The following is a 72,089-nucleotide window of genomic DNA, read 5'->3' as shown; positions in this document are numbered from 1 at the left end:
TACTGTATCTGAAGCTACTGTCCCTTACCCTGTGGCTAGTCATGCTATTTATGCACTCCCGTCATCGCCTCACAAAGATCTTAGATAAACAAGAATCTATGTGAGTGCTTCCAGTGAAAAATCATTGAGAACTTGTGCACCATGGACTAAGTTTGGAAGAAATTTCATGATCTCATAAGTTGCATCAAAATGAGCTCCAGACTAATAGAAATTGCTCTTTTGTTCTGACACTTACAAACTGTCTCATACACACACACACACACACACACACACACACACACACACACACACACACACACACACACACACACACAATTGATGACACCAATAGTAACATTTTTCACACCCCCACCCCTTACCTACATAAAGACCACCTGTTCACCATTGGCATTATGTCTTCTAAAACCCCTGCAGGTAGGATAATTGAAAGGTCAATGAATGTCTTTCAATTCTTCTTTTTTGGTAAAGATAGTAAAGAGAGAGGTCATCCACATGGGGGTAGGATTGGGGGTGGGGGTGTTGGGTGCTTGCTTGCTCAATATCCACCCATTGAAGAGACCATCATGCCCCTCATGGGTAGAAAAGCTATGGCTCCCCAAATGAACTCTGTAGCAGGTGTGATATACAACTTACCAGGTACGTTCATTAACAATGACACTGCATCGCCAAAAATGTGTCTTGCCTACAGTTTACGTGCAACTATTTACTTTTTGTCTTTGCAGGATCTTGGCGTAGGCAATTCCCAAATGAGAAGGAATTGGAGAGGGAGGAATGGGAGGAGACAATTGAGGGAGACAAGGAGAGAGGAATAAACGGTGATGTCAAGAATGAACACAGTCCATCACTGTGCCTAACAACCCACAGCACCATCTCAGAGACTGACACCACGAGGGTTGAACAGACACAGTTAGAGGGATACATGTCACAGGTGGATACACTGGGCACCAGCAGGTGGTGGGCTGGAATCTGGTGGAGGAGTGTGCCAGAGGAGCGTCTGTGCATATGTGTGGCCTCAGGGACTCAGATAAGGAATGCAATTGGGAAACTTCCATGACAAGGAAGATGCAGAAACATGGTGGATGGTTTATGAGGTCCCATTGCACCTGAACAAATGCAGGAGAAGCCAGAAAGCATGGAGGTCCACTTCGAGATCTTGCAGGAGGTTGTGTGGGGCCAGGAGACCATGACTTCCACCTGAAGTATTGGCAACTATTTCATCACACAGTGTGTTCTGCTTCAGTTAATGGCTGCTCTGAAGATACAGATGGAGGCCACATGGTCTAGCCATCTCCATACAGTCTCACCCTGATCCAGCCTGAGGTCTGCTCACTACCACACAGGAGCATCCTGGAGCTCTGAAGGAACAGTGGCAGCCACAAAGGAGCAGCCTGATGTCTTCTTGGAGCAGCAAAGTGCCACTTATGAGCAGATAGCTGCTTTCAATGGACAGAGGGTAGCTACCCATGAGCAGCTTGTGGTTCTCCAGGGGGAAGTGGATGCTATATGTGGGCAGCTGTCAATGATCCACATTGCTTTCCCCCATGAGCAGAGAGGTGGCATGTACTCTCCCTCTCCCAGTCACTCAGCAGATTGTGCAGACAGCTGATCCAACATAGAAGAGTGAAGACCAGGCACCTCTGAATTTGGAAGTTGAAACAATGGTAGACAAGTCTGATTGCCAGCAGATCACTGTTCCATTGTCTAGCCAACCCTCTGGCAGGTTGCTTAGTGTGCTGTTTCAAGCCATTGCTGATGCATGAAGGCACTCAATACTCATGAAGGCACCAAGTCACCTCCCACCTCAGACTCTCAGGCAGCACACTTGCCTGTGCCCCAGAGATAGCCCATCCCAGATTGTTCCCTCAATTGGCCTTGATGAACAGTCTAGAGATTGTTCATCCTTCTCAAAAACTTCTCGTGGGTCATCAAAGATAGCTGTATACTTGCAAAAGGAAAGAGAGAAGCCTTCTGTCTACACAGGGGAAACTGCAATGCAATGTTAGGATTTCAAAACCCATGTAAAAGATAGTGAAATATGAAGGCACCAGGGTATGAATGATTCTGAACATAAGAGCACCTTTGAAATCCACCCTCAATTATGGAACATCCTTCATTTGCAGAGATAATTGATTCTGGTGTGGCAACTGCTGGCATTGTTGCAGTCACTGTCATATCTCAGCTAGAATGATTGCTAAAGGAGTGCTGCCAGTGATGTCACCACTGAGATGCCTATGGAATGAGCATGTCAGCAACTAAAACTAAAACTGAAAATTTGTGCAACTAAGTATGAGGCAATGTAGGTTAATTTCTCTTAAAAAACTGATGCTCCGACTGCTAAAAGCAACGGTACAGACTTATTTGCGTAAAGAGCTGGATTGACAATCTGAATCACTATGAGGGCCTCTCCTGTGAGGGATATTTTAGTTTTGTTATGTATCCATGTGTGTGAACATATTGTGATCCTGTTGGACAGGAGAGTCATGTGGTGTGCTTGCTTTGTAACACAGAAGGAACACTCAGTCTATAGAAAAGAAAAAGAAGAAATGGGCTGGAAAGAGAATCCTTCAGAGCTTGTTTTTATGCACAAATTACATGTAACCTTTCTGTGAATTTTGGAAGGTGTTTGAGCAGCCTACTGTGGGTGGGTCTCTCAATGTCTACAGGGTGTCCTTTTAAATAGACAATAATGAAATAAAGTAGCACTTTGTACCATCTGTACAAAGTACAGAGTGTTCGACAAAGGTTACAGGTTGCACTCAAACACTTCAATTTATGCTGACGGGGGGGCGGGGTGGAGGGGGGTGGTGGGAGATGTATGGGGTATTACTTGTGATACCATTAGCTGCACAATTGATGCTGGAAATGCACCAGCTGTTCACAGAATTGTCTGGGCCAGTTTCCTGATTGGCATGATTTCACCCGGAAATGACCAGTACCACAACCTACTCCAGGTAAAATCACTTTTACATGTAATTTGTGCATAAAAACAAGCTCTGAAGGATTCTCTTCCCAGGCCTTTTCTTCTTTTTCTTTTCTATAGACTGAGTGTTCCTTCTGTGTTACAAAGCAAGCACACCACATGACTCTCCTGTCCAACAGGATCACAATATGTCCACACACGTGGATACATAACAAAAATAAAATATCCCTCACAAGAGAGGCCCTCAAAGTGGTTCAGCCTGTCAATCCAGCTCTTTACACAAATAAGTCTCTACCATAGCTTTTAGCAGTCTGAGCATCATTCTCTAAGGGAAGTTAATTTACATTGTCCAATACTTAATTGCACAATAACTCAGGGATGAAATATAAGAACATAAGAAACAGGAGCAGGAGGAGGCCATCTGGCCCATTGAGCCTGCTCCGCCATTCAGTAAGATCATGGCTGATCTGGCTGTGGACTCAGATCCACCCACCTGTCTTTTCCCCATAACCCTTAATTCCCCTATTATGCAAAAATCTATCTAAGTGTGTCTTAAATATATTTAATGAGGTAGCCTCTACTGCTTCCCTGGGCAGAGAATTCCACAGATTCACTACTCACTGGGAAAAACTGTTTCTCTTCATCTCTATCCTAAATCTATTCCCCCGAATCTTGAGGCTATGTCCCCTGGTTCTAGTCTCACCTACCAATGGAAACAACTTTCCTGCCTCTATTTTATCTATCCCTTTCATAATTTTGTATGTTTCTATTAGATCCCCTCTCATTCTTCTGAATTCCAGCGAATGTAGTCCCAGGCGACTCAATCTCTCCTCATAGGATAACCCCCTCATCTCCGGAATCAACCTGGTGAACCTCCTCTGCCCCGCCTCCAAACCCAGTATATCCTTCCTCAAGTAAGGAGACCAGAACTGCACGCAGTACTCCAGGTGTGGCCTCATGAGTACTCTGAACAGTTCCAGCATAACCTCCCTGCTCTTAAATTCGATCCCTCAAGCAATGAAGGCCAACATTCTATTTGCCTTCTTGATAACCTGTTGCACCTGCAAACCAACCTTTTGCAATTCATGCACAAGCACTCCCAAGTCCCTCTGCACAGCAGCATGCTGCAATCTTTCACCATTTAGACAATAGTGTCTGAACTTGCCATTTGTGTTTTTTGTTTATTCTATCCTATAGCTAGTGGGTCAGTGATCAGCAGTGGAGGGAGAAACAGAATTAACATCAACAGAATTAACTAACATCTCCCCCATTTTATCATGTATTGTTGGGAAGCAGTATCCATATCTAGATTTATTATGAGCAAGTGGCAGGAACTTGTTTTAAAGTTTAAAACTTGTTTAAAACATTGTTTTAAAGCACAAAACTTAAAAACTGCCTTTTTTTTGTGGAAGGCTGATCAAAAATACTGAAATGTGCCGAGTACAAATAAAAATTCAATGCAACCATGTTAAGCAGTGTACTATAATAAGCATGAATATCAATAAAACATTTTTAATACATGTAGTGTCTTTAATATCAAAAAACATTCTATGACACTTCTGGGTGTTAGTAACCAAATTTAAAACCAAGGCACACAGCGTAATTGACCAAAAACTTTGCTGAAGTGTTGGTTTTCAGATGCATCTTAAAAGGAAGGGAAGAGAGGGAAAACTTTAGAAAGGCTATTTTAGAGATTAAAGGCTTGAAAACTGAATGCACAGCTGTCCAAGTTAGAGTAATTAAATTCAGGAATGATCAAGAACCCAGTTTGGCAGAACACAGATATCTTAGAGGGTGCTAATGCAGGAGAAGATTACAGAGGAGTGAGTCCATGGAAGGATTTGGAAACAGGAAAAAGAATTTTAAAACTTGAGACATCACTCAACTATGTCCCTATGTAGCTCAATATAACAAAGGTAATAAATGAATAGGACGTGACATTTTTAGGATGAAGGCAGCAGTTACTTAGATGATCTGAAGTTTACAGAGGAGAACATGTGGTAAATTGGATTGGGGTGCATCAAAATCGTAAGACAAAAAGTAACAAAGACAAGGCTGAGGGAGAATACAAAGGTGGAAATAAACAGATTTAGTGGTAACATCGAAATGCAGTTCATGCAAAGCTCAAGATTAAATTTAATACCAGTTATGAACAGCTTGGTTCAGTCAAGACTGCTGCCAGAGAGCAGGATGGTAACAGTAGCTATGGAATGGTGCTTGTGGTGGGAACTGAAATCAATGGCTACCTAATATTTAGTAAGTGGAAATTTCTGTTTATCCAATTCTGTATGTCAGATAAACAAGCAAACAATTTAGAAAGAAATGAGCAGTCAAAAGAGATGAAAATGAGGTAGAGCTGTGTGTCCTCAATGTACATGTGGATACTGCTGCTGAGCTTTTGGGTCATGTTGTTGAGACGCAGCATGTAGATGGGAAATTGATGAGTGCCAAGGATAGATCCTTGTGGACACTCTGAAGTAATGGCGCAGACAAGAGAAACAAAGCCATTGCAAGTAATTTCTCAGAGGAATTCTCAAAGTTCCCAAACAAACTTTGAACTCAAAATTTGAAAGCAAAGGTAAGTTCATCAATTTTAATTTTCTCAAATTAATTCCCCTTTATATAAGCACTTTATTCATGATATAATCACTGCACATAAGTAGGTGAACTATTACATGTACATTCTAAAATTGTTTTTCTGTTTATTGAAACCTTTTTGAAGAACCAAACAAAAACGAGGTACTTACATTTCCATTCAAAACTACTGCTTACTTCTTCCAGTGAATGATTGAATGTTTCAGTGGACTTGTTGGGGATATTCAACAGTCCTTGACTGATGACAGCTTGCAAATCAGCTTTTAAAGTGCTAACCATTCTGTGATTATTCAAAACTGTGTGCATACTCTAGAATAGATAAAAAGATAATTAATTATTTTTAAATCTGACATCTTTTATACATAATGCTCCTTTTGTCAATGGTACCACTTATTTTGAAGGGTTAATTCAGGATAACTAAAGATCTTTACAAGATCTGCAAAGACTCCATGAATGAATATTCCTTCATGATCCTGTGCAAACTCAGTTGGGATCATGGTGAAACTGTTAGACATACTCATTATCTCACGAGAGGACTGGGATTTCGCTTTCCCTGTCTGGGCTGACACTACTTTGTCTATACCCATAGCATGTTAATATTGACACTGTCATTGCCTAGCTAATGAGTAGATTTCCCTGTTCTCTGCCATATTACCATCACAGTATTCCATACAGGCACAACTTGAAATAACAGTGGAATATAAAGCGATGGTAAGTACCCAAATGGAGGGAGATAATGTAGTGACTGTCACCTTTGCTGCAGTAAGACCAGACATCAGAGGCAACCTTGCTGCAGCACTACTGGAATTTCTTTCCAATGATGGAATTAGTGTCTTCCCTTATGTTAGTGGGAATCCTGCTTGAAGAATATCATGCTTGCCTAGTGCATCCAAGCCTCAGGAAATTAGACCTCTCTTGAACCAGGCAAGGACTGTGGGAGAAAGTATGCACTCACAAATGATGTATTCAGAGAATGTAGCTGTACCTGAACAACAGGCTGTATACAACGTCTTTGTCCAGGTGCATCACCACAGGCCCAATTTCTTGAGTGGTTAGCACCAATTTAAAGCCTGCTAGCACTGATTAAAGCCAGCTCACGTTCTTAATGGGGATATGGCTGCTGTTGGAAGACATTCCAGAGATTGTGGTAGCTTGATGCAAGCTAAATTTGAACACAAATGAAAGGAGGGCATCCAGACTTTTTGACACATCACTGGAGATCTTGGTAGAAGAGGTGGAGAACAGGAGAGAGGTCCTTTACATGTTGAGGCCAGGAAGCTCTTGTGGTATAAGATAAAACGACAGTGAGAGGAGATACTGAGAACCTGCATGTTTTTGCTACATGCAGCTTTCTCTTAAGGGAGAAGGAGAATCCACTCTCCCAGATTAGGGACTGTGTTTGATCTCCCAAATGAGGCAGTGTGCTGCAAATTCTGATATTTTGCAGATGATTTTTCATTTTGTAAAAATTCACTGCTTAGAAACTGAAACACATTACGTCTTTACAGTCAAAGGCAACATAGATCTGCCTCTGCTTTGTGGCTGCAGCACGTAGTAAACCTCCATCATCATCTTCTTAGTAAAGTGGATCTTCCAAGGTGCTGTTCCTCACTGACGTGCACATAAGAGAAGTGCTGAATAAATCCACATGCTGGATAGACAGTCTCCTGCTCAGGCCAACCTCATCTTCCTCCTCTCTCTTCTGCTAGGTTGCCTTGGTATGTACACCTTTTATTCTTCTTATCATGATGCATTCATTGTGGAACGGGCAGCATTTCCGGGAGCAATAGTGTTCTGTTAATACTTGAAGTCTGTGCATACTTAATTCCTCATGCATATCCTGCTAATTTGGACCACGTTGCCAAGAATTCTGGAAAAATACTAACCAATAACTAACTGCAACCAGCACTCCATCAATCAGTCATCAACAGACTTGCAAGTAATTGATGAGCACTTTATATTGCATAGAATGTGGGTCTTGCCTTCTGCTAAATGCTGAATTCTCTATGAGAATTAAACACAAGTCACCAGCTGCACTGGCATTCAATCAGCCTCTACACCAATTGATATCTCAGTCTCCCTATCCTGGATATTTCCAGTCTGGAGGAGGGTGACCAAACTTTCCACTAGGAAAGATGGTCAAAACTACACAGTGTGGTGCTATGCATTGTGCAGCAAATTGACAGAATATAATCACCCATAGCTCCCAAACAATGTGCATCCATTATCCAACCAACATTTTTGCCCCATTTGTTCCCTTAACACTTTTCCAAGTCTCCTTATGCATTTTCCAAGAGCTGGCAGGGAACTTCGCAAACATTTTGCCACACAGCAGCAAATACGTAAGAACAATCTAAATACACAAATAATATCAACTAGATTTTGTAATATAGGCTGGAAAGAGGAAGGATTTGCATCCAAAATTTTATGTTATCTTTTCCCTTTCAGATGCTGGGAGATGCACTCATCTGTCATTTCCCGTTCTCTAATAATTTTATTTTGTAGTAGAAGTGGATGCAAGGAACAGGTTTCATTCTTTCTGTTATCCTGAGGACATTCCTCAGCTCTTTGCCATTTTGTGATTGCCCAACTATGACCAAATTTCACCACACGGGGAATCAATGATCCCAACCTAACACAGTAGTCTATACCTCAAAATAAAAGTTCAGTGTATTCCAACAAAAACAGGTGGGGAAGCAATCTATATTGGATTACCTCATATCACAATTGTACAGCTAATATTGTTGAAAGTAAATTATTGTTTCCCCCTTTGCTCAGAGTTATTGCATGATATGTTAAAATTGAAAGGGGAAAGGAAATATAAATGAACAGGAAAATAAGTATATTTAGATAACTCAATGAAATGAAATTGATTTGATAACATATGCACTTCTTAAAATTGTGGGTATTTTATATTATCGTCTCTCCACTGACAAATATATTGAAGTATTCCCTGTATTATGTGCATGTTACCTTTGCGAGATTGCAAATACAAGTTCTTCTTCGTAGTCTGTTGACAAACATATTTGCTGCTGAGAAATTTAGAAGTCATGTTAGATAAATGGACATAAAATTTTAAAAACACTTTATTTGTAAAAGGAAAAGTGGTAGAAAAAATGAAATGCTATTATTAAGATTCAAATTAATGTTCAGAATAGCACCATGTCTCATTAAGTGCCAGGATATGCAATTCTTCTCACAATGGCTTCCTCAATTCAGAGGAGTTCCTTATGGAGGCCAATAATTTGCATCTCTCAATAAAAGCTTCCAACAGTTTGTAAGGTTTTCTGATTAGTTCTTGGAGGTGGTCAAAAATAGATAAATGGTCTCCAGCAACAACTCATTTTATCAAGTTAGTAGTTGAGCCAAAAAGATCAGGAAGATCCCATGTCTAGTCCTTGGTATGTGCTAAGCTAATGGTATTAGCCAGGAAGGCAGTTGGAGTGCTGCAATTAACTGCTGTAACATCCTTGGACTGACAAATGAAAAATCAGCTCCTGTTCCTGGCTACAACTCAAATCTGAACATTGACCAGTGGAAGAAGGAGAGCATAATGACAAAAACTACATGCACTTATATAATGATTTTAATGGGGAAATTGGTAAGTTAATTGGCTACTGTAAATTTTCTATTGTATAGGTAGCTGAAGGGAGAATCAGGGAGGGGGTGTAGGTGTTAATAGACATTTGTGAGAGAATGGATTGAAAGGAGCGAAGTGGGGGAATGGGATTGTTCTGAGAACCAAAAGCATAGACCTGATGGGCCAGACATCCTCATCTATATGATAACTTTTTTACATGGATCAGTGAGAAATATAAATAGTGATAAATATTGGATCATATCTTGACAGAGAGAAACAGAGACTTGGAGGGGTAAAGGTAGAGAGAGAAGTCAAGAGCTGATGGGTGTAGGCGGGAGTTCCAGAGGTAACTTTCAGCTGCACTACTAATGTTGCGGGAAGGTGGGGGAGATCCACAAAAGACTAGAGTCATATAATTGAAGGGTATGTAAGAGAATGTATATCTGGAGAAGGTTGCAGAGAATGAACTTTAAGGTGAGGACAATGACTTAAGTTTAAATATTTTGAAGGACTGGGAACCAATATAGTTAACTGACAAAGGGAAAAATATATAAACGTAACATTGGAGAAAAGGATCAGAATGACTTTACTTCAGGATAGATGGGGATGGGAGTTGAAGATGATGACGTGTGGATTTCAAAGGGAAGATAAGGTACGAGATAGGGTACAGCATTCAGGTTCATGAGAGCTGGTTATCTGAGGAGCAAAGTATTCATTTAAATTTTGAAAAACAGTGTCTGAAGAATGAAAGCAATTAGATAGTTGAGGTACAGTGGGGGGAGGGGGCATGGTGGTAGAAGAGCAATAGGTAAGTAGATAGGAGTTCAGTAAAGAGACAACCAGGAGGCAAGTGTTATAGTGTCATAGAGCACTACAGCACAGAACCAGGCCCTTTGGCCCATCTAGTCCATGCCAGCCTGGTTTTCTGCCCAGTCCCATCTACCTGCACCCGGACCATAGCCCTCCATACCTCTCTCATCCATGTACCTATCCAAACTTCTCCTAAGTGTTACAGTTGAACCTGCATCCACCACTTCTGCTGGCAACTCATTCCACAGTCACACCACCCTCTGAGTGAAGTAGTTCCCCCTCAGATTCCCCTTAAATATTTCACCTTTCACCCTAAACCTATGACCTCTCATTCTAGTCTCACCCAACCTGAGAGGAAAAGCCTGCATGCATTCACCCTATCTATACTCCCCATAATTTTGTATACTTCTATAAGATCTCCCGTCATTCTCCTGCACTCCAGCAAATAAAGTCCTAACCTATTCAACCTATCCCTGTAACTCAGGTCCTCAGGTCCTGGCAACGTCCACATAAATTTTCTCTGAATTCTTTCAAGCTTATTGATATCTTTCCTGTAGGTAGGTGGCCAGAATTGCACACAATACTCTAAATTCGGCCTCACCAACCAGCTGGTCCAGATCACTTTACAAGCTTTGGTAGCCTTCCTCGCTGTCAACTATGCCCCCAATCTTGGTGTCATCCATAAATTTGCTAATCCAGTTTACCATATTATCATCTACATCATTAATATAGATGATAAACAACAATGGACCCAGCACCGATCCCTGCGGCACACCACTAGTCACAGGCCTCCAATCAGAGAAAGGACCATTTACTACCACTATCTGGCTTCTCCCACTAAGCCAGCATTGAATCCAATTGACTACTTCATCCTGAATGCCAAATGACTTAACCTTCTGGAGCAGCCTCCCATGTAGGATTTGGTCAAAGGCCTTGCTAAAGTCCATGTAGACAACATCCACCACCTTCCCTTCATCAACATTCCTGGTAACCTCCTTGAAAAACTCTATTAGATTGGTTAGACATGACCTGCCACACACAAAGCCATGTTGACTACCCCTAATCAGGCCCTGTCTATCCAAATACTTAAATATCCTGTCCCTCAGAATACCTCCTAATAATTTACCCACAACTGACATCAGGCTCACTGGCCTGTAATTTCCCAGCTTATTCTTAGAGCCTTTCTTAAACAATGGAACAATGTCAGCTATCATCTAGTCCTCTGGCACCTTACCCGTGGCTAAGGACATTTTAAATATCTCTTCCAGGGCCCCTGCAATTTCTGCACTAGTCTCCCACAAGGTCCGAGGGGACACGTCGTCAGGCCCTGGCGCTTTATCTACCCTAATTCACCTCAAAACAGCAAGCACCTCCTCTTCGGTAATCTGGATAAGACCCATAACCTCACTACTCTTTTTCCTCAGTTCTATAAGCTCTTGTGTCTGTCTCCTGAGTAAACACAGATGTAAAAAATCCATATAAAATCTCCCCCATCTCTTTCGCTTCCATGCATAGGTGACCACGCTGATCTTCAAGAGGACCAATTTTGGCCCTTGCTATCCTTTTGCTCTTAATATAGCTATAGAAACCCTTTGGATACTCTTTCACTGTGTTACAAATTCAAGCCTTGCCTTAGCTATTTTGTTAGGTATATTTGCTTAAGTTATTTTTATATGTGGTCAGAATGTCTTACAGTTAGGTATATTCCCATCCTGTAATGTGTGCCTGCAAGGCCATAAAATTGTCAGCAAAATATCAATAATTCCTTGAAAATGTTAATGCAGATCATATAATCAGATTCTTAATCATATGGAATTATTCCCCAAAGTCTACCTCTGAATTGCAAATATCCTTGTAGATCCATATCTTTCATTTCTTTGTGTACCAAAAGAATCCTTATTTAGTCTCTTTAAATCATAACCCCTAAGAGTTTGCAGTACAATATTAAATAATAATTATTGCAGGACTGATGCAGGTAATAGCCATGTGTCCTGGTTAGCAACAATGATGACCACTTAACAATTCAAATGCTCAGATAATATTATCAATTGTTTATGCTTTTTAATAAGATCTTAATTTGATAAAATGGTAGGACTTGGACTTACTTTATTTCCCAATCCATGAGCCCAGCAATGCTCATTCTTCTTCTTGCCTGACATATTGTGTGACATTTTTCCCTTCTTTTTGACCTCAATTTTACAATGTTGCATCTCTTCCTGCAATTTGCATTTCTTCTGTTTTTTTCTCACATATTAGTGCTCTAATTTTCAGTTATATCTTAATTGAAATTCATGAACCTTTAGATAGAACTTACTTTCTTTTGGCTTTATCTATGGCTACTATTCTGGTTAGCTCAAGACGAGCTCCTTTTGATTTAGATTTGTTGAGAATTAAAATTGCTTGACTACCAAAGAAATCCAGGAGAAACTAGCACAGGCTGGAGGTCAAGATGGTGAATGTGGGTCAAAGGAGGTTGAAGACAGAGTTGGTTAAATAGGGGCCTTTGAGTGTCCTTGAACTCCAGAATAGTTGGAGAGAATGAGGCATGGTAAAACAAAATAAAAAAGGAAAATGCTGGAAATTCAGTGATTCAGTGAAAACAATGGTATAGAAAGCAAAGGCAGGAGAGGTGTGATGACAATCAGGTGACTGGGGAGAACGAATTGAGAGAGAGAAAATAAATGGACTCTGCTATGATTATATCCACTGAATAAAAAGTCTGCAGGTAGGGGAATAAACCCATAAAATAATAAAACTTAATTAATTCCAAAAAGATACCTCTGATTTTAAGTGATTGTAGCAATAATGGCATGCCCTCCAGTATATCAACCAACCAACTCTTAAACTGTTTGGCAAAGGATCTGGCATTCTGAAGATGTTGCACAGAAAAGTCACCAAGAAAATCGCAAAGAAGAATTTCTTCTATCATCTGCTGACACAGTAAATAATGATTAAACTTGGCTTTTCATCGTATCAGTAAACAACAATAAATATAACTTCGAGACTATTTCACATGAAGTATTTATTAACAATTTACTTTCATTAAGAGGTAAAATATTAAAATATTGCATTAAATATATACATTATCACTGGGTTTTACTTTGAGGATTTGCACTAAAAATTAACTGGCCAGATTTGGTCAAATAAAATAAATGTACTATTCTTGGTCAAGAGGACCAGAAATATAAGGCTGGATGCTGATACTCTAACATTCACCAATATAATGAAAACCTAGGATATTGCTACAGTATATACCTCACAAATTTCCAATTGAAAGTTGCAATTATTGGAGGTACTGGGGAAAGAAACAGAAAAGTTGCTGTTACGTTTACAAATCTTCCTACGTGTTTCTCGTCTGAAAGAGCAAGACAGAAACCTGACAGCAGATCTCCCAGAATCTGTGGAGTAGGAAGCACTGCATGCAAAAATATATAAAAACAGAAAGCATGATTATAAGTACATGTAAGTATACAAGCAGAGAGTTGTGGATGCAGTTCAGTGCATCACGGAAACCAGCCTCCACTCCATGGACTCTGTCTACACATCTCACTGCCTTGGAAAAGCAGCCACATAATCAAAAGCCCCACCCATCCAGGACACTCTCTCTTCTCCCCCTTCCCATCAGGTAGAAGATAGCAAAGCCTGAGAGCGGGTACCACCAGGGTCAAGGACAGCTTCTATCCCACTGTTATAATTCTATTCAATGGACCTCTTGTACAATAAGAGGGACTCTTGAGCTCACAAGCTACATTGTCATGGCCTTGCACCTTATTGTCTGCCCGCACTCCTTTTTCTCTGTAACTGTAACACTATATTCTGAATTCTGTTATTGCTTTTCCCTTGTACTACCTCGATGTACTGATGTGATGGAATGATCTGAATGGATGGCATGCAAGACAAATTTTTTCACTGTACCTCAGTACATTTGACAATAATAATAAACCAATTATCACCTACAAGAACAAGGGCATATCTTGTTATTGTTATTCTACTGCTTTCAGAAGACTCCAGAAATGAAATATAGTTGTTCTTAAATTTCAATGAATATAAAAAATGTTCTTTACATGGGCAAAGGGAGTTCTCCCAGAAGATAGAAATTTAGTGACAACTCATTTTAACGTTCTGGGAGAATTCTTTTTGCCAACATAAAGTTGTCAAGTTAACACTTTTTACTTGTCAACAAAATTTACAAAGGTTTGCATAACAAGTATACCAAGAGAATACATTTAATGTGCGCCTGCAGGCATCGTCCAATGTTATCTTTCTACAAGGGGCAATTTTTAATTACCTTGTACAACTGTGTATCATAAGAGCAGAAAAGTTGGCAGACATCTGGGAAAGATATATTGATGATATCAAATGTAAATGACTCCCAGAACAATGAAAGGATGCTTCTGACCTACAATAACATATAATTACGTTCATTGTTAGGATAGTCCTCCATTTTGAAAAATATTTTCGTTCAGACAAACGGATGATTTCTGCAAATTCCTTGAACCATCTGCCAGTAAAACTATAAAAAAGACTTTTCTGAAATATGCTAAAATATGTCATGCATCCAAATAGTTAGACATATCATACCTCAAATAAAATCCAGATTTTGTTTTAACTATAGTTTGCACTCTATTATATCATAAGGCTTAAATATGATTTTCAATCAATAACAATTCATAGTCATATGCACTTGCACATGCAAACTAACATCTGAGTTCTTTAGCATAAAAGGGAAAGGAAATCCTGGAACTGAATCAGGGGAAAGAGCAGAATATTGCTGGCATTAAAGTGAGCTGAAGACAAGAGGTTGGTCTAAGGATAGTTTATTCTGGATTGACTTAATTTCCAGAACATAAGATTGTGAAATAATGCAGCATTGATTAAAGGAGCTCTGAGGACCATGTTTCAGTTTATCTGTTCTCATGTGCTGGTCTCCACGAATGATGCATTAATTGTGGACTTAATTGCTCTGTGGGCCTTCTCCTTGAACTGCTGTAGTTAGTGTACGATTTGGGAGAGAACTTGAAAACTATGAGCTCAGAACCCAATGCAGGAACTGTAGGCTTTTCCACAGATGGGACAGGCAAGTGGAGAGTTTGTGAAGCAGTATGCTCCTTTTGCAGGACTCCCAATGCATGAACTTAAGGTTTATCAATGCCCTTACAAATGATCCTTCTCCACTTCCAGGAGCCAGTGAGGATGTTGCATTTCTTTAAGGAGACTCTCAATACATCCTTAAATTTTTTTCTCTGTTTGCTTGGTAATTGCTTCAGTGACCAGAACTTGGAAAACAGTGCCTGCTTTGTGTGTCTGGTGTTATACATGCAAATGATGTGGCCTGCCTAATACAGTTGACAGAGTTTAACCAGGTTCTCAGTGGTGGGGATGTTGGACTGGAAGAGGACACTGACATTGGTTTGCTTATCCTTCCAGTAAATTTGAAGGATTATAATCATGTAATTGACAGTAACATTAGCTTTGGCTGGAACTTGCACCTGAGTTCTGGGAGAAAAAAAAAACTGAAAATCTGAACTGTACTCTGAGCTATAACCCTTTTAGATTGCTTTAGAGAATTGGACTCAATTTCTCTCTCTGTTAATTAAAATAATAATTTAATATAGTAATACTAGATTGAGTTAATTTGCAAAAATTACATACCTTCTCAAGTTGATTGCTTCTAATATGTTGCAGGATTTCCTGACAGTGATTATAATATGAATCTGCAACTACAGTAAACTGAGAAAACAGCAGAAAAAAGTGAGATCAAAGCACTTTATATGGCATAGATATCATGAAAGTTATTTGATTGGCGTAAAAGAAAGAGATACTTATACTTTCCACCTGGGTAGGATATTTCTCTTCCAGCTCTTGCTCCCAGGAAGTAAACCGAACTAATTCATAGGAAAACCCACCAAGACTTTCGGTCTTTATTGTGAATAATAAGAAATACATTACAAATATCCAATGGTTAAAACATGCTGATGAATATTGCTGACCATCAGTTAAAGCTTTGGAACAATGTTGCTTTAATTTCCTAACTACATAGAAATGCAAAAACGAAACCCACAATAACTCTGTTATTACAACTGGTGAACAAACAGCCGACAAAGTTAAAAGTAGTAAAATAGAATAGCATCACTCTCACACAACAGATGATCTGGTGATAAATAATTTTGTTTTTGAAATCCCCAGATTATGAATGGCCAACTGATGAACACACCCTACATACAAATGAACTCCTGTATTATGATTAAAATCTGAAGTCTGACGTACATATGTACGTTTGTTCCAATGTGTGGCAGAACTAGTTTCCTCTCTCTTTCCACTTCAAGTAATCATTCTTTCTTATCAGTCTTATGTGCATTTGATACCATTCATTAAAACACTGTAGAGGTATAGTTGCCATATTGAGTGATTTTTGTGTACTTTCTGACTTATGGACAAAATCAACTTATGAACAAAATCAACTTATGAAAGTCTATGAAAAACAGAACCTGTTTGTTACCTGGGGACAGCCTGTAGTAGATTTATGGAAGCAATAACTTTCAATGATAAATAGGTTCTTCTTTTACAACAGAAGTACAATTGTTTAAGAGTGGGAGTTGTGAATAAACTAAATAGATAGTGAAACAGGCATTCTATTTGGTGCTGTGGATAGGTCTTGCAGGCATTGCACAGACATAGATTGTGGATTTTATTAACAGTCACACATTGTATTATGATGTACTCTTAGGTGATTCTGTGAAATGCTGATGCTTGAACTTAGCAACCATTCATTATCTAAAGGTATATCCCAATTCGCGGATGCATGAGACCTCAAGTTATTCCTCTGGACATCAAGATGCAACTTTTTCAATTCCAGTTGAAGTTGCTCACTTGTTTATGCTTCATCACATGCTCCCTTCTGTTTCCGTTATGATACATTGACCCTTCCTCACATAGATGAAATGGTCCAATCTGCTCCTATGTTCAGAATCAGAATCAGAATCAGGTTTATTATCACTGTCTTATATGATGTGAAATTAGTTATTTTGTGGCGGCAGTACAGTGCAAAGACTGTGCAAAGACAGGGTAGTGTTCATGGGTTCATGGACTATTCAGAAATCTGATGGCGGAGGGGAAGAAGCTGTTTCTGAATCATTGAGTGTGGGTCTTCAGGCTCCTGTACCTCCTCCTTGATGGTAGTAACAAGAAGAGGTCATGTCCCAGATGGTGAGGGTCCTTAGTGATGTGTGGGAGGGTTGTGTCCATGATGGAGCTGGCTGAGTCTACAACCCTCTGCAGTCTTTTGCAATTCTGTGTATTGGACCCTCCATACCAGCTGTGATGCAACCAGTCAGAATGCTTTCCACCATATATCTATAAAAATTTGCAAGAGTCTTTGGTGACTTTTTTTTATTTTACAGCATGGTAACAGGCCCTTCTGGCCCAACGAGTCCGCGCCGCCCATTTTAAACCCAAATTAACCTACCCCTATGTCTTTGCAATGTGGGAGGAAACCGGAGCACCCGGAGGAAACCCACGAAGACACGGGAGAACGTACAAACTCCTTACAGACAGCGATGGGAATCGAACCCCGATCGCATGCTAAATCTCCTGAAACTCCTAACCAAGTTGAGCCACTGGTGTGCCTTCTTCATGATTGCATCGAAGTGTTGGGCACAGGACAGATCCTCTGAGATGTTGACACTCAGGAACCTAAAGCTGCTCACCCTTTCCATTGCTGACCCCCTCAGTGAGGACTGGTGTGTGTTCTCCCGACTTCTCCTTCCTGAAGTCCACAATCAATTCCTTGGTTTTGCTGACATTGAGTGCAAGGTTGTTGTTGTGACACCATTCAACTAGCTGATCTATCTCACTCCTGTACACCTTCTCATCACCATCTGAGATTTTATCAACAACAGTGGTGTCATCTGCAAATTTATGGGTGGCATTTGAGCTGTGCTTAACCATAGAACCATAGAACCATAGAACAATACAGCACAATACAGGCCCTTCTGCCCACCATGTTGTGCCGCCCTTCAAACCACACCCAAGACTACCTAACCCCTTCCTCCCACATATCCTTCTATCTTAAGTTCCTCCATATGCTTATCTAACAATCTCTTGAACTTGTCCAATGTATCAGCCTCCACCACCACCCCAGGCAGCGCATTCCATGCGCCAACCACTCTCTGCGTGAAAAACTTCCCTCTGACGTCTCCTGTGAACTTCCCACCCATTACCTTAAAGCCATGTTCTCTTGTTTTGAGCATTGGTGCCCTGGGAAAGAGGCACTGGCTGTCTACTCTATCTATTCCTCTTAATATTTTGTACACCTCTATCATGTCTCCCCTCATCCTCCTTCTCTCCAAAGAGTAAAGCCCTAGCTCCTTTAGTCTCTCCTCATAATCCATACTCTCTAATCCAGGCAGCATCCTGGTAAATCTCCTCTGCACCCTCTCCAACGTCTCCACATCCTTCCTATAATGAGGCGACCAGAACTGGACACAGAGTTTTGTAAAGCTGCATCATCACTTTGCGGCTCTTAAACTCGATCCCCCGACTTATGAAAGCTAACATCCCATAAGCTTTCTTAACTACCCTATCTACCTGTGAGGTGACTTTCAGTGATCCGTGGATATGAACCCCCAGATCCCTCTGCTCCTCTACACTGCCCAGAATCCTGCCATTTACCTTGTACTCCGCCTTGGAGTTTGTCCTTCCAAAGTGTACTACCTCACACTTCTCAGGATTGAACTTCATCTGCCACTTGTCAGCCCTGCTCTGCATCCTATCAGTATCCCTCTGTAAGCTTCGACAGCCCTCCACATTATCCACAACACCACCAATCTTTGTGTCATCTGCAAACTTGCTAACCCACCCTTCCACCCCCTCATCTAAGTCGTTAATAAATATCACAAAAAGTAGAGGTCCCAGAACCGATCCCTGTGGGACACCACTAGTCACAGCCCTCCAATCCAAATGCATTCCCTCCACAACTCTGCTTTCTACAGGCAAGCCAATTCTGAATCCACATGGCCAAGCCTCCCTGGATCCCTTGGCCTCTGACCTTCTGAAGAAGCCTACCATGTAGAACCTTGTCAAACACCTTACTAAAATCCATGTAGACCACATCCACTGCACTACCCTCATCAATCTTCCTGGTCACCTCCTCAAAGAACCTTACCAGGCTTGTGAGGCAAGATCTTCCCTTCACAAAGCCATGCTGATTGTCCCTGGACTAGAGGTCCCAGAACCAGGTCCCAGCCAGGAGGTACAGAAGCCTGAAGTCCCACACCACCAGGTTCAGGAACGGCTACTTCCCTTCAACCATTCGGTTCTTGAGCCAACCGGCACAACCCTAGTTTAGCAACACTATGACCACTCTGATCACTTTGCATTAAAATGGACTTTGTTTTTTTTTGTTCTAATTCTGTTTTCGTGTAAAGATTGTATTATAATTTATGTTTAATTTAGGTTTTTCTTGTGAATGCTGCTTATATGATGCTGTGCGCCTGTGATGCTGCTGCAAGTAAGTTTTTCATTGCACCTGCACACACATGGACTTGTGCATTTGACAATAAACTGGACTTTGACTTTGGTAAGTTCATATTTACTCCTTCTCCTCATATTCCACTCAACCTCATTCCACCATAAGCTGCAGATGATGTGAACATGCACCTAATGTTTTCGCCCCATGCTATCACAACCCCTCCACTATGTCCTTCTCCTTTCAGAACACCAAAAATCACAATCTCACCAGGCAGTGGTTGAAGAGCAACAGAAGGAAGACGAAAAAACAGATCAGTCAATTTGACATGGAGCTGGCAGTTCAGACACAGACACTTCATGGACTATGGATGTTTGTTTTCATGTGGAATCTAGCATTCATTGAGGTATGGGGCATGAAGCCAAAACAAGGGTAAATGGTAAACCTGGTATCAGTTTTCCAGAAGGCAAGTTTGTCCCACACATTCATGAGTGTAGAGAGAGTAGGGCAGTGGGCTAAGCACGCATCCATGAGGTCGTCTGTGTTGATTGTTAGTGAGGAGGAGATGTTATTACCGATCCACACTGACTGTGGTCTCCCGGTGAGGAAGTCAAGGATCCAATTGCAGACGGAGGTACAGAGAGTTAGAAGCTGGGTGATTAATACTGAGGGGATGATAGTGTTGAATGCTGAACTGTACTCAATAAACAGCCACCTGACATTTGTCTAGGTGCTCCAAAGCACAATGGAAAGCCAGCGAGATTGCATCCACTGTTGACCTGTTGTGGCAGTAGGCAAACTGCAGTGGGTCCAGGTCCTTGCTCAGGCAGGAGTTAATTCTAGCCATAACCAACTTCTCGAAGCACTTCATTACAGTAGATGTGAGTGCTACCGGGCGAAAGTTGTTGAGGCAGCTCAGTCTGCTTTTTTTGAGCACTGGTATTATTGCTGCCCTTTTGAAGCAGGTGGGAACCTCATACTGCAGCAGTGAGTGGTTGAAGATACAGACACAAGAGAGACTGCAGATGCTGGAAATCTGGAGCAACACACAAAAAGTACTGGAGGAACTCAGCAGGTCAGGCAGCACCTATGGAGGGAAATGAACATTTCGGGCTAAGACCCTTCATGGAAAGAAAGAGGGTAGAAGCCAGAAGTTGAAGTTGGGCAGTTGAAGATGTCCTTGAAATGTTATACATTTCTATTTTGTCTCCTCACTGAAAGTTGAGCTAAATCTTTCAGGGCTCAATTTAATAGCAACTATGATATCTGAGAGGCAACATTTTGACTTCTCTAAAATTGCTACATGATTTAACGATCAAATCTGCACACAGATCAAATACAAGTGTATAAGATACATATTTGTATACTAAGGCATTTGTACTGGAACCTTGTGAGACTATAACTAGAAATATGAATACTTCAAAAATAATTTTATTTACAAACCTTTCTGCATTTATTATTGACAGTGAAGAAACTTTCTCTTTTCAAATTGGAAAAGTCTATGCTAGAATTTGGGAAACAAAAAGGAAACATATTATCATTTTAAAGAAAGGCTTGCAGTATTATAGCACCTTTCACAGTCACAGGAGTACAAAATGCTCCACAGCCAATGAAGAATTTTTGTGCAGACAAACATGACACTAATTTTGCATCTAATATACTTAAATATCATATGTCCAAATAATAAAATTCCTCGTTTTAAAATTTAACATCAAATTGCTTGTATAATTTCCAGATATTGTTACTGTATTCTTAAATCTGTTAGATAATGGGTAATTCATGATATGTCATCAATCGCTGTAAAATATCATTTTTCGTTGAACATGCCTTAGAATTTGTTGGACAAATGTGCAAAGTCGATTTACGGTGCAAACATCCTAGAAAATGATGGCATTATCAGTTTCATCTCTTACTTGTGCCATTCTATAACTTGTCCAAGATAACATTTATGTTGTTGTGCCATTTTCCTCACCAAAATAGTTTAACAGCTAATTATAATAGCTTCCTTACCCCATTAAACTCAATTCTGAAATTGAGTTTGATAAACTAACACTTGGCAATTGGACAATGATGCTGTTGGGGCTGAGCATGTCTGATATATCAGAATAAATCATTTGCTTGGCAAGTGTACAGATTTTTTAACAAGCTGCAATTATTCTGGTCATAAACCTGTTTCAGTGATGATATTAAGTGTAATTGCCGCCTGCAAATATGATTGATTTATAATTCATAATGTGTAATTTCAAACTAAAGATTAATTGACTATCACCAGTTTAAAGAATAATATTAACTTTGAAAGAATATATGATAATGTAATTGTGATAGTGCTTGTAATATTTTCAGCAAAATAAAAATACTTAGGATATGGTTCTAATATAAGCATGTGCAAATTATTGATTCAAACTAAATAACAATTTGTCAACATGCAAAATTATTTATTTAGAATGATTTCATTACATTTGCAGTTGTCTTATGTTATTTGTCATGGATTAAATTGTTGACAGTTGCATAAGACTTTTTTTCTAATTAGATTCTAATGACATCTACTGCACCAGCTGAATTATCAAATACATCTTGAAGTCAAAGTGTGCACACGTGAATCACGTGGAACCAGAATGCATATAATACATAATCTGTTTGTCTGTTACTGTTTATATCAGCATGAAGTTTTAATTAAGTAGGTGGAAGCTTCGGTTAATAATAAGATGCTGACTCTCTCCTCACTAAAATAGGTGCAATCTCTAATATTGAATTGTGTGTGCTGTAGAACATTGGTTTCCATCCTCAGCCAGATAAAGGTCATTGGTCATGTGCTTTTGAATAACTGCTTTGCTCTCTACAGCACACTCTAATTAATTTTCAAGTAATTTACAGCAAAAATTCACCATTGGGGGATGGAAATACAGAATAACCTACAAATCAAATATCTTCTTTATTCTTAAATTCATCTAAGAACACATCTCAAGTTATTCTTTTCATAAATGAAATTTATTTACCTTTCAAATTGTTTATTGGTCATCAGGGAGAAGTACTGACCATATAGAGGAGAATGTGGTCTCACCCGTATTCCCTCATAGTGATATCTACAAAAACATGATTACTTTTCGTGTAAAACCAGCAGCAAATACAAGTTTAAATGCAACAATATACTAGCTTGATTTTGTAAATTTATTTCTGCATTCCTGATCAAATGTCTCTAATATGTATCTGTGTTTTCTTGATAGTTCTAAACAAAATTAGTTAGGGTAACAACACAAAATCAATTTAAGAAAACAATCAAATGAAGTTAAAGAAATCCATAATAATACAAGTTCACAATATCAATTTTGGCCTTGATAATAAAGCAACTGTAGTAAAGGTTGAAAATTAAGGCCTACAAATGTGCATAAAAATGTGTATTAAAGTGGAAGTGCGCAGGGCCCTCTCAGGCTGCTGTTTACCACTGCACGAGGCCCAAGACATTGTGCATGGTTGAGCAGACATTGCATGCACAAATGTACTAAAGGTCTTTCCTGCACAGAGTCATATGAGAGAATCAATTTTGCCAGGTTTGGAAGGGCATATGCACGTGTCCTTAATGTTATGGGCAAAAATATGCTCATGTATCCATTACCTCACATTTATTTGGCATTTATTGGGGGAAGGCCATGCTCCAAGTTGTGCTCAATTATGCACACCCTTATTCCTCTGTAATCCCTTCCCATTGCAAAAAGGGCAGATTGTATAAGTGGTGTGTTATAGACTTGACTGGGCTTGGGATTTGCGGGGAGGATCTCAAAATCAGAGAGGATCAGGGTTGGGGAGAATGGATGAGGTAAGTGCTGTGGAGACGAGGGCAGGGTGCAGGGAGATGTACAGTAGGAGGAGTCAGCCAGGGAGGTGATTGGAATGGGCAGGGTGGGGAGGTTGGGGGGTACATGGAAACTTGGATAAAGGGTAGATCTGAGTTGTGGTCAGAGGATGCAGCGGGTGGGATGCTTTATGAATGTGATCAGGATTGGGTGAGTGTGATGTGGGTTGGCGGTCTGGGTGTTCATAGCGGGTCACTGCACATACCTAGTGAACTCTGTGGTATATAAAAAAACAAATAAATAAATCTAAAATAAAAAGCTATTATCAGTAATGGTGGACATGAAGCAACCAGATTATCATAAAAAATTGTCTGTTCACTAATTTCTTTCAAGGAAATCTGCCGTCCTTAGCTCCCCCCCCCCCACCCCCCGGCCTTTATGTGACCCCAGCCCCACAGCAAGTTGATTGATTCTTAACTGTCTTCTAAAATGGCCTAGCAAATGGTTGAGTTTCGGGCAATTAGGGATGAATAATAAATGTTGGCCATGCCAATGATGCTCATATTCCATGAATGAATGAATTTTCAAAAATCAAATAATGTGATAAAGTCTGCGACATAAAGTACCGAATCATGTTTACCTTTTCATTCAAAAATGAACACAGAACTCCAAGACCCACGTCTTGGCAGTGAGTAGAAATAGAAGTCTGATAGCACACTGTGGGGTGGGATGAGCATCCGCCCCACTGATTTGCAATTTTCTCATAGAAATGTTAGGTATAGGGTTTTGAAATTGTTCCTGGAAGTATACCTTTGTCAATGGAACATTGCAAACGTGACACACTTGTTCAAGAAAAGTGCAACTATAGGCCTGTTCAACATTGGTTGTGGGTAAGGTTTCAGTAACGATGATTTCAGAAAAAAATAACAGGCACTCAGAGACGTTTAAATGAGAATGTATTTCTTTATCTCTCTTTACTGCCTCAAACAGCTTTTAGTTTTTATTTCAAATTTCCGGTTCCTACAGTATTATATTTTTGCAATACCTTGCACACCCTCTTGTTCCCAGTCGTCTGGTTCTCAAGTCAGTAAATACTGAACGAACAAGCTTTCAAGGAAAATAGATAATTAATAATATACACGAAAACCACAATTAAGAACAACTCTGAAATTTTCTCACCTACATTTTTAATTCTATATCCAGTCATTATAAGTGTCAGTTTACATTTGATTTAAATAAACTACTTGTAGAATGGATATTAAAATCATTTAGCAATTCACACAAGCATTCTAAAGGCACTAAGGACAGCCAACATTCACACAAATACTGTTTAATCAAAACAAGTAAGCAGCTTATAATATTTATTTTGTTTCTGTTTTTGTTTTAACTTATAATATTATTTCCCTTTGAAAGGTGATCATGGTGTTTACAAAAGAAGAGCATGCCAATAAAATATTGGCAGAAGCTGAGGTGGTGGAAGTAATGAATGAAAGATGATAGGCAGGATGCACAGGAAATGCTGGTTATGCTTAGAGTGGGTAAGTCAGCTGGTCCAAATGGTTTGCTGCTTCGGGAAGTAGTGGGGGGAGATAGTGTAAGGGCATGTCCTATTCTTCCAATCTTCTTAGAAACAGGGGAGGTGCTGGAGGACTGGAACCTTGCAAACGTGACACACTTGTTCAAGAAAAGTGCAACTATAGGCCTGTTTAACATTGGTTGTGGGTAAGGTTTCAGTAACGATGATTTCAGAAAAAAATAACAGGCACTCAGAGACGTTTAAATTAATTAAGGACAGCTGGCATGGATTTATAAAAAGCAAATAGTGTTTGACAAACTGAACTGAATTTTTTGATGAAGGAATGGAGACGGATGATGGAGTGATATAGAGAACATTGTCTATCTGGAGGACAACTGAAAGAAGGCTACAACTAAAATATTGTGCCCGGTTCTGGTCACCATATTTTAGGAAGGAGATGAATATCTTTGAGAGGATGCAGAGGGGATTTACCAGAATGGTTGCATGTATTTAGTTGTTAGATTAGGTTAGGTTATCCTTGGAACAAAGGAAATTGAGGGAAGATTTGATAGGGGCACACAACATTATGTCAGATTTTCAAAAGAAATTTGTTCCCATTCATTGAAGGACTAGGTGACATTGATTTAAGGGTTGGGGCATAAGATACAAGAGGACCGTAAGGAAGAACTTTTTTATGCAAGGGAATGCACTGCCTACCAGGATGCTGGAAGCAGAGGTAATGATTGATTGCAAAAAGGAATTAGATAGGCAGTGGGGGAAATAAACCTAGAGGGCTACAGATGAGAGTGGGTAATGGGACTAACTGCGTTGCTCTACAGAGAGTCACCATGGGTTGGATGTGTTGAATGTTCTCCTTCTGTGCTATTGTGACTCTATGAATTCAGCTGATGTTACAAACTAATAACATTTGTGTAGTGATAAGTCACTATATCAGTTATATCAGTGCCCAACTGCAATGATATTACCAGTTATTGTCACTGTCAGTAAGTGAAGATCATATCTCTTAATGAAATGAATTCTAGCTAATCAAGAGCATTGGTGTGCTGTACTTCAGAAAAACAGCATTCACTATTCTCATTATGTCATCAAATAAATGTAAACCATACCACTTGCATGATTCTCTACCATGAGGCATAGAAAAACACCCATAAAAACGTACAGTAATACAGATTTAATTAGATACCTGCACTTATTAGATTTTCTTTCATGCTGCATATATTTGTGTGAAAGTGTTTCTTGCCTTTCCATTGACCATTTTGAGATCTGTAAATGGATCAGTAGAGATAAAGTGATGAGAGACAGTGGAGCACAGTGCATAGAGCAGCAAATTCAAGCAGCAAGAGGGAAGAGAGAATAATGATAGGAGAGGGGAGTGCAGCGTAGATAAAGGAATAAGAGATTGCAAGAGTTGAGAGCAGAGCAACAAAAATAAAATGGCAAGTGTGGGAAGCAATGAGAGCCAAGAGTGAAGTGGAGCAGATAAAGTGGAAAGAGAGAGTGGGAGGAAGGGAAAGCTGAGAACTGGCCAATGGCAATAAGGTGGGAAGAGAGAGTTATGAGATACTGGAGCTGAAAATGGATCAGTGGGATTAAAGCAGTGAAAGAGTGCTAGAGACAGCAAAGTGCTGAGGATATTGCAGCGTATGAGAATGGGAGATAGCAAGACAGAATGGGTATGCAGATAAAAGGTGGGAGAGCCAATGAGTAGAAAGTCAAGTCAAGTGGAGATAAACCAAAGAAAGTGTTAAGGGTAATGGGACCTGAGGGCAGATTGGCAGAGATACAGCAATGACAGAAAGAGAGTAGGAAACAGTGAAACCCAAGAGTGGAGACATGGCATAAGGATGTGGGAGCCAGTGAGAACTATGAATAGAGCAGCAAGGTAAAGAAGAGAGAGACAGAGTGTGAAATAGTGAGATCTGAGGGCATAGCAGAGATAAATGGAGAAACAGCACTTGATAGTGAAAGCTGCAGGCATGGATAAATCAATGATAAAATGTAAAACTGTGGACGTTGAGAATGAGTGATGGTGATAAAGTAGAGAGGGAGAGGAGGAGACAGCGAGAGCTAAGAGTGGATTGGGCTGGATAACAAGGTGAGAGCAAATGGGAGAGAGTGAAACCTCCCTACTGCAGCAACAAGGATAAAGCAGTGAGAAAGAGTCGGCAACACGGAGACCTGATAGCTCTGCAGTGGCAATAAAGTGCTGAAAGAAAGTAGGAGAGTGTAAGACCTGAGGACAGAATGCCTGGGATAAAATCAAGTGAGTGGAAGACAGCAAGAAACACAAAGTAATTGGCCAAGAAAATGGCAGATGGAGTTTGTAATATTCACTTGTACTGAAAAAGTCATTTCAATGTAAAATGGTCCCTGTAACTGCTGAGCCAAATCAGGCATCATCCACTTCTAAGCCATTTTGGCAAGTTTATTTCCAAACTTTATGTCATTAAGAAATTAAAAGTGGGTTTAGTCAGAGGAACATTTGGTACCTCAGCATATTTTTCTCAGGATATCGAAGCATAGAGTCACACTCACTAAGTCACAGAAAGATTAAAGGTTCAAAGGAAACCATTCAACTCGCCAAATCTTTGCTGGCTTTATCAAAGAACATCCTAGTTAGTCCTACTCACCTGCCCAGCAAATCTTTTCCTTCCAAGTCTTTATCCAGTTTCCTATTTAACACCACAATTGAATCTGCCAGCACTTGACCCTAGCAGCACATTCTAGATATTAATCACTTGCTATGTAAAAAGATTTTATCCCCTGCTACTTTTGATTCTTTTGCCAATCACCTTCATCTAATGTCCTTTGGCTTTTGACCCCTCTGCCAATTTAAACAGTTTCTATCTATTCTGTCTAGATCCTTCATCATTTAAGTGCATCTATCATATATTCCCTCTCAACAACCTCTGCTCCAAGGAGAACAATCCTAGTTTCTCCAGTCTATCCACATTGCTAAAGTCCCTCTGTCCTAGGAATCACGTTAATAAATCTCTTCTCACCCTGTCCGGTGCTTTCACATCTTTCCTAATGTAAGGTGTCCTGAACTGAACATAATAGTTCAGTTGGTATTTTATATAGTTTGATCAATAGCTTTTTACTATTACCAGCTATTATACAGCTATCAAATGTTATCCCTTAATGAGCAGAGTATTTCATACCTTTCCAAAAGTAGCTGCATTTATTGGATTTGATCTACTGTGGTTACAATACTCCAGGTAAAACTGATAAATGAGGCTACGAGGAATGCTCCAACCTTCACAAACATAAAAATGCTCAAGTAGCCTATAAAAAAGAGAATACAATATAAATGTCTCATCAAAGCATTGCTGGAGTTTGGTGTTGTAAGTACAGTAAAATTTTATTTTACATGTTAAAACTGTGTATTGTGGTAACTTGGTCATGTTCAAAAAAGATGTAAAGACACCACCTTTTATAATGTGTTAAAACCTTCACACAAACTAATGTTTGATTTGAAGCTACAGCTACAAATCTGTTACTTGCATCTGTCTACAGCCTGCTATGTCAAGTGGGGAGAATTACACATTTGCAGGTGCCCTAAAAATGCATTACCCTAACTTTTTCTCATTGTTGCAATAGTAGTCGGAAGGCTTTCCTCTCAGAATAATGGAAGTGACCAATTAAGTTCAAAAACTTGTAAATATTGGAAACTTTAAGTAGAGTAGGATGTTGTGGAGACATACTGCCTAACTGACACCTGAAAAAAGTAAGCCAGGTTAATATTTGTCAAGTTGAATGAAGACTTTTATTCAGAATTGGTAACCAATAGTGTGCAAGTGTTGTTACAGAACTAAGTCAAAGCTGAGTTGGGTAGGGTTGCAAGGAGAGAACATCTGGTAGTCAAGAATAGTGGCATTGGTTGGGGAATGGGATTTTATGCCTGTTGAATGGGTAGATATGGGAGTAGGCTAGGAATGAGTTAACTGCACTAAGTGATGGTGCACAAGAAACCCGCTGACCACATTTAACTTAAATATGTCTGCTTTGTGGTTGAAACACCTTACCCACTCCCTCCCGTAGAAGCAGGCTGTCAATTTTGATGTGTCAACCAGTCATTAGGTGCAATTTAACGGGAGTTAGGATTTTGAGTATGCACAGATAATCCAAGCTTCCTGGAACTTGCCAATAAAACAAAAGTGAGAGCATAGAGGCATTCAGGCACTGAAGATCTGTTTCCAAAGTTGACAATAAATATTAGTATCTCACAGATGCCTTCATGGTTGACTGTGTGAAAGTTTTTTTTTGTGCTGAGAGGTTACTTGGAAAATCTTGAAGATAAATTTGTAACCATTGAAGTTTGTAATTCAGATGCTAGACTTTGTCAGTGATGTCTGTGGGGTGCACTTTGCTGTTCTCTATGGCCAATTGAGTGCCTTACCTTGGGATACAAAAGATGACCACAATCAATACTGGCCACAGCCTCAGGAACATAGGCTAACTGCTTTTCAAAGATCAAGAGCTGAATACAGAGAGGGAGGCAGTGGAGAGATGCAGCTCCTGAAGCTTGAGGGAAGGGTTACTTTCTGGCAATCAGGGTGTAAGCTTCTGTAACATATCTGAACACTATTAAGCAAGAACGCTCAAAGTGTTCTGTAAGGTAATGGTAGATATTTACAGCCTACTGTTGATTATTGCACCTAGTGGTATCCCTTGTATCTGTCAAATTTATTTCCATCCTCATCTTCTTTGTCTTGGTTACATTCCAGTTCTCCACTCCAGAAATGAGAAAGATTTTGTAGTTGGTAACACAAGAAATGTAAGACAGGTGACTGATGGTTTGGTTGTCAGGATGGCCAATTGTATCGTTTGTATTGACGAGGCTAGTCAGAATTAATGGCCACTTGGCTTTGCTAATCTAGCTGGCTTCCAATGATTTACAAAAGATGCAGGAAATCATTTACTGTTTTCATGTAGTAATCAAAGTGTGCCAGATGATCCAGATGCATTTCTAAACCACAAGGGTTTCCATTTCATTCATGTACAGGTAGTGATGCAATTGCAGAAAATGTTTATGCAATTTGTGCCAGATTCTTTTGAAACTCCTTCAATACTTAATCTTGTGGAAATCCACCCTTTTTTTATCTATTTTCATTCTAAAACATAACTACTGGTTGTAGTTTGGATACCTTTAATATAACAAACATATTTAAATAATAAGGGTCAGGAGTGGTATAACAAAAGTGATTAGACCACCAGATGCATTATTAAACACAACACCAGACTGTTGAAGATGCACTTCAGGTGTCTAAACAGATCTGGACGTTCTCTTCAATATACATTGCCAGCATCTGTGAAATAAGAGTTGGCATGTTCAATAACACACACTATTGTTCAGCAGGAAAGGCTGGACGTACAGATGACACAAACAGTGGAACACCCTCTTTGGGTAATGAAGGTGATAAGGCAGAATTGTCAGGGTCCTATTCAATATATATCTTAAACAAAATAAAAAGATAGGTTCTGAATAAAGATCATTGACCTGAAATGTTAGCTGTTTCTCTCTCCATAGACACCATCTGCCTCTCATTCTTTTTCTCTGTTTGCCTCCATCTATCATTCACCTGCCACTGTCTCCTAACCCCATCCCCCTCCCCTCCCCTCCCCTCCCCGGTGCAACCTGCCTGTCATCTGTCACCCCTCCTCAGTCCACCAATCACTGCCAACTCCTATCTCAATGCTCCCCCTCTCCTCTTTATACTGGTCATCTCTCCTCTCAGTTCTGATGCAGGGTTTCGACCCGAAACTTCGTTAATTCCTTTCCTCCCACAGATGCTGCTTGACCCTCTGAGTTCCTCCAGCAGATAGTTCGTTGCTCCATATTTCAGCATCTGCAGTCTCTTGTGTCTCCTAATACAGCTGCAGTCCAGTTTTCTTTCTTCCTCTGCTGTGCAATTAACAGTCAAGTTTCATCCTTGCTACATGCTATTAACTTGGGGAACTGGCATTGAGTCATCATCACATCCTAATCGGGTGTGAAACTTGAAAATATATTAGTTCAATGCCTAAATTGAAGAGGCTCTGAAAAGATGTCCGCGAAGTGTCTCCCACCCGCTGGTAATCCCTACCCTCCCATCCTTCCTCGTGCCCCTAATTCCCCATCTCCAGGCATTTCCACTCACTGCACTGAAAGCTAAAATTGCTTCTAACACATTGGAATCCGTCAGGATTTCGCAGCACGTGCACATTATTTTTAAATTGCAAGTGAAATATTTCTGGATTATGCACAATGATCTCATTCGAGCATCCAAAGATGTTTAAGGAACGTGACACCACGCCATTTTTAGATTTATTGGGGTTTGTATGAGTTGAAATCTGAACTCTCCGACCTGCCTTGACTTTTCGTTTACTAAGTATTGCAATGACAACTTAGTCGTGTTCACCTCCTTTTATAATGGTCCCAAGAGAAGTGAAGCGAATTACTCTTGAAATTTATGCTTACGATCTTATTTTCTACGGGCACCCACGGGAAACCGAAAGAAATGTGTGCGTCTTTTCACAGATTCAGAAAAGGTTTAGCTAGTTGAGAGGCGCACAGAGTTATCAGCATTCTCAATAACGCTACCTGCAGATACTACATTCTGAGGCTTTGTAACCGTAAAGTCTTCAGTTTTTATTATCCTAAATTTGAGCATCGTTTGGGTGACAATTTTTTGATTCAAAGCTAGACCAACGAAATAAGTTTTAAGAAATGTATAACAATTCTGTTTTGCGTGAATTAATTAACCGTGAAACATATCAATGCGAGGTAATTTTGCACTGTAGAAATACATGTGTTTTATTTCCGGGATACACATCTCATCTCACTTTCCATACCAAGATATTCCGTAATGTACACATCGTTTGTTGATTTGTCGTACTGCCCAATGTAGCTTTATGAATGAGGGACCTTGATTAAGAAGCAGTGATGTTAACGTTGTAGTTTAAACACTGAATTTACCGATAGCTCCGATTTTGTCCGCAACAAAGAAAATTTCAATCATTATTAAAAGAAACCATCGTTATTCAAAAATACAAGTAGTCGACAATTACATAATTTTCTATAATTTCTAATGCATCTCGTCAACCTAATTTTAAAAAGAAATTCAAATATATTTGTAACCCGAATCTCTTGAGAGAAGGGGGAAAGAGCTAACGTGGCACAAATAACATTTTGTTTTCTGAATATATTGAGGTCGTTCCTCTATCTATTTTAGGTCTCACCACTTGACAAGTTCACGATGACATCCCTTGGCCACTGCTGACTGCTCCATGCTGCTTTGCTTGGAACCGTCGAGACTCCGCTGTACTCGGAGATAATGCTTGTGATCAGAACGGTTGAGTGGAACACGCTGGACTTTAAAAACAATTAATAACAAAACAGCCGAATGGAACCAGAAAATATTTCAGGAATAAACTATAATAAACTGTACAACTGCAATGCCTTTCCATTCATTGAATACAAAAAAGTTAGCTTCCAGGTCCTTAGGAACAAAATTTGTCCTAATTTTTGAAAAATGTTCACCGCATATTCCATGACAAACGAACCCTTCAGTCATCGGATCTGTGGAAAACAGCGCGTAAAACAGATCAGATAGGATTGTCTAACATCAATAGTCCCTCCCCTCCTCTCAGTCTAAATATGTTTCTTTGCTGTTACATGGATAATGAACATGATATGCGTTTGGTGGGGAAGGGCTAGATTTTCCAATATACTTGATAGGAAAAATTACCTCTCACACCTCACTTCCTCATGACTTGGATTATTGTCTCCAACTATTCACTTCCAATATCTCCACTGCGCTTCATTCACTTTTCTCCCCCGCCCTTCCCACTCCTGCTGTATTATTCTAATTCTTCCACTTTGAATATCCACTCAACACTTATGTCCACCTGTTTTCAATGCTCCACTCTCAAGCTCAACCCTCAACCAATTCAGTTTTAATTACTCTTCCCAAAGACAGCACAAATGCTCCACTTCATTCACTTTACCCAAAAATGCCGTTTGTTCACAAAATTTCCCATTTAAATAAAAAAAAGATATTAAATTATGTTAAGGCAAAATGTTCTGTTGCTCTTTTTATCTCTTAATATTTGCATCTTCTGACTGGCACTAGAACATGGGTAGGATATTTAAAACAATGGTCTGTTTATTTCAAAATTCAACTGGTTGCTTCTCAATAAGATAGCTCAATTAGCCTGAGTATAGATAATTTGACCTGGATTTTTTTTAAGATTAATTGCCAGTTTTCAAGCGAGCTTTTGACATTAAACTAGGTACCTATAGAATCTAATTTGCTTTAGGAAGAATACTTCGGAATTTACTTTCTCCCCAAAATCTACACTTTTTCTTCATTTCCCTATTTCTTGAAATCATTTAGGTACTTGCAGTGTATTTTCCTGAACTTCTTCAGCATATTGATGTCAGCATTAATGACAATATAATTACTTCTGTCTTATTCTGGAGGCAGATAATGGAGGGATTGACGCTATTGCTTTGTTTGTGGTGCTTTGGACATTTGGACATTGAGTGGTATATAGATAACAGGTTGCCAGACAAAAGTACTTCATCTTCTTTAAAACTGGGTATTTCACAATAGAAAAAAAATGATTAGTCTAATAGTTCAAACATAATCAATCTTGGACAAGACTCTAATGTACCACACAAAGTACCATTACTACCAGTGAAGGAAATAAAAATGGTGGGTGGTAATAAGGTTGCCAGTTAAGTAGACGGTTTTGTCCTGGATTCTGTTTTGGTGTCATTGGTTCATTGGTGAAATGGAATACAGAAATAAAGTAATTTCAAATCTTAAAATCAAACAGTACTTAATGAATGCCAGAATTTCTCTAAGAGTCTATTTTACAGATATTTGCTTTGTTACAGAAAATTTGTTACTTTTATTTCTCCAAAGATGCATCAATAAATTAAATCACTAAAACACATCTTTCAAAACAGTTTTGATTTGTATTTCTTACCACTGTGATTGAAGTTGAAGTTGAGACAGAATAATGTTTTCGTATACAAAAAAATTGAGCATCTGTCCTAAAATGTGTGTATATCTGTTCAGGCATAACTGGATTAGAACTTCCAGCTATTCATCGTATGATGTGGCCATTATAACCACTCGTCATAACATGTGAAAATTATTAGCCACTCTATATTTATAAATAGTGATATATATTTGATCAGAAGAAATAGGTCCTTCCTACATTTAATATGCCATACAAGGTGTGAAATAAGATTTTAATATGTGAAATCAATTTCTTAATACTTGAAATTGAATATAATGATCAATGCATGATACTGCAAATAAGGCCTTCTGGTGAATGGTCTCCAGCATTATTATGTATCTAATAATAAGATAAATCACTAATCAATTCATTGCAGTTGCTTAATAAGGAATTACCTTACATAACCCCATGCTGATCACCTTCATTTTGAGCCATTACTTTCCTTCGTGAGGAAGGAAAAGCATACCATTAATTTCCTATATTTTATATTAAAAATGCATTTGAAAAGGAAAAGCATTATGGGATTCAAAAATCAAAATTTCCTATCTTTTCTACTATATTTAATTCAGAATAGTCAACAAAGTGAAATAAAATATATAACATTTTTAAATCATAAATGAAATAAAATGTTAGATGACAGCTGACAATTTAAACAAATCAACACAATTAATTTATATTTAAAAATAAACAGGCCAGGACCATTAGTATTCAATGGAACACTTACAATTTTAATATATTTAGCAAGTTAAGATTTCACAATACTTAATGTACTATCCATTAACATGCATTAACTTCTATGTGGTATTCACAATATGAAAACTATAATTTTAAAATAAACATACATCAATATAACAATAAACAATTATATTTTTATATTAAACCATATAGAAAACAATATCAATTGTTATCCCTCAACCCATCAAGTTTCACAAATGTTTATGTCAGAAATATAAAAACAGTTAACACCTACGAAAAACTAAATAGGGTGATCTCAAAACAAAAGAATAGAAAAAAACAGAGATATATTTTTGAAATATTACCACAAGATAGCTCATCCAAACTTTGCCACAGTGAGAAAATCTCATGAGAGAGAATAAGGAAGAGTAAAATCTGATGGACATCCTAAATTACCTTTGTTTTCTCTCAACAGAATTGATAGAGGGCTTATCACACTGAAAGCTTGCTGGAAATGAGTGGATCAAGGAAATTAGATATATGAAAGGGGATCTTTCAAAACAATTTTTAAAAATTATTACTTGGAAAAGTAATTGGAAATTAAATTTAATGTTCAAATAAATCTTTGAAGGGAAGACACCAGCTGATAGACATGACTAAAATATTCTATATACCATGTCTTTTCAATGAGTCATTTGAACAGTATCATATAAATAAAATATTTTGTATGGGTACGTGCACAAGTAAAAAAGTAAAAAAAAGATGGATATCTAACATTATTGCTTTCATTGAAAGGAGGGAAGTTAAGGTCAAATAATGTTAAGATAAGCTAGTCTCAGAAGAACTAGCTTATCTTAACATTATAAGACCTTAACTTCCATCCTTTCCTAGTATGAAGAATATGATTTTTAAGATAAACTTTTTCACATTTATAATTTAGAAAAGAAAGTCAATTGAAGAACCTATCTTCTAAGTAATTAACTGAAGAATATATTTTCCATGTTAAAGGTGACTTACATTTAGATGCTTCCTTACTCCAGAAGATTCGCTTTAAGCAATCTGGAGCCACAGGTGCCAGATATTTCAGAATTGTTTTTAGAGTGATTCTCTTTGCTGATATGCAGGTCACTGATTCAGAATAGTTCGGACATCTCCAGCCAGAAATCCACATTAACTTCCACATAAATTAATGGAATCAATATAATATTTTGTGTGTCCTGGAACACTTCAAATTCAAAAATGCAATCATCCAAGAGAAGGAAAATGACCAATTAAGTTAAATATATTGGCATTATTTTTTCCAATTATGGGCTGTTCTTAGTGACAACACTGTAGCCAGCTAGTGTCAATTCCTCTGTCAATCAAGCTTTGTGATCATAACTGAGATTGGATTTATGCACATAACTTATTAGCAACTATCCTCCACACATTTCATTATTCTAGAGAAATTACCCTGATTTTATTATTGGGAGAAGCTATTGCAGGTTTTTAAAATTTATATTCTGAGTCAATTGACTTGGCTAAATAGTAAAATTTTTACACCTCATCTTACCTTCAACACATTGTCTGATGTATTATCATAGAAAGTGTGTTAATTAAATGGTTGAGATGTACAGCAACAAATGGGCATAAAAGGTAACTGAGAAAAAAGTGTCTTTCAACACTGTACTTAAATTCATTACGTCTTTCAAGATAATAAATATGCAAGGAACATCTGAAGCTAGTAACTTATAATTTGCTCAGAATTGCAAATTAAGTATAATTTTGCTTTTACATATTATGCATTTAACATTAATATGGAAAATTTATGTTCAATCTTTTCATAAAAATCTTTGAGTTGGCTTGCAAAATGTTTACACAACACATTGCTCTTTTGAATGTTACAAGATCAGAAGGTCTTGAATTGATCATCATTCTATGTAGACTTAACTTATATGAGCTGTAATATACTTAGGGTGGTACAACTGGCCACAACATCCTGGGAGCAAGAATAAATTTTAGCTCAAATTTCTGTTCCTGTTCAGAATACTGATACCAGAATATTGAACAAGCGCAGGATCTGGCTTAATTGTAATACTGATCAGTACACTCAGTCAATGCTTGTACGTAAGTGAAGAACGGCCCTTCAAGCGAGATAGTACATTGGTACAAATAGAAGCATATTCAGCAAGCATCATTATATTTGAAAGAGAAGATGGTTGGTAAATAGGCAAAAATTTTTTAAAATATCTATTTTTGTTGATTTTATGAATTATCTGTAAAAATGTAGCTGACTAAACTTACTACCATACATATTGCAAACCAAATTAATAAGTAGATAAGAACATTAAAGAACTATTAATTTATTTTAGCTCCATATTACGAGGCTCAGTGATTCTTAAGCCACTCACAAAAACTTTAAGCACATAAGTATGACAGCTAATTATATTTTTGGAAAGTTTTAATTTTTAAAATTAGTACTTAAGAAGGGAGACTTTTTTTAAACAAGCAACTTTCAATCCATCACTTGCAGCATCCATTTGTTTGTCATCCTTAACACAAAGTACTTCAAGATATCTTGCTGAATTAGGCAAGCACTAGACAAATGCGGGTTGTTTTTACTTCATAATGAATTATTCCTTTTTGTATGCTCTGTTTAAAATAACCTCTGTTTGATCATTCCCATGATGATAGACATCCAAAATGCACATAAAGTGTTTTCCTTCTATCTCTGATCCTGCTTCCATGATTCAATAAGAAAGAAATCAATCAGCTTAACATATGTTAAAAGATACCTATTCAGCATTAGGGATCTCTAATTTGAGATATTAAAGATTCCAAAGAATTCAAAGAAATGCTTAATTAAATTCTTAATTAATATAATTTATGTTTCTAATTTACTTGAAAACCAATTACTAATTTCAACAGAATACTTTATTTAAATATGGAATTAATTTCTATGATTAGTATCAAGCATGTGTTGCAATGAGATTTGCTAAATGCTTTGCTGTTATGACACGATTACAGATAGGAGACTGGTATTACTTATTAATCTTTCATTGATATTCTTGCAAACAAATAAAAGTCAACTCTCTTTATAAACAATTATTAAGTAACAGAGTTTCATTTGTATCCCACCAACATGTGATCCACCATTTCTTTTTATGTTAATTTTAAGAAGGGATGCTAGAATTCACATTACCATTTAAGGTTGGTGTTTCTGAAGTACAATCACCAGAAAGGATGGAAATAAAATTGTGATTCCTTGAAGAATTACTGAAGGCCTTGTCAGTTCCCAATGGTAGAAGTACAACATCCATAGCAATTTCCTGATTTAGATCTGTCAAAGGTGAAACAAGTGTGTTATATAGAACCAGGCATGAACAGTTCTCCCTGATCACAACATTAAATACATACCAACAATGGTCAATGTATAATAACAATGAGTCCAGACAGTTTGTGAACTTCCCAGCACTGCTGATGGAATCAAGTAGAAATGAGTCACATCTTGACGGATGAAGATTATGCTGGCTCATTATTGCTTCCTTCTTTGCATACCTCAAATTTTTTGTGGGCAACTTTGAGGAAGTAGTTGGCCAAATGATAGAAATTCTTTCAAATGACCTTTAATCTCAGACCACTTTGAACTTTCCCATTCGAAAGGTTTGGACTTTGCAACATCTTCCATTTCAGGGTGATCTAAAATTTAACAGAAAATTTTAATAAAAATAATCTATAACCTATGTAGGTTTTATTCCTCAATGATATGACCAAATAATTGCTTTGCTTGTCTGGTACAACAAAGTATCTGCAATATTGGTGAAAATTTATTTTACTTTTTAAAAACGGTAGACAGTTTATATAACAAACTTGCATCATAAACTGTACTGATCAGTCATTCAAAAGACAAATACTATTTTATGAAACTTGGAAGTAATAGTAAGCCTCATTTAAGTATGTTAATTAATTCCAACATAAAATAAAATTCATAAATATAGCTTCTTCTGAAACTGAAATCCCCCAAGCTCCAGTATATAACACTGTAAAATCAATTCTGTTCGAAACTAACTGCTAAATCAACAGCCACGAATTAAAGCCATGGTTTATAACTGCTTCAATCTATGAGCCTCCAACAGCCTCTACTTCTCATCACTGATCCTGCTATTTTGTTGGTTTGCCTATCAAGTATTCTGATAACATATGATCTTACAATGTTTTGGTTTACAAGTAATGAGTGCATATGTGTCATTCAGGAAAGCTCTGCTTGTTTTATTTTCATCATTATTTTCATGAAGTATGAGATTAGCAAAGGTACATTAAATACCCATCCTTGGTTACTCTAAAGCAGCGAAAAATGCAGATAATGGAAATACTCAGCAGACATGTGCAACAGATACTGCCTGATATCGTATTTCATGTAATATGGATCAGTTACTTTTCTTTTTAAAAATTGTTCATATAGTATTTCATATATAACTTTAACAGGCTTATTATTATTAACAACCCATTAGGGAAGGGCACTCTAGTAGTTACCATATAACTGGCTGGAAATGCCTTCTGAAGTGGTCTATAAAACCATATTATTGTTCAGCCTAAATGACCAAAGCCAAATGAAAACAGAAAATGCTGGAAATACTGTCATGTTGGTTAGATTTCCTAACTGTTTAGAAGCAAAACATAAAGTACACCACAATTTGGACAAATGACAATTGTACTGGCCCTGTTAATACTATTTTTTTAGAAAATAGTGATTTCTGACTACAAAAACTACGGGGAGCCCTAAAATAACAAAAGCAAGACATGCGTAAGAAGGTTGAATTAATTTATTTGTGGATGTGAATTTATTTTTTCACTAGCCTGAGTCAATTTTGATTAATTTAGGAGGTGTTTTCGTAGTAAATTCCCTCATATAACAGGTTTTGAGAAGCATAAGCAGAAGGGAAGCCCATGTTGAAACAAACCTTCTTCAGCAGTGAAATATTCATCCTCTGTTTCTTCACAACTGAACAATAAGTCTGGATCAGGAGAATTATTTTTCAAGGTGAAAGTCTGAAACAATTCTTTTTTCCTTGATCTATAATCAGTAATATGAATCAGGTACTTTTTCTAAACAAAACTGTTCAGTTTAATAACAGAATTAAAATATTTTCAATAAAATTTCAGATCAATTGTTTGCATCATTTATATATTTTGGAAAAATCTAAAAAGGAATGTTCAACAATGATAAATTGAAGACTCATAAGTGCATTCTTCATCAGGTTATTATAAAACAAATCATTTCATAGTCACTTATGTATGTATGTGTCTTAACTTCCCTGATTGTTAAATAGTACACATTTTCAAGGCATTTGCTAAGATAAGTGTGCCATAAACAGTAAAGTCATTATAGAGGAGGGGAATGGAGATGCTCCTTTTAATTGAATTAATTGGTTTAAAATGTGTGAATTAAATTCATAACTTCTTAGTCATATAAAAACTAGGTTAAATGCAGGAAATGTTGTAGAACTGGAGCACATAAGACTTTATAGAGAAGAATAACCCCAGACAACAATATCTGCTGTAACTGTTTGCAGTTTGAGGAACCACAGCTCAGAGCTGTCGAGCTGAATTCTATTTTGATTTATTCCAATTGAACAAGTGAAGGTATTAGAGATATTTGATATTTTGACCAAATATCAAATAAAGGAACCACAGATACAGTCGGAGAGGAACCTCAACATTTACCATTGTCTGGCAGCTGCAAATACCATTGGTGTAGTTGAGAAAAGAAAAAAAAACTGCCCATGTAACTTTTGTGCATATAGGAGGGCATTCAAGTGCAGGGAATAAAAAAAATATGATAGATATAATGGTGGGTAGTAAGGGAGAGAGAAGCTATTCCCTGCAGCCATGACTACAAGTGTATGCCTATGTGAATTTAGGTATACTTTTCATGACAGAAGAAGAATTTGAAGGTGGAGAGGAACAATCTAGCTGTTATGGTCCATGGACAATATAGGTAGAACTAAGAATGGGGTTCTGCTCAAAACATAACAATTTTTGGATTACTGCCTAAATCTTGCACCAATTAGTATAAAAACAAACATTTCAGAAGTTATTAAATTCAAGAAAATTCTGAGAGAGTTTTTCATGCTAGATGCTAAGAGACTTTTTCCTAGCTGAAGATTCTAGAACTGAAGTCATATTCTCATTGTATGTGATGAGGAGAGATCTCTTCTCTCAGAAGATTATAAACTTTTGCTATTCAAGGCTGAGAGGGATTGGTTATTATACACGAAATTAATCGACCAATATGGGGATAGATTGGGAAAAGTGAAATTGTTGTCAAGTTTATCCATATTCTTAGTGAATGGTGAAGCTGGCTCAATGAGTCATTTAGCCTACACCTGCTTTTACTTTTTTTTTACAGCATCAGCTGAAGGAAATAAAAATAAATTACCTTATATTGTAATGTTTTCTTCCAAGTGACATAACTTCTTCCTCAGACTCTAATATTTGGTTGAAAGTTTGAAATGTCCCATGGAAATTACAGAAGTAATCCTGTTCTGATGCTTGGTTATTAGCCAAATGATCTCTATATTCAGTGGATGAATCTCTCGATTGCACAGTGGCAGCTTTTTTAGTGTTTACAGGCTGTATGTAATCAATACATTTCAACAATCAAAACAGATGATTTACGAAATGCCATTAAATAATGAGGTTGGACATATGAGGGCAGATCTTCTGGTCTGACACCAGCACTTAGGCTAGGGCTTACTAGGGTTTCTCAGCAGAAGTATTCAAGTCCAGTGCTAGTATGGTTTTATAATGGACAGGGCATCTTCCACCTTGCTGCCTGTGCTGCTGGCTGCCCCTACACTGCACAAGTGAATGCCTTATGGAGATACCTGGAGAGGCCCTGTGCTGTGAAGGGCATTGCCAATCAATTGGAAGCTAGCCTCCTACAGGAAGACTACCATCAACACCATGTTGAAAGAAATATTGTGGTCCAAGTGTAAATGACCAGTGAACTTGAGCAGGTTGCCTCTCAGCAGAAGATCTGGCCTTTTAAAATTCTAACCACTTTTATCTTCATTTTGGCTTGAAATTATAGCCCATATATACTGCAGAATCTATTCATGCTGAGGTGACTGTACAATATAAATTGATCCCAAATGTTTCCAATTTACTCTTTCTACAATAGGCATAGCCAGAATAGGTTACAGAGCACCAATCAGTAGCAGAATTGATCCTGAGTAGCCATTTCAGAATTAGCAGTGGCAATGTGTTCACTCAAAAGGGAGTTAACCTATGGATTGCTTTCATGCAGTTCATGAGTCATGCCACTCAATGATGCCATAAAGAATCATCTTTTAAGGAGAAATATACATGAGCAGAGCACAAGATCAAGAATTTTCATCATTTGTTATTGACTCTGCGTAATGAAGTCATGGGTAATGGAATACAAACCGAAATGCTGGAAACATTCAACAGATCAGGCAGCATCTGTTTTGGTGAAAAGATATTGATCTCAAAGAGTAACTCTTTTTCTCTTTCCACAAATTATGGAGAGAAAGACCTGCAGCATGTTTTCAAAATATTTATATATTTCAGATTTTCAGCATCTGCAATATTTTGCTTTTGCTGATCACAGAACCCAAGAAACACTACATATTAATACAGATCAGGAAGTAATCTTCAATCATGTTACATGGCATGACAAGCCCAGTCAGTGAAGTGAAAAATCAGAAAGACCACAAATGACAAGGAACCTTGGTTGGGATTTTCTCTCCTTAAAAAATCAAAATGGCAATTAGAAAGTGACAAAGAATACAGTTATACATATAGTTCATACCTGAGTGTATTTCTTGTACATTGAACCTCCAATAGAAGATGTGTTGGTAGTATATCTGACAGCTGTAATGATTCCTTCAATGACTATACGTTTATGCTCCCTGTAATACAAACCTTCTAGTTCCTCTTTTAGCTTGTGCAGTGTGGTGAGATTGACTTCTGCTATGTTGAAAACAAAATGATCTCATTACTACACTTTGTTAGGACAATACATTAGAACTCAAAAATAAGAATCTGTGCAGTTTGCAATAATAAAGGCATGAGTGAGAAAAGTTACAAAAATTATCTTTCTCTTAATTAACTAGTCCCTGTGTTTCAGAAGTGCAATCATCAGTGTATGTATGACAATACATTATGATTAGCATGTCTTGTGGATACTTTAAGTTTAACCTATTTCTTTTGTAGAGCAGAATGTGATTTAAATTCTAGCCACTAAACTTTCAGTAAAATAGTTAATGGTTTCCTAAAAATATAATGATGCCAATAATCAGTAAAACGTCATAATAAATTTCAATAAGAAATACTAGTGCCACTACTGCTTCTATATATTATTATAAAATGCCAATATTGAACACAGAAGCACTACTGTAGTACTAAATTAATTATATGCAATATTATTCACATTTCAACCACTTGTCAGTTACATGATGTAATGAAATTCTCAAGTAACCTCTACTAGTATTTTTGTTAACTACCATTATTCACAATGTAACATTCAAATTATTTTAAATGAGGAAGTGGTGAGAAGCACCCATGCAGACACTTCTACTTTTATAATAGTGACTATGCATGTTTTTTCCTCAGAGAATCACTTATGAAATACATGAAAGTAAAGATTTTAACACAGTAACTTTTTTGAAACAGTGACAAGGCCCACTTGGGGCTTGGAGCCAGTAAACCTTAACATTTTCAGCAACAATTAGTATTATCATGTATGAAGTTCCCTAATTTACCATCAGCAAAAAGCTATAAGATTTCAAGGTCAAATCAGCTTTCATAGATTCATGGGACAGAAGGGGGACATATAATCCACAGTGCCTCCATTGGTTCTTCTATCTACAATTTACACACAGAACACTTCTTGATCAATCATGCTGCTGCCTGTTATTCAAAATTGGAAAATTAAGTTTCTGTTCCAGTGATCCCGCTTCAGAGATTTGTTGTTGTCAAATTCCTGTTTCTGCTTCCTAACAATGTAACTTCCTGTTCACTGGTAATTTTGTATTTTAACGTTTCTATTTTTAAAAAAGTTAAAATATAATGGTATATTTATTTGGGCCAATATTTTCAATTATCTCATTTTTCAGTGGAATGAAAGCTATTTCTCTGTTATAATAATGCTCACAAAAAGAAAGCATCAGCAAAGTTTCCATAGGATATCATGCATTTTGCATAATCTGGGACACAATGTCATGTTCAAGAATGTTCAGCAAAAAACATAAGCACTCAATTACATAATAAATGAGTACATATATTCTTCTTAGTCTGCCCTTACTTTCAATTGCTTCAACTACAATTCTGTGAGTTCTGAGGCAACTGATGAGTTCACTTTAGATCTGTAGGCTCTGCCAGTCTCAGGCATGCAGATGATGATGCCTGCCCATCAAAGCTGATGGAACATAAGCAGAGTCATGATGTTGGGTATTTTAGTCTGCGACATGGTTTGCCTCGTCTGCCACTAGATTTGGAGGATTTTACAGAGGAGTGTTGGTGGTACTTTTCCAGTGCTTTGAGATGCTTGCTTAAGCTGTCCATGTCTCTGACACATATGGAGAAGTGGATATTGCTACTGGTTGGTACAACATGAGCTCTGTGCCTTTAAACACTCTTTGGCAAAGGCTACGCTAGCAAATTGGATGTAGTGGTGGATTTTATCAAGATTATCTACTCCTGCTGAGAGGTAGCTCCTGAGATGTAGGAAGTGGTCCACATTTATTCTCATCATAGATCTTGACTGAGAGGGTATAGCGTTATGCACCTGGAGCAGGTTGGTTAAGGACCTTGGCTTTCTGGGAATTTAGTGTGAGACAAATTCTCTCAGATGGTTCATAGAAGGAATTCAGAAACTGTTTTCTGTTAACAGTAAACTCTATTACATAGTTTCAACTCTAACTATACCTTTCATATTTTGACTGTAGGTCTTGAAATTTGATGGGAGTAGAGGAGAAGAATAATATCCTCCTACTAGAGACCTTCTCAGAAAATCTTTCTCATCTTGTAATTTTGCCCAATGAAGGAATCTTTTGACTGTGTTATCAGTTGTATATGGTCTTCCCTTGTGATAACCTGCATTGTATTTTTCACAAATTACTTAAAGTATAACTTTCAACTGAAAAATCTTATTAATATACCTGATTTTGAAAAGTTTCAACATGTCTTCATTTATATACCTCTCTAAAGACATAACCGAAACAGTCAATTTTTAAACAATTAAAATTCATGAGGCAGGTTGTTAATGCATACCTGAGCATAAAATTAATGTTGTAAATCTCCTGACTAATATAGAAGTCAACTAATTTTAATTTCAATTGATTAAAAATCAATGGTTTTCATAATGGGCAGTTAATCCACAATGCCAGATTTACATCTTGTCCATTAGTTTAAAATCAACCTCTACATCTCCAAAACATCAGTTTATCCCTAATCTCAATCAAAAGAACATATTTACAGATAAAATCTGCTACCTTCATGTATCAATGCAGTATTTTCTTTTCTAGGAATGCAACCCCATTGTAATGCAGGAGTCATGTGTAAATTGTAAGTGATTAACACATCATAATCATTTTATGCTTGGAAATACTATGGCGACACAGTAGTGTAGCGGTTAGCGTAACACTAGTACAGCGCCAGCGACCCAGGTTCAATTCCGGCCACTGTCTCTAAGGAGTTTGTACGTTCTCCCCATGAGTGCGTGGGTTTCCTCCGGGTGCTCTGGTTTCCTCCCACATTCCAAAGATGTACAGGTTAGGAAGTTGTGGGCATGCTATGTTGGTGCCGGAAGCGTAGCGACACTTGCTTCTTTTTCTTGTATTTTCTTGTATATCCATCAAATCACTGCCAGTGCTCTGAGCATTCCCCATTCCCCATCTTACTTCTCTTTAACTTATTTTCCCTCACATACCCAATAACTCCTCCTGATTCTTTTGCCACCTACCTATGCTGGGGACAATTGTCATTAGTGAATGAACCTACCATCATGTCTTTGGGATGTGGGAGGAATCTGAAGCTCCCTGAAAGCCCACACAGTCACAAGGAGAACATATGAATTCCACACAGAGAACACTCAAGGTCAGGATCAAATCTGAGATTCTGGAGCTGTGCAGGTATCCAACATACTGTATTTTGATTGTGGAGATGTATCTCCGGAATACACTTTTAAATTACAGATTTTCTTGTCAAATACTATCAGTCCAATAAATTTAAACAAAAGCAATAAATAAAAGACCCAATTTTATTTGAATACCGTTTACCTGTGATAAAAATTTGAGTCTCATATGATGAAGTCAAATAGGTAATGCTATTGAATTTGTTCCTGACAACTCTCATCTGAGTGCACACTAAAAAAGTCACTAAAAACTCAAAAAAGATAAATATATTGATTAAACATTTGGTCTATTGTAGAATAAACATTCAAGGCATTTCATAATGCAGTACAAATTAGAACAAAGAACAGGCCCTTTGGCCCACAATGTCTGTGCTGTCCATGATGCCAAATGAAACTAGTCCCATCTGCCGGCAGCTGGTCCATATCCCTCCATTCCCTTCATGTTCATGTACCTGTCTAAATGCCTCTTAAACACCACTATGGTCTTTGCTTCCACTTTCACCTGTCTGTGTAAAAAAACTTGCCCCACACATCTCCCTTAAACTTTCCCCCTCTCATCTTAAACCTATGCCTTCTAGTATTTGACATTTCTACCCTGGGAAAGATTCTCTGATTACCTACCCTTTCTATGCCTCTCATCATTTTATAACTTTCTATCAGTTCTCCCCTCAGTCTCTGACGCTCCAGAGAAAAAAAATCCAAGTCTGTCCAAACTCTCCTTATAGCTAATACTCTCTAATCCAGGCAGCATCTTGGTGAACCTCCTTTGCACCCTCGCCAAATCTTTGCACCCTCGCCAAATCTTCCACATCCTTCCTGTAATGGGGTGGCCAAAACTGGACACAATACTCCAATGTGGACTAACCAAAGTTTTAATAAACTGCAACATGACTTCCTGACTCTTATGCTCAATGCCCCAACTAATGACGGCAAGCATGCCATACACCACCTTATCTACTTGTGTTGACACTTCCAGTGAGCTATGGACATGAACCCTAACATTCCTCTGTGCATCAATTCTCTTAAGGTTCTACCATTTACTGTGTACGTTCCCCTTACATTTGACCTCCCAAAGTGTAACACCTCACACTTGCCCGGATTAAACTCCATCTGCCATTTCTCCGCCCATATCTGCATCTGATGTATATCCTGATGTATCTTTTGACAAGCTTCTTCAATATCCAAAGCCCCACCAATAATTGTGTCGTCTGCAAGAATTCAAAAAAAGAATTTAATCGCTTTCATTCAGGTCACAAACTACCAGAACATTTGACACAATCAAAATAGTGCAAGCAATGGAAATCTTAAATAAATACAGAAAAAGATGGAAACAGTGTATGTGGAGAGAAAAGCAGAACTAACATTTCAGTTGATGACTTTTCATTAGGGAAAAGTTATAGATGAACAAGCTTAAAGTTGTGGAATTTTAAACTGGTTACACTTATTGTTAAAATAACACACTAACAAACCAATTTTAAATAACTGCCTGAAACTTCAAGAAACAACATATCAGAGGTATAAAACATCAAATGTCTGTGCTGGCCAAACTCCCAAATGTAGCACACCACTAAAATTGCACTTCTTTTTTACAATTTACTCTATGCAACCACTCAGTTCCCATGCTGAACACATTCCCAACATTCACACTGTCTTAAAGCTGCATTCCATCCAAGATCACACGGTACAATCACTCCCTTGAAGAAATCATGCACTTGCACTTAAATGGTATGAATCTAACTTGCCCCTAAATTCAAGTCAGAATGTTATCCAGGTTTTTCTGCATGTAAGTAGTGACTGTAAGATATACTGTTGTGTTTTGCTTGATTGGCCTTTTTGATCCTGTGGAGCTGAAGCAAAGGCCAATCAAGCAAAGCACAACTGTACATCTTGAGAGGTCCCTCTTCTTGTCACTTCCTTCTTGTGCCTCCTTCAATCATCTGGGAAAGCTTCAGTGTGGTTAGAGTTGCATTCATCTGAGTAGATAGAGTACAACTTTAATGATTATAACTTGTGCCTTGTAAGTTGTTGGAAGGCTTAACAAGGCAGAAGTTGAGTAGCTCACTATAGAATACCCAGCCTCTGAGGTGCTTTGCAGCCTGATTAATTAAGTATTCTGGTTGATGGCAATCCCCAAAATATTGATTTGGGAATACTGGCAATTGTAGTGCCATCAATGTGAGAAAGTAGTTTAACTTTTATTGCAAAGTTGATTGCTTGAATTTGTGTGGCATGAATGTAAAATGCCACTTATTAGTTCTAGTCAAAATGTTATTCAGACCTGTCTCCATGCAGTGAAAGACTGGCTCTTCAAGCAGTGTTTCTGTGAAATGGGATGGTCAGCTGAACCAACACAACAAAAAAGCGCATCATCACAGCACATTCTTGAGATGGCCTCTCCTTGACACCTTCTGTCTAATCCTATCTCCTAGCCTAATTGTTGCACAGCTGAGGACAAAGGTTGTACTCTGAACCAAGATATAGCATACTATTATGGCAAATCTCTATGTCTGCAACTATCTATTGCACTCTACCACATTAGAAGGTGGTGCATTCCATTCTTCTATGGTAGAAAGCTTCAGTGAAGGGGTGCAAATTGGGACTTGTGGTGAAAATCAATTTCCACTGCTTGAAAGATTATGACCACTGGCTTTTACTGTCACAAGCATAGCAGTCTGGGTATGGTCCTATGGTTGGAACTCAGTCTGCAACAGGAGGCAGTCCCAATAATTACCTGTTTTATACTCATTGTTCTCTGTAAAGCAAGTGCACCACTGATGCTTACAAAAGATCTGGAGACTTATCCCCCTCCTTCCTTGTCCTCTGCTTAGACCCAGGCCTTGCCTTGGGCTCTCTTTGCAGTAATGTATGAGGCTCAGCAAGATCATAACTACACCTCGTGCTTACTGGGTAGATATAGCACCCTTCATCTCAAAGGTTTGCTAAACTCAATTCTGCATCTCATTTCAGTTGCACTGAATTCTCCTCTAACTCAACCTCCCAAAAACCTGAAATCAAATAAAAATCCCTTTAATCATAGAGGTTGTGCAGTGCGGAGTAAGGTATGTGAAGAGGAGATTCAGGTCTGCTTTTATGAATGCGCTACGATATTGGGGTGATGATTTGCAATCAAAATCCTAATTAAACCAATGTCAATGGAGCAAAAAAGTTTCATTATCTAATTTCTAGGCCAATAACCCGAATGTTTAATCTGTAGATTAAATGTACAATTATAGTATACAACATGGGGTAGCTATTCATGGAGAGACTGAAAAATGTTATACAATTATGAAAATAATATTTAATAAATATTTTACCATAATGTCATCTGAACTAGAAGGTGCATTGCTTTTCTGGAACACATGGATGCATCCTGCACACCTTAGAAACTTTCACTTATTACCTTTATTTTCATCTTTTCCACCAAGGCATAAACAAAATGCATGCTTCTGTTATTATTCTCATTTTAAAAAATCTTTTAAAATTAAAAAGCCACATGAAAGATCATTAAAAGTTTTTTTAAAATGATTAAGTTATAGCGTCATAGGCATTGAACCTTAGAGTTGTACAGCACAGAAACAGCCCTCTGGCCCACCATGTCCATGCCAACCATTTTGCCAATCTACACTAATCTGACTTGCCCACACTAGGTCTGGATCCTTCTATGCCTTCTCTATTTAAATGCCTGTCGAAACGTCTCTTGAATGTAGTAATTGTATCTGACACCATCACTTCCTCTGGCAGCAAGTTCCAAATATCAACCAATCTCTGTGTAAAAAAACTTTCCCCTTAAATCCGCTTCAAAACCCCTTCCTCTGACCTTAACCTATACCTTCTTGTTTTCCGTACCCCTACCATAGATAAAAAAAATTCTATCTACCTTATCCATGTCTCTTATAATTTTATATAAATCTATTACCCTCCTGTACTTCAGGGAAAACAAACCCAACCCATTCAATCTCTTCCCATAGCTTAAATCCTCCAATCCAGCCAACATCCTGCTGAATCTTCTCTGCACTCTCTCCAGTGTAACCACATCTGTCTTATTGTGTGCTAACCAGAAATGCACATAATACTCCAAGTGCAGTCTATCCAGTGTTTCATAAATTTGTAATGTAGCATCCCAACTTTTATATTCTATGCCTTGACCTGTGAAGGCAAGCATGCCATCTGATTTCTCCACCACCCTATCTATCTGCATTGCCATTTCAGGGGACTGTGGACTTGAACCCCAAGATCCCTCAGTTCATCAGCATTCCTTAACACCCTGCCATCTAATGTACATGTCCTACTATTATCTGACTTCCCAAAATACATCACCTCTTACTTGCTTGGATTAAATTCCTTCTGCCATATTCTGCCCAACTTTTCACCTGCTGTAATCTTAGACAGCCTTCCTTGCTATCCACAACACCAGCTTTTATGTCATCCACAACTTACTAATCATACATCCTACATTCACGTCCAAGTTACTAGAAATACTTTAAGTAATCTGTGATATCAGCAACAAAAGAAAATAAATTAAATGCCAGGCCAATGATAGAGCATAAGATATTATACATAGCCACGGGCTTTCTGAATTTACTCTGTAAAGCTACTGTAATAAAAATAAGGAAATATAAGATCTGGGAGAAATATTTCCAAAGTTCACCACCTGGATGAAGTTGTCTGTAAATTTCTGGTTGGGATGTGCAATAAAGTTCCAGAATAAATGGTTTTGCACTAGTTTCATCCACCATTTCAACAAATCGTCGAACCCAAAAATCATCACCGTGTTCTACATGTATTAAGGGAAAAAAAGACATGATTGAAAATTATATAAATGCTACTAATTCCAGAAAAATAACTTTATTGTGGAAAATTATTTACATTTCAAATGATGTTCACCTTTCATATGCCATGGATGAGTGAAAATTGAGAACGAAAGAAAATGGTGGTTTCTATAACATATCAATTTATTTCGACCTGAAGCTAAACGCAAAGTAACCAAACACCCACTCCAACCCCCCAGCCCCAAGTAAAAACAGAAGCTCTTTGCATCAGATCAAAATATTATAAGGATTAAAATGCACAGCATTTGAAGAATGAATAAAATTTTGACACATTTTCCTTTTTTTCCATTCTAAATATATTCCAGGTGTGTTTGTTCAGAGTAGCACAAATTTAAGAGGATGGAAATCTCATTCACTGAAAACATACTTCAATATCCTAATAATAATTTTGATCTCTGAGATTCCATATGGATGAGGCTGCATCTCAGTTATGCTTATGTGACAAAAACTAAGGAACAACAAGTTATTGATCCAAATGAACTAATTTTATGCATATAAGTGATATAGGTGGGCCACTAAATCAGAACGGTAAAATAAACACAAGTGACCTAAGATAGGGACCTGCCAGTCAGAAATTCTTTGTCAAATTTAGTATAAAAATTGCAGTTTTTCATTCATATCTTCAAAAGGTTTACACAACACCAAAACTTTAGGACAAATAGAAAATAATGAAGACCTAACTGGCAACAATTTCAATTAGCTTACATACAAAAATATTATAGGGAGGATCCTTTAACAACCCAATTGCAAATCTTGCAACTGCAAGACTGAATTAAGTACATTACGAAGCCTCATACTTCAGGGCTTTAAACTATTCATGAAGTAATTTGAAAATCTAGAATAAATAGTTCATATTGGTCTATTGGATAATAGGGCATCATTACATTAACCTTTTGCACGTTGTATTGTAACCTCAATTAAGAGATTCCCCGAAGAATTAATCAAGGCCGCTATCACCAAGGAGATGCTCAAAGGAATAGGAATAGAGCTGGAAGAGAACCAGGTTCAGCAGAACTGATAACATCAAAAGTGGACAATGGGGATTACAAAGAAGAATGCCGTTAGCCTACTTTAAGAGTTAATTAATAGGTTATTGTGAAGATTAATTGTGTGATCAAGGACAATATCTGGGTTACCTACTCCTCTCACGAAAAGGGCTATGATCAACTGTTTAAGGTACTTTGTTGGGTTCTTGGAGAATTTTTTTAATGCCAAGAGGAGTTATTTGCACTTGACATTACTAATCCCAGATAAAGATTTTAAAATGTAACTTGTGCTAAAGACTGGATTTTCTTGGTCTCAAATATTGCCAAATTTTGATGTTGCAAGTTCTATCATACTTAACCTCTAATTACCTACGTGAAGAGTTTAATTCTGATTTATGTATAGATTGTGACACTAGACAGTGCTTACAATATCTTGATAGCAGATGGTTTTGACAGTTCTGACAGACTTTTTGATTACCCTTGGCATGAAAGATAATTTTAATATGTTTGCCTGAAAAATGCCAAAAATACAGAGCTGCTATTTTTTTTCCTACTGTGAACTCAATGAACTGGAGTATTCTGCGTATATTGGTGCAAGTATATTGATAAATGTACATCCTGAAATAAAAATAACTTAAGTCATCTACAGTAGAGAATAGCATGTGCAGGACTGTGTATCCTCAGTAGCATAACAATATTTCTACCTGAGTCCTCGCATACGGTTTCAAGAGAACCCATCATGCCAGAATAAGCTATCCTTACAAAGTGAATGGAAGATTTAAAATAAAGAATCATAATAATCTTTTCAAATGAGCACTGTGGACACATTACCTGACTTTCTGATTCTTTCACATCTTCCAACAAAGGTGACAAGGCCTATGACATCACAAATATAACTATTAGGCACAGTGTCAAGCCTATCCCTGAAAAAAAGATATTGTTTTATAATTAGAATTAGTTATTCTCAAATACGTAAGACTTGGTACTATTTATAAATAAAAAGTTAAAACATAAATATCTAAGAGGATGGTAGCTCTTCAATCGTAGAAAATGCTGGATTAGTTTAGTTCCTACTGAAACCTCTTGGTCATGTTTTTAACAAATGTCAATATCAAATTTATTATCTACATACTTAAATGCGTAATTCAAAACAAATTTATGGGACCCCTGTAAATTATTTTAAATTCTACTCAAATGCCATTTAGAAAATAATGGCATCTGAGTAGAATTTAAAATAACTTATGAAAAGATTTTGTAAGTACTATGTAGGGAATTAAGAAACAAACAGGAATAGTTTTATGGCTGATTGTTTATCTCAACTTCATCTTTCTGCAGTATCTTTATCATTATTTTGGTATCCAAAGAACTACCTCAACAAGAGAGCATCCACAGTTACCAGGGGCTGAGTATTAAAAAGTCTCCCTTACTCTTGGTCCTAAATGGCCATCTCCTTACTCTGAAACTAGATGTCTCCTCCAGGGGAAACATTCTCTTAACATCCACCTTCTCTAATCTCTCAAGAATAGTGAACTAAACACTAAGGTAACTAGGCATAATCTACTCAAACCTTTCTCATATCACAAATAAATCTTAAGAACCTTCCTTTAGTAAGGGGACCAAAACTGTACATGGATCTCTTGATGAGGTTTCACCATGCTTCTAAATAATTGTATTGGATATCTTCAGTTTTATACACCAGTCCCTTTGTAATAAGGGCACTTTACCTTTGGTCTCCTAATTGTTTGCTTACATACCCAGAAATTTTCAGTCATTTGGTCACCCAGGTTCCTCTGAATGCCAGTATTTCCATGTCTCTCAACTAATGGAATATTTATTGCTTTCTATGTTTCTACTAGTGAATAAATTCATACTTTTCTACGTTTTGTTTCATTTGCTCTTGCCCTCTCAATTGATCTACATTCATTTGCAAATTTTTGTGAACCTCTCATCTCATTTTGGTACAAACTTGTATACACCACACTTGGTCCCACCATCTAAGTTTTGAAAGTAGATATAAATAACTTAAATCCAAGCACTGTCCCTTATGGTAAGCAATTAATCACAACTTGCCTACTCTGTTTCATATTCAATAATCAATCCTCAATTTAGGCCAATATATTGCACCAAATCCATGAACTCCAATTTTGAATAATAATTGGGTGGTACCTTATTGAATACTTTTTGAAAATGCCAATATATTAGATTTACTGGTTTCTAAACTATTAGTTACATTTTTTTAAAATTGGTCAGACATGAATCTCTTTCATGGACTGTGTTGGTTTTGCCAAATCACATTATGATTTTTCAAGTATCCTGCTTTCATGTCCTTGTTGACCATTTTCCTGATTAGTGAAGTTTGGCTAAATGACCTTTGGTTCCCAGTTTTCTCTTCCTTACTTTCTTTCTTGTAGAGTGGAATTATGTTGCTAACTTCCAATCTCAGAATATCATTCTAAAATCCAGGGAATCCTGGAAGATCAAAAACAATGCATCCACCATCTCTGCAAACACTGCTTTTAAAACCCTATGATGTAGGCCAGCAGATCTGAGGACTCGTCAACTATCTCTCCAGGACTATCTCTTCACAAATTATTTGAACAAAAAGAATCATCCTTGATGAAAAATAATTTCTGTTAACTGAAAGTCTTAAATTTAATTAAATTATACTGACAAGACAATTAAAAAATAAAGCAGTGGGCACCAAATAATTTTATTTTAAATTTCATATTTTATTTGACAAAAATGTATCCATTTTATTAATAATTTGTGAATGAGAACATATTTGGAAAACCATTGCAATGGTGGCTCACCTTGTAATAAACTGATACTTAATATCAGGAAGTTTCCACTCAGGCTTTATTTGTTTTGGTGGAATAACCTTAATTTCAGCTGCATGTTTCCAAGGGTTCAAAGAAATATCTGCAATACAAACAGAAATGTGAAAGTATATTCTGTGCTTATTGGCATAAAACTCAGAAATTTCCTGGAAAACACACACAATATAAACTGTTTACCTACTATTTCAATCCACTAAATTAATTTCATGTTTATCCATAACCGATTTACTGTTGTTGTTTTGATATCAACTTTCCTTATTTTATTTAATTTATAATCCATAATATCAACATGATACTAAAAAGGTGACGAAAATGGACAATGAAGAAGGTTATCAAAAATTACAGGGGGATCTTGAACAGCTGAGTAAGTGGGTTGAGGAATGGCAAATGGAATTGAATTTGGATAAGTGTGAGGTGTTACATTTTGGAAAGTCAAATTCAGGTAGGACTTTCACAGTGAATGGCAGGGCCCTGGGGAGTGTTGTAGAACAGAGGGACCTTGGAGTACAAGTACATGATTCACTGAAAGTGGAGTCACAGGTAGACAGGGTGGTGAAGAAGGCTTTTGGCACACTGGCTTTCATCAGTCAGGCCACTGAGTCTAATAGCTGGGAGGTCATGGTGCAGTTGTACAGGATGCTGGTGAGGCCGCACTTGGAGTATTGTGTTCAGTTTTGGTTGCCCTGCTATAGGAAAGATGTTATTGAACTGGAAAGAGTGCTGTAAAGATCTACAAGAATGTTGCCAGGATTTGAGGGACTGAGTTATAGGGAGAGGTTGGACAGGCTAGGACCTTATTCCTTGGAGCGTAAGAGACTGAGAGGTGATCTTATGGAGGTGTATAAAATCATGAGGGGCAATAGATAGGGTGAATGCACTCAGTCTTCTTCCCAGGGTTGGGGAATCAAGAGCTAGAGGGCAAGGTGAGAGGGGAAAGATTTAATAGGAACTTGAGGGGCAACTTTTTTACATAAAGGGTGGTATCTATGTGGAATGAGCTGCCAGAGCAAGTCGTTGAGGCAGGTAAAATAACAACTTTTAAAAGACAGTCCGACAGGTACATGGATTGGAAAGGTTTAGAAGGTTATGGGCCAAATGCTGACAAATGGGATTAACTTGGATGGGGCATCATGTTCAGCATGGACCAGTTGGGCCGAAGGGCCTGTTTCCATGCTGTATAACTCTATGACTCTACAACATAAAATCTGATTGTTGCCTATCATATTTTTCATCATCATTATTTTTTCCCCTCAGTAACTGAAATTTTGAATAGCCAGAATTAGTGATAAAGCAGGATTATAGAAATACCTATTTCCAGCATAACATGATTAAATTTATCTGCTGAATTGTCTTTTGTATCCTTTAATGTCTTTATTAAAAAAATAATTGAAGGAGTTAGCTCCCCAAAAACAAAGGTTTGGAGTTGATATTTTACTGACAACTCTGTTGTTGTAAGTTAAATGTGGACTGCTATCTTAATTGTGTAAAGATCCAAGATTCAAAAGTATTGTTCAGTCAATTATAATGAGAAATGTATTTGTTTAACTTCTAGTAGCAATTGCTTTTCCAAACCATTTGAAGAAAATAAGACTTTAGGTAGTTAAGAATTGGAAACCAAAGCTGACGTGCTTGCGAGGGCCTCCTTTCTCTCCAAAGTCTGTTGTCAAATCGAAAGAGGCCTGACAGAATATGATTCAGGAGAATTGAAGGAAATTGATGGAAGATGACTTCATCAATAATTGAGACCATTTCCATCCAGTATTGATAATTTTCTTTCATGTAATCAAGAAACAGGTTACTCATCCACTTCATTTCAAGTGAAATTGGTGCATAAAACAAGAACTGAATTTGAGATGTTTAGCTAGTCAGTCTTTCTAATCAGCAGTAAATAAATGAGAGGTTACCAATCACTAAAATTCTATTAAAAATCTATAAATATAATTAGAAGATATAAGATTTCCATAATAATAAAAATGCTGAAAACACCCAGCAAGTGAAGGCAGCATTCAGACAAAGAGAAACAGAGTTAACATTTCAGTTCAAAGGTCCTACAGCAAAACATTTGACAAAGAGTCTTAGACCCGAAAGGTTATCTCTGTTCCTCTTTCCATAGATGCTGCCTGACCTGCAGAGTGTTTCCAGCATCTTCTGTTTTTATTTCAGATTTACAGCATCTGCAATTTTTATATTTTAGTATAAAATCTCCAACCTGTCACATCACTGACATCATGAAAGGTTTTGCAAGCTTTATTTAGTATGGGAGAAAAGCCTTCAGCTGTCATGCAATAATCACATCATTTTTAATCAGTTCTAACTACACAACATTGTTCATTTGGAAAATAAAGAAAATTCTCCTCAAATGACCTATGATTTATTACTATAAATAGAACATTAATACATTACCTATTTCATTATAGATTTTTATGTCTGGGTAGTACGAAACAGGTTGCGTTCTCTTCTGATATGAATCTTTCACAGAGTACTGCTGCATAAATATTACTGTTCCAACCTCTAGACTCCTAAAGAGCCTTGGGCATAATGAGTTCCACAGAATGACTGACATCATACCTGAACAGTCACCAACTCTAAAGTGTGCCTATAAGATAAAACATCTCATAAAGTTGAGCAGAATAAAAGTAACATTGGCCACAACATGCATTGTATGCTGCCCCCTTCCCCACCAAGATTTGAAAATGTCCTAAAATGCTTCATGAGAGCATAAAGCAAAAAACTAACACACAGCTAATAAAAGATACTGTATATGAGGACAAGACAACAAACACATGGTCAAATGGGTATGTTTGGATGGAAATCTCAAACTTTGAAAACAGTAGCATATATTTTTTTTAAATTTCTACATAAACAACAAATGAAAACAAGTGCTAAATTCTTAGAATATTAATTTTGCATTTCCTCCTTGACTGGTCAAGATTTCATTCCATTTGAAAGGCAAATACCTTGCTTATAAGTGTTAAGCTCAAGAATATTTTCTCAGATGCTACACCTATACATTTAAGATACACCTTAAAATGTGCATTCACACCTCTCTTAAATGTCCATTCTTATAATTAGTTAAATCCATTTGAGCTGTTTTTATGTGTCTCTGATTATCAAGGATATTTAAAAACAGGTCAAAGATTTTTCACAGCACTGAGCTGTCAAAAAATCATGAATGCATTCCAAGGGCAGAGCCTCATGACCAGCTGCCTAAAGTCCAGTTGCCTCGACTTTGCAAGACAGTTGGAATAAGCAGAACTCAAAGCTGATTGGAACTGAGGGGCCACAAAAGGTAATCAAGGTTATGCATGGACAACTCTTCCATTGTCTTTAAAACACCTCCATCCACTCTACATAAAACACAAATGTGCTTCAGTTATGATTAATTTCAAATCATGTAACACACACAGACAAACATAAGTTATTGATAGGATTGCATTTTCTGTATTTGTGCAGCCATAGTGATGCATGTTCATATTTTTCATATTTATTATATTTAAGGCCATTTAACCCATTGAGTCTACACCAGATCTCAAACAGTCCCATTAATTCTATTTCACCAATTATTTCCCTGTAACCTGATCTCTCTTACTTACCCATCAATTTGCCTCATTTCTCCTGCCACCCACATACAGGGGCAATTTACAACAACCAATTGATCTACCAATCACACATCTTTGGGATATGGGAGGAAATGGGATAAAACCCATGTGTTCACTAGGAGAATGTGCAAACTCCACACAAACAACACCCAGTATCAGAAACGAAACTAAGTCCCTGAAGCTGTGAGGTACCAGCACTAACCACTGCATCAGCTGTTGTTGTTAACCAACAAGCAAGAAGTACAAGCAAACAAGAGTATGTAATAATGTAATGGTTAATTAATGAGAGATCTTTTCTAACATGTTATATATCTCATGCTATTACTTTTTTTGGGGGGGGGGGGGGGGAGGAGTTGATACCAAATACCCAATATATTATCACAATTAATTTATTGTTTTGTCAGAATCTTCAGTAACATTCCTTCCAGATAACTGTTATCTTAAACTTAGAAAACTTGGTCCTTTGATAAGAAATGCTCTTTCAACCATTATATTAGAGTAGGAATCATAAGAAGGCCTTGCCTGATAAGGCCAATCAATGTTCTTGCCAGTTTTTCCATAATGCCGTAATCTGGATTTATACATTATTCTCACCAACAGTGGAGCCAATTTCAATCTTCCTCTCCAGGCAAGTACTAGCTCCTTTAGTGTGAGGATTCTCATACCTGTATATGGTAAATTTATAAAATAAGAACAAATCCAGACTTAACCATAATTATGTGTGAGTTTACTATATCAGTGTTGCAACAAGATGTGGCACATTCATAGAAGCAAAAGTCCTTTATTTCTCACCCACAAAGTCTACAGCCTCAATAATAACATACCCAACACCCATACACAAGATAGCTGACAAAGAGTTAACATGGGGTCTTAGAAAAATATAAATAGGTCAAGAATTCCTGGGAATGGGACTTAGCTTCTTAATCTATGTTACTGATATCCAGCTCACTCTCTTCACCATGAATCTTAAACCCTCAAATGTTGCCATACTGCTTGACTGACATCTGGCTTGGTTCAACCAGCCACATAAAAACTGTAACTACAAGAGCAGATCAGAGGCTAGGTATCTTTCAACAAATGACTAACCTCCAGACTCACCAAAGCCTTTCCGACATTGAAATGGGAAATAGCTGTTGGAATAGCACCCCATCCACCGTATTAACCATTCGCTCCTTTCAACATCCATATACTATGGCTGTAGGGTGCACTATATTCAAAATACACTGCAGTTAATTAGGAATTGGAATTGGTTTATTATCACATGCACCAAGGTACAGTTAAAAACTTGTCTTGCATACCATTCATACAGATCAATTTATTACACAGTGCATTGAGGTAGTACAAGGTAAAATAATAACAGAATGCAGAATAAAGTGTTACAGTTACAGAAAAAGTGCAGTGCAGGTAGACAATAGGTGCAAGGTCATAATGAGATAGATTGTGAAGTCAAGAGTCCATCTTATCGTACCAGGGAACCATTCAACAGTCTTATAACAGTGGGATAGAAGCTGTCCTTGAACCTGATGGTACATGCTTTCAGGCTTTTGTATCTTCTGCCCGATGGGAGAGGGGGAAGAGAGAATGTCTGGGGTGGGTGGGGTCTTTGATTATGCTGGCTGCTTCACCAAGGCAGTGAGAGGTATAGACAGAGTCCATGGAGGGGAGGCTGGTTTTTCTGATGTGCTGAGCTGTGTCCACAACTTTCTGCAGTTTCTTGCGGTCATAGGCAGAGAAATTGCCATACCAAGCCAAGATGCATCTGGATAGGATGCTTTCGATGGTGCATCAATAAAAATTGGTTAAGGTCAAAGGGGACAATGCCAAGTTTCTTGAGCCTCTTGAAGTAGAAGTGCTGGTAAGCTTTCTTGGCTATGGCAACAATATGGGTGGATCAGGACAGGTTATTGGTGACGTTCACTCTGAGGAACCCTCTCAACTTCAGCACCGTTGATGTAGAGAGGAGCATGTGCACTACCCCCTTCCTGAAATCAATGACCAGCTCTTTTGTTTTGCTGACATTGAGGGAAAGGTTGTTGCCATGACACCATGTCCTATTTACTTATCATAATTACCAAGGCTACTTCAACCCAGAAAACATAGCCTGTCACCACAGACATTGGTAACAGGGCATGAGAACAACACCATCTGTAGGTTCCCCTGCAAGTCACGCTCCAGACTTGGAAATAAGTCACTGTTACTTCATTGGAGACACAAGAAAAACTGCAGATGCTGGAAATCTGGGGCAACACACAAAAAACTGCTGGTTTCTGCCCTCTTTCTTTCCAGTCCTGATGAAGGGTCTCGGTCCGAAATGACAACTATTCATTTCCCTCCATAGATGCTGCTTGACTTCCAGCATTTTTTGTCTCCTGTTCCTTCATTGTTGCTTGGTCCAAATCCTAGAACTCTCTACCCAACAGTACAGTGGAAGTACATTCACTAGGATGACTGCACTGGTTAAAGAAAATAGCTTCCCACCACCTTCTCAAAAGTCATCAATGATGCTTGATAGATGCTGGTCTCCTGTAAATGAATAGAAATGAATACCATTTTCTTCAGGTAGTCATGGGGAAGCTCCAAGCCATTACATATGGCCGCTGCTGCAATTTTTGTTTGTATACTCTTGCTACTAATTCAACCATCTACCTTGTCAAAATGAGCAAGACAACTGAGGTTGTGAAATATTTAGCTTTGATCTAAGGACCAGATCTTGTATTCTCACCAACTTTCTTTTTCATAGCAACTGCCTCTGCCTATCTGCTGCTGTTTCCATTTCTTTTCAATTCCTGAATTGACCATCTCAATGTTCTCTTTGGTTTATGCTCATCTTCCACATCTACTTTCAGCTTATTTGAAATGGTGTCAATTCCTACCTCTGCACCTATCCAGTTCCATAATTCCACTTCCATGCACCTCCCCCCCCCCCAGTCTTTTCCATTTCTCCAAGTATGGTGTCTCATCCATCTTCTGGTTCTCCTCTTTCCACATCTCACATTCTTAAATATGCCTTCAGGGCTTTCGACTGCAAATCCTTGTTTAAACCCTTCCTCTTCATTTTTTGATTGAGCTTTATGTCATATCTCTCAATGTCAAAATTTTAGAATCATTTTCATCTTTATGTCAACTTTTATTCCAGGACTTGAATGAGTTGTGGGCTCAAATGCCTTTCCAGAGGCCTGAGGTCATAATCCAGGCCAAAACTCCAGTGCAATATTGTGGAAGTGCTGCACAGTTGGAATCTTTTTTTCTATGTGTTAAACTTGAGACCTCACCTGTCCTCTTAAATCAGCAAAAAAAAGAATTCATAACATTATTTTGAAGATGAAGAGAGTTATCCCTCTTTGGTTGGCCAATTAAATTAAAATAGATCATCTTGTCCTTCATTATTTGTGGGAGGTCAATGTGTGCATATTAGCTTCTGTGTCTTCTGTAACAGTCATAGAGTTGTACAAACTCAGAAACTGGCCCTTCAGTCCTTACTAACCTTTCTGCCCATATACACTATTCCCACATTAGGGTGTTATCATTCTATGCCTTGCCTATTAATTGCCTGTCTAAATGCTTTTGAAACGTAATAATTGTATCTGATTCCACCGTCTCCTCTGGCAGCATGTTCCAGACACAGTGAAAGAGCTATTGAGAGATCTACACAGGTGGAATCAATAGCCTGAATTTTAATCATGTAATGCTTGCAGAACTATTTGCTTTTTCTATTATAACTCTGTGAAATTAACAGTGTTATCCATGTGGAGTTTGAATGTTCTCTCTATGACCACCTGGATTTTCTCCAGGTGTTGGTTTTCTCCCACATCCCAAGACTTGTGGTTTGATGGGCTAAGGGGGCGTATAAAATGGGATTAATGTAAATGAGTGCTTGATGGTTGGCACACCAAAGGGCCTGTTTCTATCCTGTGTGGCTCCATTATTCATGACATCTTTAGAATTCACTGCAGGCTGCACAGACACCTTTCAAAGTCCATAGGATGTGCTACAACAAATCAGTTATCTGCCAGTATACTCATTCAACAAATGCCTCAGTGGTGACACCGACTGCAATCCATTACTGGAGGCTTTGGGAGAACAAGGGCTCACCACAGAGTCAGTCAAGGCCCTTGGAGCAGAAGCCAAAAACATGCTTATCGGCAAAGAACTTCCTGATCTTCAGAGACACCGCATTCTAGCTGGACCTCTCAGATGAACATGGTAGTCAGACGTTATCATCACTGAGATATGTGAAATATTGTGTGAAGACCTTCAGCCACATTCTCTGGCCTGGACTGTTCTCCCCATAGGGGTGAAGATCATGTTGGCTCTCAACTCCCTTGCAATAGAATCTTTCCAAATGACCAAAGCAATTCTCTGCCATGTGTCACACTTTCCTGCTCACCGACTTATCAAAGAGCTCATCCTGGAAGAGTTAATTTCATCAACTTTGATCTCAGTCAAGAACAGGTGACACCTTGGGCACTTGTATTTGCCAGCATTGCTGGCTTTCCATCAGCGCAAGCAGTCATTGACTGTACTCGTGCCCACAAAGACTTCTATTAATAACATAGACATCCTCCTCAAAGGAAAGATATCCAATTCCTGTGTTCTGCTGGTTACAGATAATCAAAGAATTTCCAGATGATCAGCACTACGCTTCCAAGAACTACACAATATCTTCTTCCTCAGGGAGATGGAACTACCTGACAATTTTTGTGGCAAGCATTGCCCGAGGAATGGATCCTAGATAGAAGATCCACCTTCTATTTCCCTGGTTCCTCATGCCAGTATATTCTCCAACCACATCAGCTGAGCAGAGAAACAATGAAAAGCATGCAAACACAGACAACCACAGCTATTATCACTACACCTCCTATCACATTTCCTGTAAGGACTCTATTCCATTCTCCATTTTCTCCAGCTCTGTTATACATGTTCTGATTTGCTCTGCTGGAAGTTGAGACTATTGGTCCAGTACTCTTTTATTTCAGAATCTGCAGTTTTGTATCTCACAGTTCCTGCATTTTCCTCCTCTCTTCTCATCCCATTTATAGGTCCTCTAGACAGAGCAACTATGATTAACAAAGGTTCACCAGTCTTCCAAGATGTCCTTTTTTTGTTAACTATAGCTTCCCTTCTATCATAGTTCATACAGTTCTCACCTCATCTATTTCATTTCCCATACATCTGCTCTCATGCCCTCTCTTCCCATCCACAGCAAGGTCAGGATTCCCTTTGTCCTCTACCTTTCATACCATCAGTGGATTATTCTCTACAACGTCCTACTTCAGTCTTTCAACTCCACCAGCAACCCCTCCTCTTCTCACAGCATCTTCCCATGCAAATGCAGGAGACGCAACACCTCCCTCTTACATCTTCTCACCATCCAGGCCTAATCACAGCTTCCAGGTAAAGCGGTGATTCATTTGCATTTCTACAAGTGTTGCACTGCATGCACTCAGTGCCCACAACATGGTCTCCTCTGCAATGGAGAAATCAAACACAGGCTGGGTGCATGCTTTACAGAACACCTTTACTCATTCTGCAAGGTTGACCATTCCAGTTGCCTATCCCTTATGTTTTCCACCCCTCTTGCTCTGACCTCTGTCTTTGACTTCATAGACTGGCAATGAAGTCCTATGCAAACTTGAAGAACAGCATTTGACTTGGCATGTTACAACACCTAGTGTGCAGACATGAACTTAACAGGCTCACAAAACTAATCTTGGTAATTTTTTTTGAAACCTGGCAAGTGCTGATGAAATACCATGAAATTATAACATAAACTCTGGTGCCTATTCCACTGATGTTGCTTGACCTGCTGAATATTTCCAGCATTGCTTATATTTTTAGATCTGATCGAATCTAGGAGCTCCCTCATCTCACCTGTTGCACTTGACTCCTCCAAGGCAGCCATAAGATATATTGCTGGTGATTGGCTGCATTGGAGAGGTTGTCTTTGAAAGATGACACCCTGCTCACACTAGTATGCAGCAAATTGTTAGAAGCTGCGTTAAATCAAACCTGGTCTGTTTAGAAGACGTGCAAATCACATTTCAGAACGCTTGTGGGTGTAAACCATCCTAATATTTTTGCAAAATGAGACTTTGACCAATTTCATAATTTTTCCGCCAGTGGCACTATATATGCAGGAAAAATTAAATTTAGTTTCTAGGCAAATAAGCAATGGACTACATGGGAAAGAAATATAGTTATGTATTTCTATATTTTAACTATTCAGGAAGGTGCAGTCAGACAAATTGTCTCTAATCCCAATCCAACAGTTTTGAGACAACCTCTGATATTTTCTTTATGTTGGATAAAGATGTGCGTTTAAAAATAAGGAATATCATCTTTACAGTGCCAATAATCCTTAAACTGAACAGTTAGTAACGTTAGGTTGACCACGTTTTGGATTTTAAAATGGAGATAAGGCGCAGACCTTCCACGCTGACTTGCTCTTGGCCATAAGATTGTACAGTCCACTCCTCCCCATAATAGTCACTTTCCTCCCAGAGTGGGAGGTAATAGCTGGTGGGGCCGAGTAAAGGGCGGGATACGGGCTGAGCCGCTGTCAGAAGAGGGGGAGGTGTGCAGGTCCTCAGCACCTCGACCCTCTCCATTACTTTCACACCGTCTGCCCGCGCCCACAGCCGTCCCACCCTGAGGCGGCAGCCGGAGCGCAGGTCGTTCCGCTGCACTAAACGGTTCAGTTGCGGTGCGAGGAGATATTTCAGTGGAGCCCGCTCGTCGAGCGCTCCGCCACACAGAGTCACGTCGTATCGGTAGGAGCGGGCCTCGTCCGGCAGGTACCGCTCCACCGCCAGAACCCAAAATTCGTGGTCAGTCGGCGACGAACCGGCCTTCGCGACCTCCATGAGGTCGAATCGTCTCACACACCCGGTCTTCCCTCAACGGTTCAGCGCGCCCGCCCGGGTCAGAGCTCCAGCCTGCTCGCGCCCGCGCTCCCGCCCGGGTCAGACCTCCAGCCTGCTCGCGCCCGCGCTCCCGCCCGGGTCAGAGCTCCAGCCTGCTCGCGCCCGCGCTCCCGCCCGGGTCAGAGCTCCAGCCTGCCAGCGCCAAGGCAGCGGCCGTGCGCCAGCAGGACAAAGGCCGCGCGGGACAAAGGCCCGACCTCCGACGCTTCTCTGCAAACTTTCCCAGAGTTGGTTCTGTTGGCACCAAAACGATTTGGTTCGTGATGGGGCGGCTGGGTCTGAGTCCCGAGAAATGGATCGTGCCAGGTTCAATGGAGGATGGCCAATTTATCGCGTTGAAAGAAGCAAATGGGTACATCTAATCTATGCCAACCTATTCTCTCTTCTAGGCCCTTTAACTCCCGACCCACCTAAAGTAAGAGTGATTTACACTGGCTAATAAGCAATCAGCATGTCTTTGTGGTGTAGAAGGAAACCCACCAGGTCAAAGAGAGAATGTGCAAACTCCACATAGACAGCACCAGAGATAAGGTCGAACCTGGGTCACCAGAGCTGTGAGGCAGAAATACTACTTGTTGAAATACTACTAGCTCATGCAGCACTGAGAATTTTAAGAATGGCAACATGAATTTGGGAATCAAATATGCAACTAAAAACACAAAATGTTGGAGATACTTAGCATTTGTCATGGTTGACATGAAGTTTTAACTTTGTTTCTCTTTCCACAGATGCTGCATGACCTGTGTGTGTTTCCAACATTTTCTGGTTTTATAGCATGAATTTGGGGATGAAAATAAAAATAGTGGAAATGTTGGGAATAGTTGCTCTTCTTGAATATTTTGACATTTTTCCAGATGCTGGGAACATTTTTTTGTGAAATGTGTTTCCTTCCTCCATTTCCAGCATGCACAAATCCTTGGGGTTCTTTTGGAATTGTCCTGCAATGTACAGAGTTTGTAGTTGTTGCCTATTTAATTAAAATTTCTGGTCATTTGGATATCGAGCCAACAGCACAACATATCTTAGGTAATTAAAGTGCTGAGGGAAGTGGTGGGGAGTGTGTTAGTGAGCATGTAATATAGTAAAAGAGTCAACTTCCCAGTAGGTTTGGCAATGGAAAGAGAAGGCGTTGCAGTTAGTTCTCTGTTATGACATTAAAGAGATGCATTATAGAATGATGCTGTGGTCAACTGTGTCAAAGGCTAAAGAGTGATAGTTTATCATGTTGCATCACATAGGCTGTAATTTGTGAAATTGATAAAGACTATTGATTAAAGACAAGGTCAGGACGTAAAAGGATCATGGAATGTGTTAAACCCCAGCTACGCAAAGTTCCACTTAGGCCACATCATGAGCATTATCCACAGTTCTTGCACCGCACCATACAAAGAATATATTGGTCTTGGAAGGAACACAGTACAGATTCACCAGTAACGTTACCAGGGCTCCAAGGTTTAGGAAGTCAGGGATGGTTACATAAATTAGGCTTGTATTTCTTGGAATAAAGAATGTTTCATTTTATTGAAAGAAACTGGTAACAAAACATAGAGAGAAACTTTATTCTACATGTTATGGAATCCAGTAAAAAGAGACATAACTTTGTAACTTTAAAATCAGAGCCAGGCAGTTCAGGAGAGAAATTATGAAGCATTTCCCTGTGTAACCAGTTACGAAATGTGGAATATCTCAACAGGACATTGTAGGTGTAAATTCAATAATTTTATGTATGAGACAAATATTTTTGCTAGGTAAGTGTATTAAGGATTAGGGAACCAAAATAACATTTATCAGCTGAACAAGGGAGGAAGCCATTTTCCGGCTGAAGATTAAGGTCTCCCTGATCGAGACATGTTGCCCTGGCAAAATCATCATCTCCAATGCAAACATAGTGATTGTCTCCATATAATAATTATTCCGCCAGCAAAATCATCATCTCCAATGCAAACATAGTGATTGTCTCCATATAACAATCATTAGCACTGACACATTATACCAATTATCGGCTAATAGTGGCCAGATGATGTAAAATATTCCCTCAAATAGTGCTTTACATGTCCTGTGTTGATTATAATACACCAGTGAATGAATCCCTGATCCAATTACTTAAATGGCTTGGTATAATGTTTCTGTATTCCTGATGAGTGGCACCTTGCTTGAAAAAACTCTGATCTCTGTGCAAGATACATTTTCCCCAGAGGACAGCAGTAATTCACCATTACAGCTAATCTGGTTGGAAGTAATGTGCATCACAATATTTTAATCAAATTGGCATGCATTGGGTAGGGAAATGTAATGAGGGTCGAACATTTCAAGACAATGAAGTCCACATTCAAGTAATGAGAATGAATGAATGAACTCCAAGGGAGGTTCATTTCAACCCATTAATCCAATTGACCATTTGAAGGTATACATTGGGGTAAATTGAAGTTTCAGTGGTGAAAGCACATGCTTCACTCAGCTCACAACAACTGGATGTGACCAATGTAATGGCTTTCCTGTGCAAGTGATCACTTTAGGCTAACATTCTCTCATTTATTCTGACCTCTTTCAATCCTGTGCATAAATTGGGGCTCCTTGAGGATAGGTAACATTGAGCAGAAGCTTCATTTCACGTGAGACCTTGCCCCTTTTTCTTAGCTCCGCACTGAAGTCCTTCTCTCACAGGTTGCCGTTGTAAGTATTACAACTGTGGACCATGTGGAGAAAAGATTTGTAAGACAGAAGTCAATTTCATATGGAGGTTATGCTCTGTCATAGCCAGAAAAACATGGAAACTACGATGTCAGGCAAATTATTTCACAATCATGTTCTCTGCTACAGAGAGGCCATTATTTTCAATAGGAAAGCATTCCATAATGTCTAATGACAAGAAAAGGTTTCCCTTCAGTACATTGACCTGAAGTGCATCATATTATCTACCTTTCTATGTGAGGCATCACATTGAATGCAGCAATGATGGCTGATGGCAGACGCCATACCAGTGTGATTTATCTCTGCACATTGAAGAATGTTCTGTGTTTGTTTGATTCATCTGTTGGATTTTGTCACGAACCAGCAACAAAAGAAACACACTGAGCATGATTCAGTGTTAAAAACTATTTTATTAATTACTACTTATGATAATACGTAAAATAAAAGTAAAAATGTTAGTATGTTAGAATTCAAAAATGTTAAACCTCGAACGTTAACCCCAAAACTAAACTCTTCGTGTGTGTGTGTGACAAAGTCCCAAACTCCAAGTTCCGGAATGGTTCTTAAAGTTCAGTTCCGCAAGCCATAAGGTGAAACATGAGCAAGGGCTTCTTCAACAACCACCGTTGTCTGAAGATAAGACGTAGACGTAGAGAAACATAGAGAGAGTAAATACGAAATCCAAATGTTCCACGATGGAACCCAAACGACACTCCAGTGTTTACTCGGTAGTGACTGCCTCACCCCGAAAAGCATCCGAATCGTGGTCGTCCACACACAAATACCTGTTTCCTTCTACAGGTCAGCAACAAAGTGAACTCCACCGGATTCCTTCCAACTTCCATACATGGATTTCAGTGGCAAACACAGTTATTGTTTCTCATCCATCGATAGAGAAAACTAGCAGGCTGGTATCTCTCTCCCTTCTCTCTCTCTCTCTCTCTCCCTCTCTTCTTCTTCTAACTTCTTCAACAACGTCATTACGTCCTTTATCTTCTATTGACGTAAGCACGCCCCACACACACATACACACACACTCTCTATCTTAAAGGGACTTTCACTGAGTCTGTAACACTATCCTATTACATATTCAGGGACACAATGAAGGAGAATGTATTGCTTGAGCCTTCAATATCGTAAGTTACTGAAGGTTATGAGAAATAATTTGTCTTACTTTCACATTTTCCGTTGTGTTTGAGCAAGAAAAACTCATCACTCCATAAGTGCAGGGAATAGACATTTCTAAGTATAAATGCATTCAACTAAAATTTGATTTGAAAAGGTAATTTGCTGAAATTCTAAAACCAGAAGTATAATTGACTATCTCAATCAAGGAATAAGTGAACTCTCAGCACTTAATGATCAAGTTTCTAATTTCTCCTGCTTCCAAGTTCTCACTGCTTCTCTTTCTACTGTTTTCTGATGGTTCCTTAAGGTATCTGACACCAAGAGCTAATTTTACTTATTAGCACAGAGGCAAAATTTCTTTGTATCTCTATTGATAGTGGTTTCACCTATATTTAACATTATTGCATGGGAGAACAATTGAATATAGTGCTTGCCAAATGACCCATGAATGCTGGCTGTTATATGTGGGTACAGCAGTTGCCAAACCCTCCATGTAGATGAACATTGGCTGACAGATTGCCTGAATCTAACTTTTTATCTTACTGAGATGCAAGCCTGAATATTTCCTTCTCAATTTTGCTGAAAAATGAGCCAAACTCTAGCAACCAGTTGAATCAGGAAACCACAAAAGTAACAAAAGTAAACCTAGTCTTTTATGTAGGTCAGTGGTGAATATGAAAAGCTTAACACTGGCAGGAGCTTCTAGCCTATTATTGTAGTTTATCAAACACTGCAGAAGCAGGGCTTTCAGTCAAGTTGTTGCATGAAAAAACATAGCTTTCGCTTGCATTGCTCCTCACAGAGAACCATAAAGGAAAATGAAGTGCTGCGCATTAACCTTCTGTTAGAAATCCAAAATGTAAAAGTTCAAAATTATTAGTATTACTATTTTTTCTTTAATAATGGTGTCAATATTTTACAGGTAGCTGTTTGTTAAAGGCAGAAAACTAATAAGACTTAAACCAGGGATTAAAATTCACTTTTTTTGCACCAGTCATTTTACAAAATTAAGTGGGTTGCAGTAATCTAATGAATTGTTTTAACTATCAAACTAGCTAAAGCTGCTTTTGAATCCTATAACAGACATTTGAAGCTATTGTGCATACTCTCATACTTGTGAATTATAGTGAAGATTAATATAGTAGCACAAATAACATACAGTAGCATTAGAGCAAATGTACAAGGTTCATGTAAGTATAACAAAATTTCTCAATAGAAGCTACTTTTATATAGTTTCAAAGTACAGCGTTTTGGAGCATTAGAGTAAAATAAATAATATTAAGTAAAGTAATTAAAATTAATACTTGTAAGTAACAAAAAAATATAAAATATCATGAAATTGTTGTCCTTATTGTACTTGACATACGGCATTAATTTAAAACAATTTTGGGACACTTCAGAGAATATAATAATAAAGATCCATTAGAAAAAGTGCCAAATAAAAGTATAAATGCGTAATAAAGTCAGGCTATTTATTACATTCCCCTAGTATTCCAATTGTCTTATTTTTAGAATCCTTCAAAGTTTAGAATCCTACTGCAGTCTTTAAGGAATTAGTGTATAATGCTCCAGAACATCTGTAATCATTAGAGATAATTCCAATGGGTGACTGATGAAATTGCAGGAAATGTATTGATAAATATTTTTCATGTATCAACTAGTCCTAATACATAATTACAGGATACTGACTGAGAACAAGTGATTTATTAGGCTGTAATCCAATCTGAGGTTTCAGATAACTTCATAAATCAAAAGAGTGAGTCTTAGCTGAAGGAGTTTTGATGTCATTCAAACTTATGAGATGGATTACTGTTTTAAATTGGCTTACATGCACACATGTTATTCATAAAGTATATTATATCTATAAAGCATATTTAAAACATGATTTTTCTTATTTCACTGTGAGTGTTTCTTAGTCTAAAGGTTTTCCCAATGTCTTCTGAATTTATAACTGATAATGTGTGATCTGTAATTTTGTAATTTATAGGAACTTGCTTTTATATTATACCTTTATCAGAGAAAACACCTCAAGGAATTTATGAAATACTAGCGGGCATAGATTTAAGGTGAGGGAGGGAAGATTAAAGGAGATCAATGACTGCTGTCCAGTAGCACTTACATCAACCGTAATGAGCGAATGAACTCTTGCTTCAGAGATGACCTGGATCCGCTCCAGTTTGCCTCCTGCCACAATAGGTCAACAGCAGATGCGATTTCTCTGGCTCTTCACTCTGCTCTGGACCAGCAGGACAACAGGAACTCATACGTCAGGTTGCTGTTCATCAACTACAGCTTGTGTTTAACACAATCATCCCATCCAAACCCATCATCAAGCTTCAAGACCTGGGCCTTTGTACCTGCCTTTGCAGCTGGATACTCAGCTTCCTTATGGCAGACCTCAGTCAGTGAGGATTGGTAACGACATCTCGTTCTTGCTGATCATCAACACAGGTGCACCTCAAGGATGTGTGCTTAGCCCCCTGCTTTACTCTCGATACACACATGACTGTGTAGCAAAGCACAGGTTCAATGGCATCTTCAAATTCGCCAATGACACTATTGTTGGACAAATCACAGGTGGATTTGAGTCAGCTTGCTGGAGTAAGATAGGACACCTGGTTGAGTGGTGCCGTAACAACAATCTCTCGCTCAGCGTTAGCAGAACTAAAGTGCTGATTGTTGACTTCAGGCAGGGGAAGGAGGGCGAACATGTGTCAGTCTAGAACCATACATTGGGGGAATCGGCAGTGGAGAGAGTCAGCAGCTTTAAATTCCAGGGCGTTAACATATCGGATGACCTGTCCTGGGCCCAGCACATAGATGCAATCATAAGGAAAGTGTGCCAGCATTTTTACTTTCATAGGAGGTTAAGGAGGTTTGTCTGTCACTGAACACTCTGACAAACTTCCACAGATGTACTGTTGAAAGTATCCTGATGGGTTGCATCATGGCCTGGTATGGCAGTTCGAATGCACTGGAATGTAAGAAGCTGCAGAGAGTAGTGGACTCTGCCCAATACATCATGAACAAATCCCTCCCCATCATCAGTAATATCTACAGGAGGATGCAAAGATCCCCATCATCCAGGCCATGCCATCTTTTCGCAGTTACCATCTGGCAGGAGGTACAGAAGCCTGAAGTCCCACACCACCAAGTTCAAGAACAGCTACTTCCCTTCATCCATTTGGTTCTTGAACCAACCAGCAAAACCCTAATTACCACTACAGTTTAACAACACTATCACCGCTCTGATCACTTTACTCTAAAATTGACTTTTTTTTTGTTCTTGTGTTTTTTTCTTGTAAAAATTGTGTATAATTTATGTTTAATTTGTTTTTCTTGTAGATGCTGCTTATATGATGCTATTGGCCTGTGATGCTGCTGAAAATAAGTTTTTCATTACCCCTGTGCATACATCTACTTGTGTGTATGACAATAAACTGGACTTTGACTTTATATCATAACCAATGCCTGTTGGAAATATATTATCAGATAATGTAGTCTATTTGCATTGATAAAGTGGTACTTAAACACATTCCCATTTCCCATCTGTCTGTGTATTTTCTACAATGA

The 72,089-nt window shown here is 38.2% G+C and overlaps 2 protein-coding genes across 2 annotated transcripts; both read right to left on the bottom strand.

Moving 5' to 3' along the window:
* Nucleotides 1-36,060: 36,060 nt before the first annotated feature.
* LOC127576161 (RPA-related protein RADX-like) lies at nucleotides 36,061-56,738 on the bottom strand. Its single transcript, XM_052026550.1, has 8 exons — nucleotides 56,579-56,738; nucleotides 54,149-54,257; nucleotides 52,170-52,261; nucleotides 50,175-50,297; nucleotides 45,669-45,767; nucleotides 44,317-44,484; nucleotides 42,200-42,357; nucleotides 36,061-38,064 (listed from the first exon to the last, which is right to left on the bottom strand). Exons 1-8 carry the CDS (start codon nucleotides 56,736-56,738, stop codon nucleotides 37,981-37,983), a joined length of 993 nt encoding a protein of 330 aa, XP_051882510.1. The 3' UTR covers nucleotides 36,061-37,980.
* Nucleotides 56,739-60,165: 3,427 nt separating this feature from the next.
* Nucleotides 60,166-64,637, bottom strand: LOC127576079 (RPA-related protein RADX-like). Its single transcript, XM_052026437.1, has 2 exons — nucleotides 64,202-64,637; nucleotides 60,166-60,297 (listed from the first exon to the last, which is right to left on the bottom strand). Exons 1-2 carry the CDS (start codon nucleotides 64,635-64,637, stop codon nucleotides 60,260-60,262), a joined length of 474 nt encoding a protein of 157 aa, XP_051882397.1. The 3' UTR covers nucleotides 60,166-60,259.
* Between the last annotated feature and the right edge of the window lie 7,452 nt (nucleotides 64,638-72,089).

Source organism: Pristis pectinata, chromosome 11 (genome assembly GCF_009764475.1).
Source record: "Pristis pectinata isolate sPriPec2 chromosome 11, sPriPec2.1.pri, whole genome shotgun sequence".
Taxonomy (NCBI): domain Eukaryota; kingdom Metazoa; phylum Chordata; class Chondrichthyes; order Rhinopristiformes; family Pristidae; genus Pristis; species Pristis pectinata.
The sequence above is the reverse complement of the archived record's forward strand: the minus strand, read 5'-3'. Positions and strand labels throughout refer to the sequence as shown.

Excerpts from the sequence above, each read along its gene's own strand:
- LOC127576161 (XM_052026550.1), bottom strand. The coding sequence starts at position 56,738 with ATGTCAGTCATTCTGTGGAACTCATTATGCCCAAGGCTCTTTAGGAGT. Across the intron at positions 52,262-54,148 it reads AAGTATCAGTTTATTACAAG|GGATAGGCTTGACACTGTGC; the intron begins GTGAGCCACCAT and ends TCTTTTTTTCAG. Across the intron at positions 45,768-50,174 it reads TTACAGACAACTTCATCCAG|TGACTTTTTTAGTGTGCACT; the intron begins GTGGTGAACTTT and ends TTGAGTTTTTAG.
- LOC127576079 (XM_052026437.1), bottom strand. The coding sequence starts at position 64,637 with ATGGAGGTCGCGAAGGCCGGTTCGTCGCCGACTGACCACGAATTTTGG. Across the intron at positions 60,298-64,201 it reads AGAGCAAGTCAGCGTGGAAG|GAGACCAGCATCTATCAAGC; the intron begins GTCTGCGCCTTA and ends ATTCATTTACAG.